Genomic DNA, 72,089 nt, shown 5'->3' with positions numbered 1-72,089 from the left:
CAGAAGTTAAGACAGCCATTAAGTAATTAATGGCATTAAACAGACGGAGCTATCATTACACAGACGGAGCTATCATCTGGACTGCTATCTCCTCCTAAACAAATATCAAAACATGTTTGATTTTTTTTTACTGGTAGTTTGTTCCCTGCTTGACTGTCCTTATTGACCTCTGGAGACTAGGGACCCCAGAAGGAAAGACATTGAAGTCACTGAAGGACGGTGCTATCATAAGCTGGGTACTGCTGTGTCACGCAGCGCTTAATTTCTGTGTTTAGTCTCCCCACTGCTGTGTTTGTTTTGTCTTCCCCTCTGGGATGGCAGACTGTGCGGAATAAACAGAGGAGTTACTGGAGAGGAGAGGGATCTGAGAGCTGCCCAGAGCTCTGTTGTTGTTAGTGATACACACAGTGCAGGCAGGGCCACAACATTGGCACACAGATGCAAGTGCGTGGGCACACACACACACTCACACACACTGCAGGCAGGGCCACAACACTGGCACACACAAACATATTGATGTACACACACATACAGATTATTGCACGTACACACAGATGCTCGCATGCACACACACACACACACACACACACACACACACACACACACACACACACACACACACACACACTGCAGGCACAGCTATGACACACTGGCATCCCCCCAGATTAAAGTTTTACTGCTGGCCCTAGTCGTATCGCACACAGACAGGCTGGCAGCTGGGTAACGGGTGGGCCAGAGGGAAGTGTCTGTCTGTGTGATGTGTGTGAGCTTATGCATACGTGTGTGGTACATTTGCTTGCTCCCAAGTAGCGCTGTGGCGGTCATGAAACTTTGGAATGTCTACATCTGGGATCATCAACTAAATTCAGCCGCGAGACGATTTTTTCCTTAGCGGATGGTCAGACTGCAAATTGACCGTAAGAAGCCCATACAGATATAATATTTGACTAAAACATAATAATTTCATACCTTGCATATACGATCACATATATACTGAACAAAAATATAAACTCAACATGTAAAGTGTTGGTCCCATGTTTCATGAGCTGATATAAAAAATTCCAGAAATGTTCCATATTCACAAAAAGCTTATTTCTCTCAAATTTTGTGCACAGGTTTGTTTACATCCTTGTTAGTGAGCATTTATCCTTTGCCAAGATAAACCAGCCACCTGACAGGTGTGGCATATCAAGAAGCTGATTAAACAGCATGATCATTACACAGGTGCACCTTGTGCTGGAGGCAATAAAAGGCCACTAAAATGTGCAGTTTGTCACACAACACAAAGCCACAGATGTCTCAAGTTTTGAGGGAACGTGCAATTGGCATGCTGACTGTAGGAAATCCCACCAAAGTTGTTGCCAGAGAATTGTATGTTCATTTCTCTACCATAAGCTGCCTCCAACGTCGCTTTAGAGAATTTGGCAGTACGTCCAAACGGCCTCACAACCACAGACCACATGTAACCACGCCAGCCCAGGACCTTCACATCCAGCTTCTTCACCTGCGGGATCGTCTGAGACCAGCCACCCGGACAGCTGATGAAACTAAGGAGTATTTCTGTCTGTAATAAAGCCCTTTTGTGGGGAAAAACTCATTCTGATTGGCTGGACCTAGCTCCCCCATGACTGCACCCCTGCCCAGTCATGTGACATCCAGAGATTAGGGTCTAATGAATTTATTTCAATTGATTGATTTCCTTATATGAACTGTAATTTCTTTCATTCTGTGGTGGACGCTAGGCTTGGGCGATACACCGTTCATACGTATACCGGGGTATTTCGAAATACCGACAGTATGATTTCCAATGCCGTTTAAAGAAAAATAACTGTAACTCAGTAAAATCGTTGAAATTGTTGCATGCCACGTTTATATTTTTGTTCAGTATATCTCTCTATTATGTGTGGGAATACCTTGGAACAGATTTCCAAAATTAGAATCACTTGGAGCTGATATGCTGGGTTTTTTATAGTCTTTTATGTCCCACAATTAAAAATAAAGAACATTATTAAATAAAATCCTGCGGGCCGCCAGTTGAGGAACCATTTAAAGAAGTGTAATAAATCATTTTAATAAACACCATCACAATAATAAAGCCATCACAATAAATCCATTATTTATTTTAGGCAGATCTTAAGAAACATTATGATATGAAGAAAATATATTTCAGAAGAGCAGAATAGCATATTCTGGACTAGGTGTTACTGATCTGGCTATATGCCATGCCACTGGCATAGACTAGGCTGTAGGCTAGTTCATTTAGCAGACAAGATTGGCTTATAACTCCCATGCCATTATTTTATAGTAAGAAGAATACAATTGAATATAGCTGAATAAAATAGAAAGGATATTTTTCCCCAAAGGATTTCTGAGCGCACATTGTGCAGCAGTTATGTGTTGAGTGGTTATAAAAAGTGATAATTTGAAACAGATCCTATATGCTTAATATATAGTTATTTGGCTACTTTAGTTGATACATACCTTAGAATGTATTTTAAATCAAAACATATATACAGTGGGGAGAACAAGTATTTGATACACTGACGATTTTGCAGGTTTTCCTACTTACAAAGCATGTAGAGGTCTGTAATTTTTATCATAGGTACACTTCAACTGTGAGAGACAGAATCTAATACAAAAATCCAGAAAATCACATTGTATGATTTTTAAGTAATTAATTTGCATTTAATTGCATGACATAAGTATTTGATACATCAGAAAAGCAGAACTTAATATTTGGTACAGAAACCTTTGTTTGCAATTACAGAGATCATACGTTTCCTGTAGGTCTTGACCAGGTTTGCACACACTGCAGCAGGGATTTTGGCCCACTCCTCCATACAGACCTTCTCCAGATCCTTCAGGTTTCGGGGCTGTCGCTGGGCAATATGGACTTTCAGCTCCCTCCAAAGAAATGGGTTCAGGTCTGGAGACTGGCTAGGCCACTCCAGGACCTTGAGATGCTTCTTACGGAGCCACTCCTTAGTTGCCCTGGCTGTGTGTTTCGGGTCGTTGTCATGCTGGAAGACCCAGCCACGACCCATCTTCAATGCTCTTACTGAGGGAAGGAGGTTGTTGGCCCCTTCCATCCTCCCCTCAATACGGTGCAGTCGTCCTGTCCCCTTTGCAGAAAAGCATCCCCAAAGAATGATTTTTCCACCTCCATGCTTCACGGTTGGGATGGTGTTCTTGGGGTTGTACTCACCCTTCTTCTTCCTCCAAACACGGCGAGTGGAGTTTAGACCAAAAAGCTCTATTTTTGTCTCATCAGACCACATGACCTTCTCCCATTCCTCCTCTGGATCATCCAGATGGTCATTGGCAAACTTCAGACGGGCCTGGACATGCGCTGGCTTGAGCAGGGGGACCTTGCGTGCGCTGCAGGATTTTAATCCATGACGGCGTAGTGTGTTACTAATGGTTTTCTTTGAGACTGTGGTCCCAGCTCTCTTCAGGTCATTGACCAGGTCCTGCCGTGTAGTTCTGGGCTGATCCCTCACCTTCCTCATGATCATTGATGCCCCACGAGGTGAGATCTTGCATGGAGCCCCAGACCAAGGGTGATTGACCGTCATCTTGAACTTCTTCCATTTTCTAATAATTGCGCCAACAGTTGTTGCCTTCTCACCAAGCTGCTTGCCTATTGTCCTGTAGCCCATCCCAGCCTTGTGCAGGTCTACAATTTTATCCCTGATGTCCTTACACAGCTCTCTGGTCTTGGCCATTGTGGAGAGGTTGGAGTCTGTTTGATTGAGTGTGTGGACAGGTGTCTTTTATACAGGTAACAAGTTCAAACAGGTGCAGTTAATACAGGTAATGAGTGGAGAACAGGAGGGCTTCTTAAAGAAAAACTAACAGGTCTGTGAGAGCCGGAATTCTTACTGGTTGGTAGGTGATCAAATACTTATGTCATGCAATAAAATGCAAATTAATTACTTAAAAATCATACAAGACCTCTACATGCTTTGTAAGTAGAAAAACCTGCAAAATCTGCAGTGTATCAAATACTTGTTCTCCCCACTGTACAGTGGGGAAAAAAGTATTAAGTCAGCCACCAATTGTGCAAGTTCTCCCACTTAAAAAGATGAGATAGGCCTGTAATTTTCATCATAGGTACACGTCAACTATGACAGACAAATTGAGGAAAAAAATTCCTGAAAATCACATTGTAGGATTTTTAATGAATTTATTTGCAAATTATGGTGGAAAATAAGTATTTGGTCACCTACAAACAAGCAAGATTTCTGGCTCTCACAGACCAGTAACTTCTTCTTTAAGAGGCTCCTCTGTCCTCCACTCGTTACCTGTATTAATGGCACCTGTTTGAACTTGTTATCGGTATAAAAGACACCTGTCCACAACCTCAAACAGTCACACTCCAAACTCCACTATGGCCAAGACCAAAGAGCTGTCAAAGGACACCAGAAACAAAATTGTAGACCTGCACCAGGCTGGGAAGACTGAATCTGCAATAGGTAAGCAGCTTGGTTTGCAGAAATCAACTGTGGGAGCAATTATTAGGAAATGGAAGACATACAAGACCACTGATAATCTCCCTCGATCTGGGGCTCCACGCAAGATCTCACCCCGTGGGGTCAAAATGATCACAAGAGCGGTGAGCAAAAATCCAAGAACCACACGGGGGGACCTAGTGAATGACCTGCAGAGAGCTGGGACCAAAGTAACAAAGCCTACCATCAGTAACACACTACGCCGCCAGGGACTAAAATCCTGCAGTGCCAGACGTGTCCCCCTGCTTAAGCCAGTACATGTCCAGGCCCGTCTGAAGTTTGCTAGAGTGCATTTGGATGATCCAGAAACCAAAATATAACTTTTTGGTAAAAACTCAACTCGTTGTGTTTGGAGGACAAAGAATGCTGAGTTACATCCATAGAACACCATACCTACTGTGAAGCATGGGGGTGGAAACATCATGCTTTGGGGCTGTTTTTCTGCAAAGGGACCAGGACGACTGATCTGTGTAAAGGAAAGAATGAATGGGGTCATGTATCGTGAGATTTTGAGTGAAAACCTCCTTCCATCAGCAAGGGCATTGAAGATGAAACGTGGCTGGGTCTTTCAGCATGACAATGATCCCAAACACACTCCCCGGGCAACGAAGGAGTGGCTTCGTAAGAAGCATTTCAAGGTCCTGGAGTGGCCTAGCCAGTCTCCAGATCTCAACCCCATAGAAAATCTTTGGAGGGAGTTGAAAGTCTGTGTTGCCCAGCGACAGCCCCAAAACATCACTGCTCTAGAGGAGATCTGCATGAAGGAATGGGCCAAAATACCAGCAACAGTGTGTGAAAACCTTGTGAAGACTTACAGAAAACGTTTGACCTGTGTCATTGCCAACAAAGGGTATATAACAAAGTATTGAGAAACTTTTGTTATTGACCAAATACTTATTTTCCACCATAATTTGCAAATAAATTCATAAAAAATCCTACAATGTGATTTTCTGGATTTTTTTTTCTCATTTTGTCTTTCATAGTTGACGTGTACCTATGATGAAAATTACAGGCCTCTCTCATCTTTTTAAGTGGGAGAACTTGCACAATTGGTGGCTGACTAAATACTTTTTTCCCCCACTGTATAACATTTTTGACATGCGTTTTTCTGGATTTTTTTGTTGTTATTCTGTCTCTCACTGTTCAAATAAACCTACCATTAAAATTATAGACTGATCATTTCTTTGTCAGTGGGCAAACGTACAAAATCAGCAGGGGATCAAATACATTTTTCCCTCACTGTATCAGACTATTCTCAATTGAATCTTGTATTTACATACACTACCAGTCAAAAGTTTTAGAACACCTACTCATTCAAGGGTTTTTCTTTATTTTTACAATTTTCTACATTGTATAATAATAATGAAGTGGGAGAACTTGCACAAGCTGTCATCAAGACAAAGGGTGGCTATTTGAAGAATCTCAAATATAAAATATATTTTGATTTGTTTAACCCTTTTTTGGTTACTACATGATTCCATATGTGTTATTGCATAGTTTTGATGTCTTCACTATTATTCTATAATGTAGAAAATAGTAAAAATAAAGAAAAACCCTTGAATGGGTAGGCGTTCTAAAATCTTTGACCGGTAGTGTATACAAAATAATATGTGTGAAATTTGTTTAGATTTACAATGGGCCATTATCAAACGGGACATGTAATCCATATGTCCTTGAATAGCAAATGGAGGTACAGCAATGTGCTAATATGACAAAATGAGAAATAAATATAGTAGCCTAGCAATATAGCTGGGATCCTCCTCTTTTGAATAGAGGCAATCACAACTATTTTTTTCGCACACGATTGGATATAGAAATGTCTGGGCTTATATGGAAACATATTTCATTCTACGCATTGACCAGCTATTTGAGGAACTGGCTCTGGCTGCGCGACAGGGGGTGATACCCTGTTCCTGGAGAGCTACGCTCCTGAAGGTTTTCGCTCCAACCTCAGATGTTACCAACCTGATTCAACTGATCAACCAGCTAATTATTATCCTCGCATCCCAAATTCATCCAAATGGCTGCCATTGTGTTTGGCTTTGAGTTTGAAACAAGATCCACGACGGGACCTCTAACTCCCTTCATTTATCCCCATCATTCAGATTACACAAATTCAATCGTGTTTGATTTGATTTTCGAAGCCATTTGCATTGATGTCAGAGTGATTAGAGGGTAAAAAAAGAGTGCAGAGTATCAGGCCATTTGCGACTCGAGGGCCGTTAGCAAATCAGGCTATTAACGGCCAACAGCGCCATTCATTTACAGAGCGCAGTGTTGGAGTAGTTACCGTGACTCAACAGTCACGTGGAATTTGACTGCAGTCATGACTCGTGACCACCGATGTGGCGGTAACATAATGACCGTTACAGCCCTACTCCCAAGTGTGTGTCAGTTTCATCTCTCAGTGGGACTGTCACAGCCTGTTTAGCCAATGTGGTAATGACATATACCCCGCTGCCTTATTCCACTGTGGTAATGACATATACCCCGCTGCCTTATTCCACTGTGGTAATGACATTTACCCCGTTGCCTTATTCCACTGTGGTAATGACATTTACCCCGCTGCCTTATTCCACTGTGGTAATGACATTTACCCCGCTGCCTTATTCCACTGTGGTAATGACATTTACCCCGCTGCCTTATTCCACTGTGGTAATGACATTTACCCTGCTGCCTTATTCCACTGTGGTAATGACATTTACCCCGCTGCCTTATTCCACTGTGGTAAGGACATATACCCCGCTGCCTTATTCCACTGTGGTAATGACATTTACCCTGCTGCCTTATTCCACTGTGGTAATGACATTTACCCCGCTGCCTTATTCCACTGTGGTAATGACATTTACCCTGCTGCCTTATTCCACTGTGGTAATGACATTTACCCTGCTGCCTTATTCCACTGTGGTAATGACATTTACCCCGCTGCCTTATTCCACTGTGGTAATGACATTTACCCTGCTGCCTTATTCCACTGTGGGAATGACATTTACCCTGCTGCCTTATTCCACTGTGGTAAGGACATATACCCCGCTGCCTTATTCCACTGTGGGAATGACATTTACCCTGCTGCCTTATTCCACTGTGGTAAGGACATTTACCCTGCTGCCTTATTCCACTGTGGTAATGACATTTACCCTGCTGCCTTATTCCACTGTGGGAATGACATTTACCCTGCTGCCTTATTCCACTGTGGTAAGGACATATACCCCGCTGCCTTATTCCACTGTGCAAATTCCTGAAGAGACTCCTAACTCTCCGCTCCTAACACTGTTGGTGGATTGGAACGCTTTTTACAGTACAATTGCATCTACAGTAGAGCTCTACTTTTAAAGGTTAATATGTGCAAATCCTCTAATGCATTGGTACAGTAAGTAGGTAAAAGGAAAAATATGTTCTCATTGAAAGCTGGTACAAATGTAAGACCGATAAGAAAAATCTACTGCAGGAGGTAGTTTAAAAATACATGATTTATTGTCCATTTTGTGAGAAGGGGACATGTATTTCTACTCTAACTGACCTTGTTTGACAATGTTAGCTTTTTGTAAAACATGCTCCACTTTAGTTTTATTGAGTGGATTGTAACACACACACACGCACATGCACACACACTCTCACACACATCCCCCCTGTACACACACACACACACTTCTGTATCACAGGATGTGCCGTCTCGCCGCCGCACTCTAATGGGGATTAAACCCATGGTTTCCACAGCAACCGTGGAACGATGCCAGCTCTCCTCCGCACAACATTTTTCGAAGGCTGATAACGTTAGGGTTACGTTCCGGTAAACAGACAGGATATAATAAACTAAACAACCACAAGGTGAAGTCTGGTTGCAGTCAGAGTTTGTTTACCTCCCAATGGAGGAGCAGTGGATTGGGATGCTCACCAAAACAGTAGCAACGATGAGATCTTTGCAAGGATTGCTGCATAATATCGCTTGAGAATTCATTGTCTGTCTGTCGTTCTGTCTAACAATCAAATGAATTTATACAACCTTTACTATCTCCATCGCTCTTCCCCCTGTCAGGACCGTATCTACTGGACAGACAGGGAAAGGGAGGCGGTGTACAGCGCTAACAGGCTAACCGGCCAGGACGTCAGCACACTGGCCGAGCACCTCAACGACCCCCACGACATAGTGGTCTTCCACCCACTGCGACAGCCCCAAGGTGTGGGGGTGAGGGTTGGGGGGGTCTGTATGTCTGCATATCTGTGTGTGTTTGAGAGAGCAAGTAAGAGAACTAAAAATAACTTGTTTTCTCTGTCGGTGTCCCTAGTGTGTGTGTTGTAATACTTGTTTGTTCACTTACGTGTGTGTGTGTGTGTGAGAGAGAGCGAGAGAGAGAGAGAGAGAGAGAGAGAGAGAGAGAGAGAGAATTAGGCCGATACCCGCTAATTATCAAAATCCAGAAAAGAGCCGTTAAATTCTATAACCACTTAAAAGGACGCGATTCCCAAACCTTCCGTAACAAAGCCATCACCTACAGAGAGATTAACTTGGAGAAGAGTCCCCTAAGTAAGCTGGTCCTGGGGCTCTGTTCACAAACACAAACAAACCCCACAGAGCCTCAGGACAACAACACAATTAGACCCAATTGAATCATGAGAAAACAAAAAGAGAATTACTTGACACATTGGAAAGAATTAACAAAAAAACAGAGCAAACTAGAATGCTATTTGGCCCTAAACAGAGAGTACACAGTGACATAATACCTGACCACTGTGACTGACCCAAACTTAAGGAAAGCTTTGACTATGTACATACTCAGTGAGCATAGCCTTGCTATTGAGAAAGGCCGCCGTAGGCAGACCTGGCTCTCAAGAGAAGACATGCTATGTGCACACTGCCCACAAAATGAGGTGGAAACTGAGCTGCACTTCCGAACCTCCTGCCAAATGTATGACCATATTAGAGACACATATTTCCCTCAGATTACAGAGATCCACAAATAATTTGAAAACAAATTTTGATAAACTCCCTTATCTACTGGGTGAGAGAGAGAGAGAGAGAGAGAGAGAGAGAGAGAGAGAGAGAGAGAGATGTCATCGTCTCTGGTTGTTTATCTGTGTCCCTAGTGTGTGTGTTATGCAATGCTTCCTGTACACATATCCCTATGACTGTACACATGTCCTTACCTGAGTTCCCAAGGTGTGAGTCATTCTTCCTCTGAGACACACACACACACAACACCAGCAGGTAGCCTAGCGGTTGGGCCAGTAACCGAAAGGTTGCTGGTTCGAATCCCTGAGCCGACTCTGCCGATGTGCCCTTGAGCAAGACACTTAACCCTAATTGCTCCTGTAAGTCGCTCTGGATAAGAGCGTCTGCTAAATGACTAATATGTAATGTAACACACAAACTACGCTAGTTCCACCTGGTCTTCACAGATTGATCCCTGGTCTCATGTAACAGACCCATCACATTATTAAGTTTAGAAGCTAGTAGTTACAAAGATCAAAGTGCCATGTGTCTCTGTGTGTGTGTATCTAACGGTGCAGTTACACCAGAAACAACTATGTACAGTTGAAGTAGGAAGTTTACATACACTTAGGTTGGAGTCATTAAAACTCGTTTTTCAACCACTCCATACATTTCTTGTTAACAAACTATAGTTTTGGCAAGTCAGTTAGGACATCTACTTTGTGCATGACACAAGTCATTTTTCCAACAATTGTTTACAGACAGATTATTTCACTTGTAATTCACTGTATCACAATTCCAGTGGGTCAGAAGTTTACATACACTAAGTTGACTGTGCATTTAATTTGCTTGGAAAATTCCAGAAAATGATGTCATGGCTTTAGAAGCTTCTGATAGTCAATTGGAGGTGTACCTGTGGATGTATTTCAAGGCTTACCTTCAAACTCAGTGCCTCTTTGCTTGACATCATGGGAAAATCAAAAGAAATCAGCCAAGTCCTCAGAAAAGAAATTGTAGACCACCACAAGTCTGGTTCATCCTTGGGAGCAATTTCCAAATGCCTGAAGGTACCACGTTCATCTGTACAAACAATAGTACGCAAGTATAAACACCATGGGACCACACAGTCGTCATACCGCTCAGGAAGGAGAAGCATTCTGTCTCCTAGAGATGAACGCACTTTGGTGCGAAAAGTGCAAATCAATCCCAGAACAACAGCAAATGACCTTGTGAAGATGCTGGAGGAAACAGGTACAAAATTATCTATATCCACAGTAAAACGAGTCATATATCGACATAACCTGAAAGGCCGCTCAGCAAGGAAGAAGCCACTGCTCCAAAACCGCCATTAAAAAGCCAGACTACGGTTTGTAACTGCACGTGGGGACAAAGATCTTACTTTTTGGAAATGTCCTCTGGTCTGATGAAACAAAAATAGAACTGTTTGGCCATAATGACCATCGTTATTGTTTGGAGGAAAAAGGGGTTGCTTGCAAGCCGAAGAACACCATCCCAACCGTGAAGCACGGGGGTGGCAGCATCATGCTGTGGGGGTGCTTTGCTGCAGGAGGGACTGGTGCACTTCGCAAAATAGATGGCATCATGAGGAAGGAAAATGATGTGGATATAATGAGCAACATCTCAAGACATCAGTCAGGAAGTTAAAGCTTGGTCGCAAATGGGTCTTCCAAATGGACAATGACCCCAAGCATACTTCCAAAGTTGTGGCAAAATGGCTTAAGGACAACAAAGTCAAGGTATTGGAGTGGCCATCACAAAGCCCTGACCTCATTCCTATAGAAAATGTGTGGGGAGACCTGAAAAGGCGTGTGCGAGCAAGGAGGCCTACAAACCTGACTCAGTTACACCAGCTCTGTCAGGAGGAATGGGCCAAAATTAATCCAACTTATTGTGGGAAGCTTGTGGAAGGCTACCCGAAATGTTTGACCCAAGTTAAACAATTTAAAGGCAATGCTACCAAATACTAATTGAGTGTATGTAAACTTCTTACCCACTGGGAATGTGATGAAAGAAATAAAAGCTGAAAGAAATAAATTCTCTCTACTATTATTCTGACATTTCACATTCTTAAAATAAAGTGGTGATCCTAACTGACCTAAGACAGGGAACGTTTACTAGGATTAAATGTCAGGAATTGTGAAAAACTGAGTTTAAATGTATTTGGATAAGGTGTATGTAAACTTCCGACTTCAACTGTAGTTTCATGTTTTTATTATATGAATAGGTGAACAGTTCGCAACAATGTGCACCACAATCAAATGTATTTTATAAATCCCTTTTTACATCAGCAGCCAGCTTAAAACCCCAAAGAGCAAGTAATGCGCAGGCCGACTAGCAAGGAATTACTCAGATTTCCCCTGGCACGTAGGCTAACAACCAATCTAACATGGTGTCAAAGTTAGCTAGCGCGACTCTCCTTTCCCCAATGGGTTTGAGTCTCTGACTGTGTGTCTCTTTGGCTGCGTTTACACAGGCAGCCCAATGCTGATCTTTTTGGACCAATCAGATCAGCTCTTTTGCCAATAATTGGGCAAAATATCAGATTTGAGTGCCTGTGTAAACGCAGCCTTTTGTATTTCTGTCTCTGACTGTGTGTTTCTCTATTTCCCTCTCTTAGGCCCAGACAGCTGTAACTTGGGCAGTGAGGCCAACGGTGGCTGTGAGTACCTGTGTCTCAAAGCCCCCCAGATCACAGAGCACTCCCCCAAGTACACCTGCGCCTGCCCAACAGGACAGGACCTGGGGCCAGACATGCGGGGCTGTGTGCCAGGTGAGAGTGTGTGTCGGTGGGCTGTTAGTGGAGGGAGAACTAGGGGACCAATCACAGACCAATCACAGGCCGGCAGACTACGAGGAGGCTCGCTCCCTCATGCATGCTCTTTGCAAGTGTCTCTCAGGCGGGATGAAAACAACTACATCGACCATGATCCTTTGCTAGTTACGGCCATTTTCTCTGTGATCCATTCAGCCCCATACAGCAATATGGCGCGCTTCAAATTCGAATACACTATATACAAAAGTATGTGGACACCCCTTCAAGTTAGTGGATTTGGCTATTTCAGCTACACCCGTTGCTGACAGGTGTATACAATTGAGTAAACAGCCATACAATCTCCATAGACAAACATTGACTTTCAAAGGATGCCACTTTTCCAATAAGTTTGTTCGTAAAATTTCTGCCCTGCACGATCTGCTCCAGTCAACTGTAAGTGCTGTAATTTGAAGTAAAAACGTCTAGGAACAACAACGGCTCAGCCGCGAAGTGGTAGGCCACACAAGCTCACAGAACAGGACCGGCGAGTACTGAAGCGCATAGTGCATAAAAATCGTCTGTCCTCGGTTGCAGCACTCACTACCGAGTTCCAAACTGCCTCTGGAAGCAACGTCAGCACAATAACTGTTTGTCGGGAGCTTCATGAAATGGGTTTCCATGGCCGAGCAGCCGCACACAAGCCTAAGATCACCATGCGCAATGCCAAACGTAGGCTGGAGTGGTGTAAAGCTCGCCGCCATTGGACTCTGTAGTAGTGGAATCGCGTTCTCTGGAGTGATGAATGACGCTTCACCATCTGGCGGTCCGACTGACAAATTTGGGTTTGGCGATGCCAGGAGATCGCTACCTGCCCTAATGCATAGTGCCAACTGTAAAGTTTGGTGGAGGAGGAATAATGGTCTGGGGCTGTTTTTCATGGTTTGGCCTAGGCCCCTTAGTTCCAGTGAAGGGAAATTTTAACGCTACAGCATACAATGACATTCTAGACAATTCTGTGCTTCCAACTTTGTGGCAACAGTTTGGGGAAGGTCCTTTCTTGTTTCAGCATGACAATGCCCCATGCACAAAGCGTGGTCTATACAGAAATGGTTTGTCGAGATCGGTGTGGAAGAACTTGACTGGCCTGCACAGAGCCCTGACTTCAACTCCATCGAACACCTTTGGTATGAATTGGAATGCCGACTGCGAGCCTAATTTCCCAACATCAGTGCCCGACCTCTTGTGGCTGAATGAAAGCAAGTCCCCACAGCAATGTTCCAACATCTAGTGGAAAGCCTTCTCAGAAGAGTGGAGGCTGTTATAGCAGCAAAGGGGGGACCAACTCTATATTAATGCCCATGATTTTGGAATGAGATGTTGGATGAGCAGGTGTCCACATACTTTTGGTCATGTAGTGTACTAAAGGCACCATTGGGAGTTTTCCATAGTTCAGGTTTGGATTGAGTAAAACTATATTATGATAATCTTACAGTTCTAATCTTCTAAAACAGATACATATAGTTGATATTGCATACATTAAATGATGTATTGTAACTAATTGTATATCCCTGTTCATTTAGCAAATGAGACTATTACCAAACCGTCGCCATTCCCCACCGGCTCTGTAGCCATCATCACGGCAAGTGTCAAGGAGGACAAAGAGGACTCCCATTCCACTTCTGGGATGTCCCAGGCGGATGCCGGGGTCCGCCACCTCACCCCCGCCCCCTCCAGCACCCCAGAGCCTCCCCTCACTGCCAAACCTGGGGCAGAGGTGAAGGAGAAAGAGGGCCGGCGTTTGGATCCCACTGCTGCCACCAAAATCTTCACTACCTCCACCACAGTAGGGTCTGGGGACACGAATGTCATCAAGGAGGACAGCAACCTCTCTCACCACTGTAAGTCTGTGGGACATGCAAAACGGCGCAATGGTGTGCTTTAGGACCATGCGGCCTCCGAGTGGTCGGGTAGGCTGTTTAGAGAGTTTATCCGACCAAAAAAAGTATATATATATATAGGTCCCCCCCCCCCCCCCCCCCACTTCTAAAACTAAAGTTGCGCCTCTGGGAACATGTCTGTCTATGTCTGTGTGTGTACCAGATATGTGTCTGTGTATACTATGTTTAATTGACATTAATTTGTAGTAATTACCTACAGTTCTTGAGCAAGATAGAAAGATTGCTTTACCTGGTGGGCATGATCATAAAATATTTCAGAAACCAGCTCTTTCTAGCCCTGTTGAAGTTCTAGCCCTCCTGTCAGATTTGGAACTAGTTAGGACAGTGAGGGAGAGGGGGACATTATTTGAAGTAATTACAGTACCTACAGCCATTAGCGTGGAAGAGTGATTTTCAGCAGTTTACAGAGATAAAATGATCAGTTCACCTGAATTTTACATGATCATATTTCAGAAACCATCTATTCCCTATATACACTACGCCCATGGCGCACTATATAGGGTGCCATTTTGGACACAGCCAGAGAGTGTCATCTGATAAAGCGTAGCCTAGTCGACCACCTCTTTGTCTCCTGCCGAGTCACCCACCACTTTACAATTTGAGCTGGAGGCAGCATGCATTTTTAAAACATACTTAATTGTTTGAAACCTGAATGTTTCATTTCATATTATGTCTTACCTTGCTTCAAAGTAGCCTATAGCCAAAATCCGACCATGGAAACATGGAGGCAATTATTTTATTAAGATTTAATTGGCGGCGCGTGAGTTTCAAGCTCCGGGAAGCTTACAATTATCCTACCATTTCTACCGATCTGCATGCCAGTTATGATTTTCATATGCATATTTTCATTCTCAAAATCATTGTCTCGTGGTGAATTGTAAAAATCTGAATTTAAATGATACAAATCTAAAACTAAATATTTAACTAATGCGAGATCTCCAGCCTCATTGATACATTGGTTGCTAAAGAAATGAGCGCATGGAACTCATAGCCTATAGGCCAAAGCACCAGTAGGCCTATAACCTCCATTGCTCTTTCACACCGAGGATTGGTGACTATCGAGGGGGAGATTGTTGGGAAGATTTTTCAATAGTCTACTGTGGGGAACTATAGTTTTAATATATTATCATTCGCAATGGATGTTATAAAAACAGACTTTGTTGACTTAGAAGCTCAGCTTATTAGTGGGGGACGTGGTGAATTAAGAGATTCAGAAATCCGACATCCCCAAATGGGCACTTTCCTACATTTCCTCACAGCAGGCCAGGTACCTCTATTCCGCTCAGGCTCCCTCAACATTATCAGGCAGAGAAACCAGACACATGCTCATTGCTCACATGGTAAATAATGGTTATGAAATGAACCAAAACTTGTTTCTCACAAGTGTAGCAAGTGTAGCAGGTTGTGAACTCTGACTGTAATTAATACATGCAGTAACAGAAATGAATGTAACCAAATGACGGGGGTTAACAGTACATTTACTACTGGTGACAGGTGTAATGGGGAATTGATTAAAAAAACGAAACATTCAAAGGGCAAACAATTCACACAATGAAACAATGAATGTGTAAGAATTGGCGGGAGACAGCTGAGCCATTCTGGAGAGAGACCCGCCTATATCTTCGCAACACACCCCTCCCCTTCTTCTTGTCTCAACATTTTAAATTATACTCAATACACATTATCTTCACATATATTTTAGATACTTTTCACTGACAGCCGCAACTTAATAATCAGCTAGGCCTATTGCCACGCGCGCTGCCCAAATTTGCGGGCTTCCCAAATAAGCATAGGCCTACGAGCTTGTGATTTTGAAACAATCCACAGCAAAGAAGCTAACGATCCTTGAATCCTCTGTGGCTAAGTCATGCTTTCTAGTGAAGTATTTTTGATTATTTCTTCATTTCTGTATAGACATGAATAATTATACAATTTTGACAAATGTACTACTCTGTTACCATTTCTCTCCTGTTCTATTGGTTTTCATATCAACTTACTTTCATTGTCCAGAAGCCAAAGGTACAATTCTAGTCATATTAGCAGCCCATCCTAGTTGTTGCATCTTTAGATGACCCTCTTTCTAAGTTTCTAACAGAGATTATCATCTTTGTCACATATGGCACTGCTCTCATCAGAATGGTTTATTCCTGCGAATTGCATTTTGGCAAATGACTTTATTTGCTGCTTCATTACAGGAGTTGCATGTTCTGTTAAGATGAATTACCATAATCTAAATGTGATTTCTGAGCATCGTGGGTGGACACCCTAATGGGTTATGCACCCAATGCATATGGGTCCGGTAGATTTCTCAAATGGCCGGTAAATTAAAATCTTGTCTGGTGCCACATTTTCCTAACGGAAACCCTGTTCCAAACGCAAACACACGCTAATAGCAGGGCTAACATCTCTCTCTCTCTCTCCCACTTGTATTTTCTTCTCTGACACTCCTCTGTCTTTCTCTCTCTCCCTCTCTCCTATGTCCCTCTCTTTCTCACTCTCTCTCTCTCCTATGTCCCTCTCTCTTTCTCTTGCCTCCATGTCTCCTCCACTGTAGCTGGAAGTGAGCATTTTATCCTGGGTGAGAACCTGACAGTGGCAGTTCTGGGAGTAGTCATCCCTATAGGTAAGTACATGTCCTCTCTCTATACCCCACAGGAGCTGCTTCTCCTGTCTGACTGGCTAAATTTAGTCTACTCCCTACTAGGCCTGGGTTCAAATAGTATGGGGGGTCCATTAAGCCAGGTAAGCTCAATCATGCACAGTAGTAGTTACAAAGTAGTTACAATTATTTCAAATAGTATTTGAACCCAAGCTTGCTATATTTAATCTATTGTCTACACTATCCACTGATCCTGGTTCAGTTTGGACCAGAGGGGCCATGCCTAGAGACATGACCACTTAGAAACCATTGTGTGTCTCTGACTTTACATTCTGCCACTGCATATCCATTCATTTATTGTCTGTGTTGGGTACGTTCCAACCAAAACAACCATACTTTCATGGTGGCAGGCGGGTTTGTTTGGATATATTATTGCAGGCAGTCAGAAAACACCCATTACAAATGGAATATAACTGACTGTACATGGATTTGTCCAATAAGAAACGCTCATTTTCATTTTACGCTGCAAAACGTTTTACATTGCTTGCCGTAATGAACGCAACCCTATGCTACTCTCCTTTTTTGGGGTGTTTTATCATAATTAATGTGGAGCTGAGGTTTTACATGCAGGGCACTGAGGGTATATTGAAGGCATATGGGCAATGCCAGTCTCTCCTGCCCTTCTATTGACCAGGGTGATGGGCACACAGGTCAGCAAGGAATTAGCCAATCAGCCCAAATAACCCAGCAATGTTTGGTCTGCCCCCCTTCACCTGGCAATGCCTTTCATCTGCATAAAGTGACACAGACAGGACAGGATATACCCTTATACTGTAATAAAGTCGCAAGCATAAGTAATGGTATTATGATGATATGGCAGGTTTTACTCAGGGATAGAGAGAAAGTCCGTAAATCACTCTGGACTAAAGATAATCTGCAACTCCTTTTCGAATCCAGCTCTCATATAAGTGTATTTCATCTAACCTGCGAACTGTAGTAAAACTCAGTATAAATATTATATAGAAATAGCTAATGAAGTAATGTTAGCTTCCAGATACACTTCTCTCTCAATACTTAAATGTACTAGTAAAATATACAACACTTAAAGAAGTAAATCCTCAGTTTTATGAGCTTGCTGGAAGCGTGCTGGACAGTTGTGGTTCCTCAAACCGTACTTCACTGCCCAAAAGTCCAAATACCCACAGTTTTTCATGAAGACTGCCTCAAGCTCAGTTTTGCCAAGATCTCTCAGAAATGGCCCATCTGGCTTGGCTTGGGGTCATGGGTACACATACCCTAGTTGCCTCCAGAAGTTCTGCGACAACCATTTGGCTACCTGCCTACAAACCTTGTTATGAGATTATTCCGATGATGTTAATGTCAATTGATCCACCAAGCCTAGCACAGAAATCCCCAACACAAGGCCAGTTCACTCCGTCCCCTCCCGCTCTGTCCACCCGCATGTCTTGATTTGCTATACTTCAGCTCTGTGCCTGTCATTTCACGATGCTCATGGTCCGACAACATTAACACTCCCCCATCTTCCCCGTGTCCCCACATCCCTTCCTCCTGCCACTGTGTGTTAAACGCATGCAGTTCCTATCGTTGCCACAGTGGTCTTCGGCCTGCTCTGCACCGGCGTCTACCTGGTTTGGCGGAACTATCGCGTAAACTCCACCAAGAGTATGAACTTCGACAACCCCGTTTACCGCAAGACCACTGGCGAGGGCGAAGAGGACGAGATTCACATCGGACGGACGGACGGTGGCATAAGCGGCCACCATGGGCATCAGCCGTACCCAGTTGGAGTGGGGTGTGGCGTAGTCGGCGGGGGCGGAAATACATGCCCACAGTTTATTGCGCTGCCTCTGGGTGGCAGTATGCCCGACCCGGGGACTCACTGGTACACGGAGCAGCCAATGCTGTCCACTACGGCTAAGTGAGGTGGGCAAAGTGGGAGGATGGAGACTAGACTAAATGGCTGCTCAGGGGGTTAATTTTCAAGATGGCCGCTGCTCAGGCACACACACACACACACACACACACACACACACACACACACACACACACACACACAGTACCAAGGTCAAGGGTCACTCACTGACCTGAGTCTGTTCAAGGGATGGACATATGATATGTTATCATCACATCCAGCCATTCGGGACCATGCTGTGCCAATTCATCACACAAACTTGACAGTTTGACACTTTCTAAGGTTTATTTATGTTATGTCAGAGTTGGGGTTGGTTCGGTTTCAATTCCTGTCAATTCAGTTCTTGAATTCTCTACGAATCAATTGAATTTAGATACATTTCGTCACTGGACTTGAGTTGAAACTGAGTCGACACCAATTCTGGATGCTTTTCATCCACCTTTGATCAATTACAGCAGGATTGAGCTGTGCTATCTGTCTCATGTTTAAGGACGAGAGGAGTTCCAAAAGATTCCTTTTGCCCTTGACGTTATAAATTTAGGCTCTCCATTTTATATCCCTGGTGGATCCTCGTTCTCTGGCTTTTTAGGAGGAGGTTTAAAATGAGGGCAGCACCTTAGTTGGTTGATGGGACAATCTGTATAGTTTTAAGATATTAATTCAACACGTTTTATCGTTCACCTCACGATTACTAAAGATGTCATAGTGTTTCGTTATTCTGGTCAGGGCTTTTGTCTTGGAGTGGAGTGAAAGGTTTGAGAGAGAGGTTGCTGTGACCACTGGTTTGTGTGTGTGTGTGTGTGTGTGTGTGTGTGTGTGTGTGTGTGTGTGTGTGTGTGTGTGTGTGTTTGCGTCTGCTTGTCTGTCCCAGCATGTGTGTTTGCATTTAGGTGTGTGTGTGTACTTACTCTCTACAGTTCAGCTTGCGGCCGAAACGTCTTTGACGTATTCCTTATTGAACCTCAAAGACTACCAGTGTTATGATTTAACTGGATTAGAACCCAAATGCAGACAAGTACACCAAGCCAGAGAAGGTTTATTTACAATGTTCAATAGTCCAGGTTTCCAAATATAGGGGAAGAGCAAGTCCAGGTTACAGGGAGGGTAACAGATCCAGGTCAGGGCAGGTGTGGTACCGTAATGTCCTAGTGTCCGTGGTGAGTCCAAAAGAGAGATCCGGTAGTGGAGAGCAGGATGGTGGTGGCAGGAGTGAAGCGGAGGCAGGAGTCAGGTTCCAAATATCTGTGGCACAGGAGAAAAAGTAAATAGAACAGGCCAAAAACACAAAGAGCAAAAATAAACAGGTTGAGTCGGCAGCGAGACTAACATGGTCGTCTTGACTATGATCTGACGATGAGTGGTAAGTTTGACCGGGTCTTAAAGGCTGAGGTGATTATGGTGAATGAGCTGCAGCTGGAACCCTGACTCCCGCACACCAGACTTCACTCCTGCAATCAAGGACAGACAGAGGGGAGGGAGAGAGCAGAGAGAGAGCTACCTAGCAGCAGTAGGCCTAACAGTACCCCCCCCTCTACGGACGCCACCTGGCGGCCGACGGGGTTTATCGGGATGTAACCTATGAAACTCTCGGACCAGAGCAGGATCCACAATGAAGCTCCTGGGCACCCAGGAACGTTCCTCAGGACCATAACCCTCCCAATCCACCAGGTACTGGAAACCACGACCTCGGCGGCGAACATCCAGAAGTCGCCGGACAGTGTAGACCGGACCCCCACCCACGATCCTGGGCGGAGGAGGGGGACGAGAGGGCGGGCACAGAGGGCTAACCGACACAGGCTTAATCTGGGAAACATGAAAGGTGGAATGAACCCGTAGGGAGGCAGGAAGCTGTAGCTTAACCGCGCAGGGGTTAACAATAGACAGTATCTTGAACGGTCCTATAAAACGAGGCGCCATCTTCTTAGACTCCACCTTCAATGGAAGGTCCCGTGACTTCAGCCATACCTCTTGACCAGGAGAGTAACCGGGAGCCTGGGACCGGTGACGGTTGGCTTGCCTCTGCATGTACGCCGAAGCTCGGGACAGAGCTACCCTGGCCTTCCTCCAGACCTTGAAGCAGCGGCGCATGTGGGACTGCACCGAGGGTACCGCCAGTTCCCTCTCTTGGGAAGGGAACAGGGGAGGTTGATAACCCAGAGCACACAGAAAAGGAGACAAACCAGAGGAAGCGTTAGTCAAGGTGTTATGAGCATATTCCACCCAGGGGAGCATGGAGCTCCATGACCCAGGGTTAGACCCAGTGACACAGCGAAGAGCGGTCTCCATCTCCTGGTTCGCTCTCTCGGCTTGCCCGTTGGTCTGGGGGTGATATCCAGAGGACAGGCTGGATGTAATGCCCAAAGCTTTACAGAAAGCTTTCCACACCTGGGAGACAAACTGGGGACCCCTGTCAGAGACAATATCCGTGGGTAGACCATGAGAGCGGAACACATGTTCAACCAAAATATCAGCCGTCTCTCTGGCAGTGGGCAGTTTAGGTAGGGCCAAAAAATGAGCGAACTTAGAAAAACGATCAATCACCGTAAGAATGACAGTCTTTCCAGACGAGGGGGGAAGTCCAGTGACAAAATCCATAGCGATATGCGACCAGGGCCGGCTGGGTATAGGTAGAGGTCGTAGATGACCAGCGCTGGCCTGGGTGGAGTTTTTACTTCGTGCACATACCGTACAAGCAGCAATGAAGGCTCGAGTGTCCGCCTCCATCGTGGCCCACCAGAACTTCCGTCGCACAAAGTCAAGGGTCCGCGAAACTCCAGGGTGACAGGTAAGGGGAGACGAGTGAGTCCACTGAAGTACCTGGGAGCGAGCAGACTCAGGGACAAACATCCGGTTAGGAGGACCCCTCCCAGGGTCAGCTTGATGATGTTGAGCCTGTCTAACAATCCCCTCGATGTCACATGTGATGACCGCAATACTGCAGGTAGGAGGCAAAATGGGTTCAGGGTTACTACCAGTATCAACAGCCGAATGAACACGAGACAGGGCGTCAGGCTTGACGTTGCGTGACCCAGGACGGTAAGACAGAGAAAAATTGAATCTCCCAAAAAATAGTGCCCACCTGGCTTGACGGGGGTTGAGCTGCTTCGCTGACTGGAGGTAAGCCAGATTCTTATGATCCGTCCAAACGATGAAGGGTTGTTCCGCCCCCTCCAACCAATGTCGCCACTCCTCGAGAGCCAGCTTAACGGCGAGCAGTTCACGATTGCCAACATCATAATTCCTCTCTGCCTGAGAAAGTTTCCTTGAGAGAAAAGCACAGGGATGCAGTTTGTTATCTTCAGGAGAACGTTGTGACAACACCGCACCTACCCCAGTGTCGGATGCATCCACCTCCACGACAAACTGGCGGTCGGGGTCCGGCTGCATCAGAATGGGAGCCGAGGCGAAGCGATGTTTCAGTTCTTCGAACGCTGATTCGGCCCCTTCATTCCAAGCGAACGGTCGTGAGATGGAGGTGAGAGCGGTGAGTGGCGCCGCAATGCGGCTGTAGTCCTTGATGAACCTCCTATAGAAGTTCGCAAACCCCAGGAATCGTTGAAGTTGTTTGCGGGTAGAGGGGGCTGGCCAGTCCGTGACAGCAGAGATCTTAGCTGGGTCCATCCGCAACTCCCCCTGAGCTATGATGTAACCCAAAAAAGAGGTCTCAGACACATGAAATTCACATTTCTCCATCTTCACAAACAGTTTGTTCTCCAACAACCTTTGCAACACCTGGCGCACATGCAGTTCATGTTCCTGGGAGGACTCTGAGAAAATCAAGATATCATCCAGATAGACAAAAACAAACCGATTCAACATGTCCCGAAGGACATCATTGACTAGTGCCTGAAAAACAGCAGGGGCATTGGACAACCCAAAAGGCATAACCAGATACTCAAAATGTCCCAAGGGTGTATTGAAGGCAGTCTTCCATTCATCACCTTTACGAATGCGCACCAGGTGATACGCATTTCGTAGATCCAGTTTCGTAAAGATGGTAGCACCATGAAGGAGGGGAAAAGCAGAATTAATCAAAGGCAGAGAATACTTGTTCTTAATGGTGATGTTGTTAAGTCCACGGTAATCAATACAGGGTCTGAGGGTCTTATCCTTCTTAGCAACAAAAAAGAATCCCGCTCCTACAGGTGACGAGGAAGGACGCATAATACCTGCCGCCAAGGAGTCCCGAATGTAGTTCTCCATAGCCTCCGTCTCCGGCCGGGAGAGATTGTACAGGCGACTGCTGGGGAGCGGGGCTCCTGGCTGGAGGTCAATGGCGCAGTCGTAAGGCCGGTGAGGAGGAAGAGAAGTAGCTCTGTGTTTGCAGAAAACGGATGCCAGGTCATGATACACGTCAGGAACAGCAGAAAGATCCATGGACTCCAGTGGAGGTTGAGGCACAGTACTGGCAGGAGTCTGAGCAGAACACAAACAATTCACATGACAAAATGTGCTCCATGAAACAATGCTACCTGTCACCCAATCAATGTGTGGATTGTGTCTTATGAGCCAGGGGATACCAAGGACCAGGGGGGTCTGTGGGCAGTCGATAATATGGAATTGAATGTTCTCCTGATGATTTCCCGACACTCTAAGACAAACAGGAACAGTCTGATGGGTAATACGGGTCAACAATTGTCCATTAAGACCCTTAGCCTGCAGCGGACAGTCCATAGGAACAGTCTCCAAATCCATTTGTTGAGCCCACTCTCTATCCAAAAAGCTTTCGTCGGCACCAGAGTCAATCAGCGCACTAACAAAGAAATTCTGGGACTGCCACTGGAGGGATGCCTGGAGCAGAATGCGGGGAGAAGAGGAAGAATCCGCTGCTCGGCTCACCAAAACTTCTCCCATTAATGATGAGCCGGCCCTTTTCCCGGACGAACTGGGCAGGAAGGAACGAAATGACCAGCTTCTCCACAATACAGGCAGACCCGAGCCTGAATACGACGTGCACGCTCCTCTGAGGACAACCGTGCACGACCCACCTCCATGGCTTCGGGTTCAGTGCTCCTTGTATCGACTCGGGAAGACACGGCTCTCTTCGTAGGGAAGATGCAGGGAGGAGTTTGTTGATGACAGACTGGTTGCTTGGAACTAACACTCCTCTCCCGGCGGCGCTCCCGAATCCGATTATCCAACCTGATAGTGAGTGAAATAAGATTATCCAGCGTAGGCGATTCATCATATGACACCAATTCATCTTTTAAAGTCTCAGACAAAGCATTGATGAACACTCCTTGTAATGCCTCGTCATTCCAACCACTCACTGCTGCTAAAGTCCGAAACTCCACTGCCATCTCCGCCACACTGCGAGCCCCCTGCCGAAGAGAAAACAACCGTTTCGCAGCCTCCTTGCCTCGTACGGGGTGGTCAAAAACCTTCCTCATCTCCGTGGTGAAGGCAACGTAAGCGTTGCAAATGTCCGACTGACTCTCCCAGACCGCGGATCCCCAGGCACGAGCGGAACCGCTAGTAGAGTTGATAAGGTAGGCAATACGGGCTCTTTCTGAGGCGTAGGTGAGGGGCTGTTGTTCAAACACTAACGAGCATTGAGTCAAAAAATCGCCACAGGTTCCCATGTTCCCGTCATAGCGCTCTGGAGCAGGAACAAAAGGCTCTCTGATCTGGGCTGAAGGGGTAGTAAGGGCAGACACTTGATTGGTGAGTAATTGAACCTGATTAAGCAGCACCTGACTGTCCTCAGCAATCGTCTTAAACAGGGTATCATGTTGGCCAAGTAAAATGCCCTGATTGGCTATGGCAGTCCAAATTTGAGTGCACTCTGGGGTGGTATCCGAGCTACTGTCTGCTGGGTTCATGTTGGTCAGATCATACTGTTATGATTTAACTGGATTAGAACCCAAATGCAGACAAGTACACCAAGCCAGAGAAGGTTTAACAGGTTTATTTACAATGTTCAATAGTCCAGGTTTCCAAATATAGGGGAAGAGCAAGTCCAGGTTACAGGGAGGGTAACAGATCCAGGTCAGGGCAGGTGTGGTACCGTAATGTCCTAGTGTCCGTGGTGAGTCCAAAAGAGAGGTCCGGTAGTGGAGAGCAGGATGGTGGTGGCAGGAGTGAAGCGGAGGCAGGAGTCAGGTTCCAAATATCTGTGGCACAGGAGAAAAAGTAAATAGAACAGGCCAAAAACACAAAGAGCAAAAATAAACAGGTTGAGTCGGCAGCGAGACTAACATGGTCGTCTTGACTATGATCTGACGATGAGTGGTAAGTTTGACCGGGTCTTAAAGGCTGAGGTGATTATGGTGAATGAGCTGCAGCTGGAACCCTGACTCCCGCACACCAGACTTCACTCCTGCAATCAAGGACAGACAGAGGGGAGGGAGAGAGCAGAGAGAGAGCTACCTAGCAGCAGTAGGCCTAACAACCAGAGGGCAAGCAGGGCAAAGGGTCGTTGAGAAATGTTGGTGGCAGCGGTGGGATCCAAGAGAAAACGTAAGGCTTAGCAAGAGAAACCTTTGTAGTTATTAACGGTAGCCTGGATTTTTAGGCCCAGTGAAGACATGTCTAGCTAGTGGCTAACAGTATCCGTGTTAAGTCTTATGTGTTTGTGTGTGTCTGTCGACATGTCTCTAGACAATTAGAATGCGACAGGTATTGCTGGTCAAAACTACATTTAATTTATACTCAGGCTGACTGTCTTTAGACTGTCACTACGACTGTCGGTTTCCTTGTCGCACAGAGATGAAAAATGTTCAACTTTGACCCTGCCACAGTGTCCGTTGTCATGGGTAGATAGAGCCACTGGCGCAACATAACCATGACAACAAATCTCACCTGTCAATCAAACGCCTGATTTACAGCTAGCTAGCTTACGTTAGCATACAGAATATACATACATTAAATATTATGGATTACTGTATTTTTTGTAGAGCAGATGTTACGTTTAGTTATGGAGCACCCTTGTCTCTTTGCCGTTGAGAGGGAAGACTCCAAATTTCTGAACAAAAAAAAATCCTGGTTAGCAATTGCTAGCCAGCTTAATTCAACCTGTAATTAAACTGGCTTTAGCTGAGCTAGCTATCTAGCCAAGCTAATTCTAGACTAGGTCTTCTATGAGAAATCAAACAAACAAATATTAACTTCTCTTCTCAGGAGAAGGACAGCACTTAAAAAGATTAGGAGCAAGGCAGCTTCCTCCTCCATGTTTGCTTGTTTATACGAAGGATAGAATGTCATTCACTGTTGCGTGACAATATAATGTTCATGATGTCATTTTTGTGTTTAAATCTAATTTTCATGATATCACTGCAACAACGTGTCGATAGACGGACTATAAACCAGCCTTTAGGCATGATAATGACAACAGAGTTGGCTAAAGCAGAATTAGCTAGCTTTCTGGCTAGAAGGCTAAAGCAGAACCAGATATGGCTAATGGCTACCAGGCTAATGCTTAGCTAACAGTTTGAGAAAAGCAATAAGAGGGTTGTTCTACTGAGGTGAATCATTTAGGCTGTTATTCTCCTCTTTAGCTGTTTTCCATGGCCACAGGGTACGTGGTTGGTGAATTTGTCATCTGTTTTTGTTGATTTTATTCCCCCATCTGCTATCTTTGTCAGGACAACACACACACAGAGTCACTCACCCTCAAGAGACACACGGGGTATTTTATTAGTATCCCCATTAGCTGTTGAGATAGCAGCAGCTACTATTCCTGGGGTCCACACAGAACATGAAACATGATATAATACAGAACATTAATAGACAAGAACAGCTCAAGGACAGAACTACATAAATTGTACGGAACTAAACAAATATTAACTTGCCCTAGGAAGATACTATGTACACACAGCATGCATAATCGCTCGCCCTTCACAAACACAAGCATTCCACTCAACCCAAAGACAGACAGACAGACAGACACACACACACCGGACACACACACAAACATCCATGCCCCTGTCTTTGTTCTTTGATCGCATGTCAATGTGAGCTTTCATACAGGAGGCGCTCAGTCAGTGGGAGGTCGACTGCTGACAAAAGGCCCCTGTCAGGTGATTTGGTGGCTGAGGTCACGGTGGCAGATTTAAGCTGCTTCCTAATTGGCACCCTATTCCCTTTATTCCCATAGGGCTCTGGTCAAAAGTAGTGCACTAAATAGGGAATAGGGTGTTATTTGGGACGCAGCCTTAAACAGTAATGCGGTTCAGTCAGGTTGGATTCTCCTGTCAGTAAACACAGCTGTCCTTTGTCCACCCTCTCCTTTTGTCCTGTCATGCACATTGGTGATCTGCTCAGAAAATAGAAATTTCGGAATCCCCTCTATTGTTGTATTGTCGATCACGGTGACGGGATGAAGTGGGATTTGGATAGAGCCCGGTAGAGAGATTGATGAGTGTGTGTAGTGGGGGTGGATAGGATATGTGTGTGTGTGTTTATGCATGTTCATCCCACAGCCATATTGGAAAGGTTTTGTACACTTTGTTGCACAGCCCTCTCAGAATGCCTTCTGTGTTGTGTGTGTTGCATGGGAGAACGTGTGTGTGTGTGTATGTGCATGTTTGTCAGAGTGAGTGCATGTGAGTATGTATGTGTTTGGGACCAGAGTAACTGCGAGGATGTTTTTTGAAATCATGATTTGTAAATACATTTTCATATTGCAAAAAAAGCTTTTGATAAAGTATTATACAATTCTGTAAAAGAAAAATATGTACATAAGATTTTAGATAAGAATAAAATGTTGATGACAGTATATTAATTTATTTGTATAAAAGAGCACTGCATTCCCTGATTGTACGAAATATGAATTATCCACCCAAGTGTTTTGTGTTGTTACTTGATCTTGCTTCATTTGTTATCCTTTTCTCTTTCCAAATGTGTACTTCTTTATCAGTACAAGTAATACAACGTGGTTTCTCCTCAGTATTTTCCATATCTCATTGTTTCTCAACCCCAGTGTTTATAATATGAATGATTGTTTTCTGGTGCCTTTTTTTTCCCCTTTTATGCTGTTTCGCTGTGGGAGATGGGTTCTTATCAAGCAACTTCTGTACATGCAAATAAGAACATCTGTACCCAGAATTGACAAAATGGTCTCGCTCACCTTTTCATTATTTCATGAAGTTGTTCTTAAATATCTCTATATATTGATATATAAAACTTTATTGCAAATCTCTTCCCCGTGTCTTTTGTTCCAACTGCTTCTCTTAATATTTGTATCTTCATATGTTTATAGACATCATTTCTGTCAAGAGCACCTATCAAGACACCCAAATACATTAGATTGACCGAGAATCTCTGGGACTTTCAGCATTGTCTTATGTGGACTGCGTCTGCACTGTAGTTATAGAGTAGTCCATTTGCGATGCATTATGCTAAAATGACGTAGCTGGCGGATGACACTGGGCATTTCAGGTGTGTATTCAAGAGCAGGGAGTAGAGTGGCAGACAGACTCCACATCGTTGCTAATTAGCAAAAATTGTCTCATTCCACAAAGATGCTAACTTTTGAGGCAGCATTTGACAGCATAGTTCCTTTATGATCCCCATTTAAACAGGAAATGATGCATTATGCATAGGGAGCCCAGGTGAGCTTTGGGCAGACAGGGATGCATCACAGATGTTGGTCCCCCAGACTAGAGCCCAGATGGACACATTTAGTCTGAGCCCCGTGAACACCGGCTGGGGAGGATGGGGAGGATGGAGAGGATGGAGAGGATGGGGAGGATGGAGAGGATGGAGAGGATGGAGAAGATGGAGAGGATGGGGAGGATGGGGAGGATGGAGAGGATGGGGAGGATGGAGAGGATGGAGAGGATGGGGAGGATGTCTCTTTATATTTACTTGGTATTTTAGTTGTTGTTGGATTCTGTAACAGGGATGGAAGTGTGTGTGATTTTGTATGTGTGTGTGTGTGTGTGTGTGTGTGTGTGTGTGTGTGTGTGTGTGTGTGTGTGTGTGTGAGAGAGAGAGGGAGAGAGAGAGAGAGAGAGAGGGAGAGAAAATAGTGTGGCTGTAATAGATATTGTATAGTGCTGACTCACTCTCTTCTTTGTGTGATGGGGATAACCTCCCGAGTGGTGCAGTGGTCTAAGGCACTGCATCGCAGTGCTAGCTGTTCCACTAGAGATCCTGGTTCGAATCCAGGCTCTGTCGTAGCCGACCGGGAGACCCATGGGGCGGCGCACAATTGGCCCAGCGTCGTCCAGGGTAGGGGAGGGAATGGCCGGCAGGGATGTAGCTCAGTTGGTAGAGCATGGCGTTTGCAACGCCAGGGTTGTGGGTTCGATTCCCACGGGGGGCCAGTATGAAAAAATAAAAAATTAATGTATGCACTCACTAACTGTAAATCGCTCTGGATAAGAGCGTCTGCTAAATGACTAAAATGTAAAATGGGATGCAACTGCAGGCGTGGGGTCAGTGTGAGAGACAGCAACAGGCATCCTGGGGATCTCCTGGGGAAATGTGGGGCTTTGCTGCCATGGCGATAAAGCCAACCGCGCACACACACACACACTCTTTCACTATCACACACACTGCCTCTACCTCAGTCTTATTTCTCACACATAATTTCCATCTTTCCATACAGCCAAGCCTCACACGTACATGCACACACCAGCATAGAGAATGAGACCTACCGGTCCAGTACCAAGAATTCATGTAATCTATTATGGCTGACCGGGCATTGAATTTCAATGTGTAAGCGCAAGGTGGATTACTTTGAATGCTTGTATGATTATTATAATACTAGTAATGGATTGGAGCTTTTGTAAATGCTAAAAGCATTTTGGCATTTCATGGGGGCGGACTCACCTTATCCAGATGCATTACTACCAATGAGTAGCACTCAGCTGAAAACAATTGTGTGTCATATTACAAAGGGATTGTATATCTCCTAAGGATGAAAGACATCCAGTCAGGACAGCGTTCACTGCATGCATGCATGCACTATGAAAATGTATGCACTCACTAACTGTAAGTCGCTCTGGATAAGAGCGTCTGCTAAATGACTAAAATGTAAATAACAGTATGGAAAAGTAGCGCCATCCGCTGGCCATTTATGTCATTACATAGACAGAGTACAATCGGTGTGTTACAATGTGTTTTTCCCCCATATTAATACAAAATCATTGGCAAACACCAGACGTTTTATTAAAACTGTCACATGTCAGCAATCTTGCTTAGCTTTAAGAGTAATGCATAAAAATGAGTAGAGATATCCACTGTCTGGTTTGTCTATAATGGATAGTGATAATAATGAAACAAACTTTACCAGGATAGCGCACTGATATTTTACTTCATACAGTATAGAGATTGGCATGCAACATATTGCTGATAGTGGGAAATAGTTCAATCCAGACAAGCGTCAATGTAAATGTACTGCATATTTACTGTAATAATTATCTCTAGCTGAATGAAATGCCCAGAGGGTAGTGGTGCAGACCTGAATACCAACTAGATTCGATTTCTTTGATATTTCTTTCAGTCTGATAACACAATTGTTCTCTTCCCAGTTGCTAGTGTAAGGCTAGGTCAGAATAATAGATATTAAAATAAAAGTCCCACCTTACAATCACACAATAAAGGCCATGTGAAGAGATGTGAAGGCATTGTCACTCCCCTAATGCCATACAGGGGATAGCATAACGGCATTGAATCGTATACAGTACCAGCAGAGCAATCAACCCATCGGTTGTCCAGCATATACTGTAATAATGCATTTTCGAAAATAACCCTGGGATAGACGGCTCCAGTCCTCCAGGGCCGCAGTTTGTCTGTTTTTTTAAAATCTCCCATTGTGGAACTTATTGGGTCAATTCATGTCATTGATCGGCTGACAACTCCACTTTGCTATTTGCTCAGGCACTTGGATCAATTTTAAAAGGCAAGGACAAAAACCAGCAGACAATATCGCCCTCCAAGATTGGAGCCGTGCACGTCTGTCATAGTAACACTTCTACTGGCACACAAGTCTTAAAATAAAATGTTTTACTGTATAGTGCACAACTTTTGACCAGAGCCTAGTACTTGAAGTCAGTGAGAAATGCTAACATGACCAGCTGAGCTCAGCAAGTGGTGAGTGTCGGAGAAGTCAAGTGACAGCCAGTAGGCTACCAACACAGATTTCTACCAGATTTTAGATATACTTAGCTAGCTAGGTTATAGTCAAAAGTGCACTATATACATTAGGGAATAAGTTGCCATTTGGAATTGGACATTCCTTGCACTGTGGCGTCTGTGTCTTTGACCTATCCAGGGGAACAGGGGGGTCAAGGTCTCAGAGAGATGTCCCAGCGTGTGTGTGGTGAGCCTGGAGGAGGGCTGTGATGTCACCGTAGGACCCCTTCTGGGCCACGGAGAGGGCCGTGCGACCACGCTTGAAGAGGAGGAGAGGAGGATGAGGAAGAACACAGAGAAGGTCAACACTTGAGGTATGAACTTTAAATCATTCTGGTTTATGCGAAGGCAGTGTTTCCCAAACCTCTCCTCGAGTACCTCCAGCTAGTTTCCACTTTTTCTTCATCTATCCCAGTACTAACACAGCTGATTCAACTAATGACGGGCTTGATGATTAGTTAACCAATTGAATCAGGTGTGCTCGTACTAGAATACATCAAATAAGTGGAATGGGTGGGGGTACATGAGGAAAGGTTTGGCACACACTACTAAGGTATGTAACCATGCTAAACGACAGTGATACAAACAAAATGAGAGAGAACGGTATAGTGCACATTCCCGAGTGAATTCGAGTTTATACAATTAACACTTTTGCATCGAGGATAGTGTCAATTCAAGGCAGGAGGCCCTTAACCGTGAGAGCTTTCCTCTTGTCCTCTACTAGTCTACGTGGAGAATTGGACAGAGTAGAGGATTCCTCTCCTATTCCCTTCCTCTACAGAGGAGAGGAAACAGATTTAGTGAGCTAAGAGTGACAGCGTGGCTATCGCTCTGCTAGCTCTCTGTGGATGAATGAAGCCTGTTGTAGAGGCAAACCTCACTGGGCTACGACGAGCTAATCGCTGAGTCAAGGGATGCACCCTAAATGGCACCCTATTCCCTATTTAGTCCACTACTTTTGACCAGGGCCCATAGAGAATAGGGTTCCACTTGGGACGCAAACAAGGTATTTGGGCTTTCAAATGCTTCAAATGGCGTAAGCTGCTCTTTCAGCAAAGGCGCAAATTCTAGTGAGAAAAGAGGACTGACATCCTGTTAACATTGAATCTTATAATGGCAATACTTGAGGCGCTCTTATTCCCCCGGGGCGTATTGTGTATATTTGTCCACTAGATGGTGAAGGGTCTGGTTGTTTGATGTATTGCCTACTCCTGAAGTCGTGGTTAGTAACTGAGGGAAAGTAAAGGGAAAGGGGGATACCTAGTCATTTGTACAACTGAATACATTCAACTGAAATGTGTCTGAATTAGAGCGGTGCGGGTGCTGCCTTAATCGACATCCATGTCACCGGCGCCCGCGAACAGTAGGTTAACTGCCTTGCTCAGGGCCTTCAGGGGCGTGGGGGATTGTGTGTGTGTGTGTATCCATATCTGTGTTTGTGTGTATGAGAAAGTGCATAGCACTGTTAATCTGTTTCTCTTCCTGAGTTGTCCAACAGGCACAGTGAGAACCAGTGATACTGCAGGCATAGACTTCCTGTTAGCACCAGCTACCAAATCCTGATCTACTGCACAGTGCAAAACCTGTTTAAGATGCTACTACACACATACATATCTATGCGTGTGTGTGTCTATGCACATGTGTTTGTGTGTTCTCACCTGGTCTGTGAGGCTGGTGTCACACTCAGCCCTCTCCAGCAGAAGCCGGGCGACGTGTGTGTGGCCCCTCTCGCAGGCACACATGAGGGCCGTGGCCCCCTGGCGGTCCTGGACATTGGGGTCGGCCCCGCAGCGTAGCAGCAGCCGCGCCATCAGGCCCCGGCCATGTCTCACTGCTAGCATCAGAGCTGTCTGACCCCCCTGGAGGGAGAGAGACAGGGAGAGGGATGAGGAGGGTCAAGAGGAGAGTCATCTCAGCATGCCGAGCTGAAGCTGACTGGCCAGAAAGCAGTTGTGGCAAATGCCTGGTGGGATGGTCCATCTTTAGGCCAGTCTTATGGGATAATATTTTACTGTGTGTTTAAAAGAGAGAGAAAGAAAGTATGCAGGCGGGGCTAGGGCTATGGCGGTCATGAAATTTTATCCGCCGGTTATTGTCATGCAAAAGACTTCCGGTCTCGCGGTAATTGACCGTTAATTAACATAAACACGTTTAGCATCTCCAGGTCTCCACGCATACAAGCCGCTGATGCACGTCTTTGGAACATCTACATTTGAAAAAGTCTAATAAATCCATATAATATAGCCTACATCATCACAATAAATCCATTATTTATTTTAGGCAGGTCTAAAGAAATATGATATGAAGAAAACGTATTTCAGAAGAACAGAATATGAGTTGGCCTACTGTCACACCCTGATCTGTTTCACCTGTCTTTGTGATTGTCTCCACCCCCCTCCAGCTGTCGCCCATCTTCCCCATTACCCCCAGTGTATTTATACCTGTGTTCTCTGTTTGTCTGTGGCCAGTTCATTTTGTTTCGTCAGGCCTACCAGCGTTTTTCCCCTTGCTCCAGTCTTTCTCTAGTTCCTGTTTTCTAGTTTTCCCGGTTTTGACCATTCTGACTGAGCTGACCCTGAGCCTGCCTGCCGTTCTGTACCTTTCGGACTCTGATCTGGAATACTGACATCTGCCTGCCCTTGACCTGTCGTTTGCCTGCCCCCTGTTTTTGTAATAAACTTTTGTTACTTCAACACTGTCTGTATCTGGGTCTTCTCCTGAAATGTGATACTACTGCATGTTACCTGGCTATGCTCCATGCCATAGGCTGTAGGCTTGTTCATTTAGCTGACAAGATATGCTTATAAGTCCCGTGCCATTATTTTATATTATATGATTTTATAGTTCGAATAATATAATTGAACTTAGCTGGAGAGAGTGCGCATATGAAGTGGCTATGTTGAGCATAAAAGTGATCAATTGAAACAGGTCCTATGTGCTAGATTTAGAGTTATTTAGCAACTTTAGTTGTGAATTATACAAATGTCTTAGAAATCAAAACATACAGTATATGGGCTGCATGATGATTTGAGAAAGTAGCGCTCTGTTCTTTGCCTCAGGCTGCACACGCTGTTCTCTCATCAAGTGATCATATTTTCACCCATCAGACAATTCTCAATTTACTTTACTAATATGTAAAATGAGTTTGGATTTACAATGGCCCATTATCAAATGGGCAGAAACAGAGGCAGGGGAAAAAATACATGTCATCCGAATGCACTCGAATAGGGATTGGATGCCGCTTGAATTAATCATCACCTTAGAAAGCACTGTCCATTTCATTGTGTTAGGCTTTGAAACAACATTTAAAATGTTTGTCATTTAGCAGATGCTCTTATCCAGAGCGACTTACAGTTTTTAGTGAGTGCATACATTTTTCATACTGGCCCCCCATGGGAATCGAACCCACAACCCTGGTGTTGCAAGCGCCATGCTCTACCAACTGAGCTACAGGAGGCCACAACATCCACAACGACCATGTTTTCCACTCAGTTTCAACCTGTTGTTGAACTTCCTTCTTCAAATTGATCAATCACAGTGAGGTGAGATTTAAAAGCACGATACTGTTTTGATGATAAGTGTTTGATGTGATTTTTGATTGCATTTGCATTGATGTCCGAGTGGTTAGAGGGACAATAGAGCCCTGAGTACCAGGCCATTAGGACCTGATGGTCGTTAGTGAGTTGGGTACTAATAAAGCGTGTCCAGAGTGCATAAGAGGAGATTACTGTGACGGTCATGTGGAATTTGACTGTGGTCATGACTCATGACTGCCGGTGTGGCAGTAATACAGCCACTGCAACAGCCCTAAGAACGGCCGAGGGGGCTGTTAAGACATGTTATTATGATTTTTGTGCTGAGTAATCATGGAGAAGATTGAAGCTCTCTCTGTATGTGAGAAGAGATGAGAGGACAGAGGTCCAGGCAGCAGGAGAGAGTGCATGATAACCTCCAGTCTTCTGTAGCCATGCCAGAAACATAAGGATATTCATGCTCCAGTACCTTAGCCTGGTTAAACCAGGATGCTGCTCTGAAACAATTGGGAGCACAGTGTTCATTCTGGTGAAACCAGGCTACCGGTTTCTCCCACTGCTCCCAGTGGTACAGAGGTGATTCATCCTAACCCAGGCAGCATGGGAGAGCTGTAGAGGTCAACTCAATATATCCTCTCTCCAAAGCAGAGCCACTAAGCCACTGTTTATTAAAGCCATATTGCCCTCTGTGTGAGAAGCATGACAGACCAGCCCTTGGTGCGGATTCATATGGTTTATAGTTTACAGATCCCTACATGAAAACAAGTATGCACTGCACAGGTCCAATTTACTATATATTGCTTTGATGTTTCATAGCTATAACCACCATGGTGCTGTATGAAACTCTGAAACATCCACTGTGGATTTTTGGAGCCATTCTTGTCTATTGCTTTGTGTTATGGAACCGTTTAGACAACCCACAGTTATACATTTGGAATACTAAGATGCTTGGTCATACGTACATTATGTGCCAATAAAGAGTGTTAGGATGTATGAGGTGTGTATTTGGCAGTTATAGAGGCAGTGACCGTGACCTGGCTGGCTCGAGCGTTGACGTCCCCCAGCTCCATGAGCCTGCGGACCACCTCCATGTCCCCAGAGCCATCCGGGGCCGTTAGGGAGGCCAGCATCACCGTTGTGTATCCTGCCTTGTTCTGGAGGTCCACCTCACACACACCTGCATGGGAAAGGACAAACACACACATACATTTAGGAACACATACGGTGTATTGGGATGCTCAATACACAATGTCAACTTGTGTTTTTGCTCAATTGTCCTATGAGGCTATAAGGCAAAATGGTCTATCATCAGTGGATGAACAGATATGGAAGTACAAATGTATAACCATTTAGATACACACTAAGTGTTTATGTACACTCACTCACTGTCTTACCTTAGACTTAAGTAATAAGGCATGAGGGGGGGTGGAAATGGCCAATATACCATGGCTAAGGGATGTTCTTAAGCACGACGCCACACTGAGTGCCTGGACACAGCCCTTAGCCGTGGTATATTGGCCATATACCACAAACCCCCGAGGTGCCTTATTGCTATTATAAACTGGTTACCAACGTAGTTAGAGCAGTAAAAATACATGTTTTGTCATACCCGTGATATACGGTCTGATAAACCACGGCTGTCAGCCAATCAGCATTCAGGGCTCGAACCACCCAGTTTATAATGCCCCATAACTGTGTAAAATCAAACACACACACACACACACACTGGTGCCTACCTGTGTCCAGTAGCAGGCTGACGATGGGGTAGTTGGCGTGGGACACGCTGTAGTGGAGTGCTGTGTTGCCGTTGTCATCTGCCATGTTAACCAGGAAGGGGAGGAGCGAGGGCGTAGCCTTCCTCACCTCTCTGAGGTACACTAACACTGTATTGGCCAGGGAGTCCTCCTCAGCCGCCACCCGGAACCAATCTCGGAACAGCACCACCAAAGCCCGCCTCTGGGGAGCAGATGAATGTTGACCGTTTTCCTCCCCAAAATGAAGGGTAAGCTGGTCCTAGATCTGTATCTGAGGGCAACTTCTATTCATATTGCTTGGATATTTCCGAGAGAAAATGCATACGGCAGATATAGACAGTTTAATGAGGCTAATACTTCTCAACAGCTTCTACCCCCAAGCCATAAGACTCCTGAACAGCTAACTGGACTATTTGCACTGCCCCCCCCCCCCACCCCATCTTTTTACGCTGCTGCTACACTGCTGCATACTTATTTATGCATAGTCACGTTAACTCTACCCACATGTACATATTACCTCAACTACCTCAACTAGCCGGTGCCCCCGCACATTGACTCTGCACCAGTACCCCCCTGTATATAGCTTCCCTACTGTTATTTTATTTTACTTTTTTTCTCAACACTTTTTTGTTGTTTTATTTTACTTTTTTATTTAAAAAAATAAATGCATTGTTGGTTAAGGGCTGTAAGTAAGCATTTCACGGAAATGTCTACACCTGTTGTATTCGGCACATGTGGCAAATGAAATTTGATTTGATTTGATTTGAATAGCACTAATGAAAGTATCCGTGCTGACCACCCTACAACATAGCCTTATCAACATCCAGCATGCTTTATCTGACCTTCACCTACTCCTCAATACCAAAAAATTTACCTGAGACCTGCCTGCCCTCCTAACATTCTCACCCTGAACGGGTCAGAGCTGGAGTATGTCGACGCTTGTAAATATCTTGGTATATGGCTGGACTGATCACTCTCATTCCATACCCATGTCACCCACCTTCAGTCTAAAGTTAAATCCAGAATTTGGTTTCCTCTACTTCAACAAAACATCCTTCTCCCATCCTGCCGATCCTGGACTATGGCGATGTAGTTTACAGGCTTGCCCCCAAAACCTCCCTCAATAAACTAGACGCCATTTACCACACTGCTAACCGCTTTCCCACTGGGCACAGACATCAATTCAACGTCTATTCCACATTGGTTCAACGTAATTTAATTGAAATGACGTGGAAACAACGTTGATTTAACCAGTGTGTGCCCAGTGGGTTGTTACCAGTGCCCCCTTCAACACTCATCACTGTGACCTTTACATGCTGGTCAACTGGCCCTCATTACATACACGATACCAGACCCACTGGTAACAATTTATTTACAAGTCCCTCATAGGCAAGTCCCCCCTCACTCCTCAACATCTCCACTACCAATAGCATCCTGCGCTCTGGTAGATACAGGGCCTTGCAAAAGTATTCAGACCCCTTGGATTTCTTCACATTTGATTGTGTTACAAAGTTGGATTAAAATGGACTTTTTGTCAACAATCTACACAAAATACTCGAATGTCAAAGTATTCAGCTCCCTGAGTCAATACATGTTAGAAACACCTTTGGCAGCAATTACAGCTAGCTGTGAGTCTTCTTGGGTGAGTCTCTAAGAGCTTTGCACACCTGAATTGTGCAATATTTGCCCATTATTCTTTTCAAAATTCTTCAAGCTCTGTCAAGATGTTGGGGATCATGGCTATACATCCATTTTCAGGTCTTGCCATAGATTTCCATGCAGATTTAAGTCAAAACTGTAACTTGGCTTACATTCACTCTTTTCTTGGTAAGCAACACCAGTGTAGATGTGGCCTTGTGTTGTAGGTTATTGTCCTGCTGAAAGGTGAATTCCTCTCCCAGTGTCTGGTGTAAAGCATACTGAAGCAGGTTTTCCTCCAGGGTTTTGCCTGTGCTTAGCTCCATCCTGTTTCTTTTCATACTGAAAAACTCCCCAGTATTTGTCGATGTCAAGCATACCACCATGCTTGAAAATAATGAGGCAGTTACTCCGTGATGGGTTGTATCAGATTTGCTCCAAACATAAGGCTTTGCATTTAGGCCAAAAAGTGTATTCATTTGCCGTGTTATTTTTTGCAGTATTACTTTAGTGCCTTGTTGCATACAAGATGCATGTTTTGGAATATTCTGTATATTTGTATTCTTATTTTCACTCTGTCATTTAGGTAATTATTGTGAAGTCACTACAATGTTTTTGATCTATCCTTAGTTTTCTCCCATCACAGCCATTGAACTCTGGAACGGTTTTAAAATCCCCAATAGCCTCATGGTAACATCCCTGAGCAGTTTCATTCATGTCCTGCAGCTCAGTTCAGAAGGACGACTGGATATTTAATGTGTCTGGGTGGTGTAATGTATAATCCACAGCATAATTATTAACTACACCATGCTTAAAGATATATTCACTGTCTGATTTTTTATAGTTACCCATCTACCAATCACTGCAATTCTTTATGAAGCTTTCGAAAAGCTCCCTGGTCTTTGTAGTTGAATCTGTGCCTAAAATTCAATACTTGACTGAGGGACCTTACAGATGTTGTATGTATTGGGGACAGAGGAAGGGTTAGTCATCCAAAAATCATGTCAACCCCTATTATTTCACACAGAGTGAGTCCATGTAAGTTATGTGATTTGTTAAGTCACATTTTACTCCTGAAATAATTTAGGCTTGGCTAAACAAAGGGGCTAAATATACTGAACAAAAATATAAACACAACATTTTCAAAGATTTTACTGAGTTACAGTTCATATAAGGAAATCAGTCTGTTTAAATAAATTCATTAGGCCCAAATCTATGATTTTCACATGACTGGGAATACAGATATGCATCTGTTGGTCACGGATACCTTTTTAAAAACGGGTATTGACGTGGATCAGAAAACCAGTCAGTATCTGGTGTGACCACCATTTGCCTCATACAGCACGACACATCTCCTTCGCATAGAGTTGATCAGGCTGTTGATTGTGGCCTGTGGAATGTATGTTGTCCCACTTTTCAATGGCTGTGCAAAGTTGCTGGATTATATTTATATTGGCGGGAACTGGAACACGCTGTCGTACACGTCGAACCAGAGTATCCTAAACATGCTCAATGGGTGACATGTCTGGTGAGTATGCAGGCCATGGAAGAACTGGGACATTTTCAGCTTCCAGGAATTGTGTACAGACCCTTGCGACATGGGGCCGTGCATTATCATGCTGAAACATGAGGTGATGGTGGCGGATGAATGGCACGACAATGGGCCTCAGGATCTCATCCCGGTATCTCTGTGTATTCAAACTGCCATCGATAAAATGAAATTGTGTTCGTTGTCCATAGCTTATGCCTGCCCATACCATAACCCCACCGCCACCATGGGGCACTCTGTTCACAATGTTGACATCAGCAAACCACTCACCCACACGACACCATACATGTGGTCTGTGATTGTGATTCCGGTTGGACGTACTGCCAAATTCGGTTTATGGTAGAGAAATAAACATTGAATTCTCTGGTGGACATTCCTGCAGTCAGCATGCCAATTGCACGCGCCCTCAAAACTTGAGACATCTGTGGCATTGTTGTGTGACAAAACTGCACATTTTAGAGTGGCATTTTATTGTTCCCAGCACAAGGTGCACCTGTGCAATGATCAGCTTCTTGATATGCCACACCTGTCAGGTGGATGGATTATCTTGGAAAAGGAGAAATGCTCACTAACAGGGATGTAAACAAATTTGTGCACAAAATTTGAGAGAAATACGCTTTTTGTGTGTATGGAACATTTCTGGGATCTTTTATTTCAGCTCATGAAACATGGGACCAACACTTTATATGTTGCGTTTATATTTTTGTTCAGTGTAACTATGCAACGACTATATTTTTATTACATTTGTATTAATCGGTAAAAAAAAATATATCTTCCACTTCGACGTTAGTATTTTGTGTAGATTCTTTACAAAAAATTACTATTAAATACATTTGAATCCACTGTAACACAATTAAATGTGATGTCATTAAATGTCATTCCCAAAGCCCGCACTTCCTTTAGCCATCATTCATTCCATTTTTCCGCCGCCAACGACTGGAGCGAGCTGCAAAAGACCCTCAAACTTGCCACATTCATCCCACCACACTGGTTCAAAAACATATTAACTGAGCTGCTATCTGATCAATGTACCTGCTGATCATTAAGTCTGCTGTGTTGAACTTTTCTGCTCCCACTGTAAATATTTCCTCTGTATAGTGTGTTTTATAAATGTTTTGTGTTATTTTGTGTTGTCCTGTTCACTATTGCGATGTTATGCCTCTTGGCCAGGTCGTTATTGTAAATGAGAATGTTCTAGTTAAATATAGGTTAAATAAAAGAAATAAATTAGGTGCATAACTATGCTCTTCCGTTCAATAAATGAAAAGATTATGCTGTCACAAATTGTGTTCATCTTTAAGACACTGTTTGGTAGTGCCTAGTCTATCTTAACAGATATTCATAGAGCTTTTGAATAACGCTTGTGTAATTAGGTTGTGCCTATAGGCCTATGTCTAAATGTATTGCTGTACTATGCGTACCATTTCATCATTGGGGTTATCCATGTTGTCCATGTGATCTTTGAGGAAATGACACGCTGCTATGAACTCTTCATCTACAGTGTCCCTATGAGGAAAGACAATCATTAGTCCCATGAGTTGGATTGTCAACAATATTCTTATACTCTTACTAACATCAATACATTATAATAAAGATAGTGTTTTTTCATATTCTGAAAAAGAATTCATGGCACTCTTCAATATTTTAAAATTGCAAAATAAATATGCAGAAATGTTAACTGGCAAATCCTCAAAAATGATAATTCATGAACCAAAAAAAATATAAAGATACTCAGTTCCCCTCACCTGTCTTGCAGTTCATGTTTGGGATCTGTGTTTGGGTCTGGTTCTGCCTCCATAGGTTCCTCTATGTTGGTGTCTGTCTTGGCCTGTTCTACTGGTTCTCCAGCTTTCAGATTTTCACCACTATCTGTATGTGAGTCTGGTTGTACATCTTGAGTAGTCTGGTCCATTGGATTGGTTCCTTCCATCGTCTCTTGACTTGGGTCTCCCTCTTTCTGGTCTCCATGGTTGGAACCCCCATGTTCTGCAGGTTTCTCTACCATCTCCCCAAGTCCTTCTGGCTGTTGCTCTAGGTCGGAGATGTCCACATTCGCATGGCTCTTACTGTCCAAATCCTCATTTGGTGTTGTTTCAAAGCTAAACACATGTGCAAAAGATATTCAGACACTATTGTGTCATTCTGAACCAATGTGTTTCGCCATTACAGTCATCCTGCCATTGTAGCCAACATCATGGGTTTTTCTAGCTGAACGCAGACAGTCCAAAATTAGTGTTGCTGCACAGTGAAATCTTCAGGGTTAGCCATACGTTGGTCATAAATGCAGAGGGTGATGCTCAAGTTAGTTATTTGTAAACTATAAACAGCAGGAGACTGGTGTCTTACCCGCTGTTCACACCAGCAAAGTGGAGGTTCTTTGACGTCTGACCACTGCCATTTCTCTTCATGATGGATTTTGGGGCTAAGAGAGAAAAAGACGACACAGATCGTATGTTAAGGCGAAGGAGCTGTTAAATCACACGGTCCCACTTTGAATACAACAACAGCTAAACAAACAACAACAACTAAAGGCTAAATGAACCCTTTATAAAAGCTACAGAAATGTAGATGCTTTGCTAATTATTATTGTCATTTCAAGTGGGGCCAACCACAGTATAAGAGGATGATGAGGAGGCCCCCATGACATAGACAATGAGATAGAAAGTCTGTAGACATACTCCATTATACGTGGTTGGTAGCCTAATCACAATGGGAGGCATTGATAGCTATCAGTTAAAGTGAAACTCTAGTCAAAAACTGTCTTAGTATTTTCATTTTTTGAAAGATATCGTTTTTGAGTGGAGTTTTCTTTCAAGTTGGATGTTAACTACATATAAACTGCATTTCTGTTCATTTCGCTGCTTTAATGAAACACATGGGTCTGGTGAGTTGTTTCCATAGCAGCTTTGAATTGTTCTTTGCATGAGAACGAAATAGTTTCCCTGTAATTATGACCAAACTTCTCCCATTCTAGTATAAATGAAGAAAATGGAAGTACTGGAGCTGGTTCAGTTGCCTAAGGACTGAGTCAGGGCAAAAAGAAAATCCTTCTTTAAGTACAAACCGTAAGGAAGAGTTACAGTCATCAATAAAAACCTATCATGCATAAAGCCAGACTAACTACAACCATCAATTTACACTGCATGGCGAATTGTGGGTCTCGATTTGAGAAAGGAAAATAAAGTTGTCTGAAAGTGGTCTCTTTGACATGGTAATGGAATTTGTGCGCTGTGAATTTCCGCCATTGACTCGCAAATCGGACCTAATCTTTCATGACAGATGGAGAAATAGCTCAAAGCTATGAGTGAAATGAGCTGACATTACGTGAATGGAGTAAAAAAAACCCACTGGGAATGGATTGTGTTACAGTTAGACTCTGTTTTGAAATTCAAATGAGTTGGAATATATCTAATAACTTATGAAATACAGAAAAGAGCTCTGTACTATAAAATAAACATTCACTTTGCTTTTTAAGCAGTCAAAAAAACAAAATCCTTGTTCCACATAATTTCTCTTTTTATATTCAATGAAAAATGTTTAGGGTCAGTAGCTAGGTTTCCATCCAATTGGCAACAGATTTTCTTGCGAATATTTTAAAAAATGCATAAAGACAATATGTGGTTAGTGTAGACTGGACATTATTGTCCAGACTTTTCCTGGACTAGAAACCACTTTCAATGGTACTTGTTCTGGAAGTCAACCCAAAGTTATGTGAAGATACCATACCTCCTTGAGAAGCCTCTCCGTCACTAGATCCATGGTTGTAGTAGGAGGAAAGAGTATGAACCAGACTCATCATCTCCTCCTGTAGCGAATTGACCTTGGGGTCTGGGTGCTCCAGGACCTTGCCCCCCTCTGTTGCTGTCCCCCCACACAGACACTCCCACTGCTGTTCCAGGAGAACCTGGATCCTCTTCACGTGGAGGGCCGCCACAGGTTGCTCCATGCCACCTGGGGAGGCTTCTTTCTGGGGCATGTGCTCCATGGATACTGCCAGGCCTGGTTCTCCTACAAAGCGATGGACCACCGTTTCTGAAATGTGTTGACCAGCTTGGACCTCCATCATGGAAGAGCTAGCTGAAACCCAAATGTGATGATCTCCAAGGCCCTCGATCTGAGTGCCAGAGATTTGTCTATTTGTTCCGATGGTCACTGCATTGGTCGACAAAGATTCTCCTTCATTCAAATTTTCTCGAATGGACGCAGCATGCGCACCTGCTAAAGACCACCTAGAAGAATTCTCGGTCTCTTCGTCATATTGGTCCACCTGGACTCTCTCTGCTCTCACCCAGCCCCCAGTGTTCCTGGTGAGCTGCTTCATCCTCAATTCCTTCCTCTGGCCCTCCTCCTGCTGTTCTCTCAGCAGCAAGGTGGCGTTCTGGAGATCCGTGCTGCTCTCATGAAGCCTCTGCTCCAGCATGGCCACTTTGGCTTGCAGGGATGTCACCGTAAGAAGCTCGTCTAGGTCTGTGCTCATCCTCCATTCGTGTGTCTGGTTAGAGTCGTCATCGGTGACATCGTCGTTGTGGGTGAAGAGATTACTCTCTTTCCTGGGTCTTTTGAGGTCAGAGGTCGCATAAGAGGGTTTTTTGGCCCCGTTGACCAAGGTTTGGGATCCTGGTCGGGAATTCAGTCCAAGACGGAACCTCTCCCTCTCCTCCTGCAGGATGCAGATCTGTGCCTTGAGCTCCGGGATGACCCGGACCTCCTCCTCCAGCTCGCCCACGCGCTCCAGGGCTTCGGTGAGGCGGTGGAGGGTTCCAGAAAAGTCCTGGTTCGACCAAAAGTCAGACGAGCAGTCTGGGGAGTAGAAGCTGTCTTCCGTGGACATGTCCCTTCCTCCGAGACGGTCTCTGGAGCTTCGGAGACTGGCCGGGTCTTCAGTTGACTCGGAACCTTTCCTCAGCAGGACGGTGAGAGGCAGGCTGGAGGCACGCAGGAGATTTGGCCTGATGTGCTCCCCCAAGGGCTGCTCATCAAAGGCTCGGATACTGGCCTCCATCTCAGCCACAGACTTATACCTTCCAGAGGAGGCTGACGACCTGCCATCATAAGCCCAGGAGCCATAGCCCAGGTGGGGGTCGGCGAGGCGAGACCTGGGGGCCAGAGCTCCAGTGGAGCCCCAGGGGGTAGGCCGATAGCCATGCCCAGACAGGTTGAGGTGCCTGGGGAGTGTGCTGGGCCTCTGCCCCCTGCTCCGGCGCTGGATGGGGACCCTCTTTATGGTGTGGCCCTTCTCGATGTCGTCAACGTACTTGAGGAAGTCCAGGTCCAGGTGGAAGCCATAGGGCGTCTCCACTGAGTACGGAGGAGGCTTCCCCTTCACCCTGTTCTCTGGGGCTTTGGGCCCATTTCCTAAAAGAGTAATAGCAGTGTTTCAATACTTGTTGCCATAGTATTGACACATAATAAGCAATATAGTATGTGGATCATACTATAAACCATGTATTTAGGAATGATCTCACATACAGTTATAGATAACCAACAATCAAAAAAGTTGCCAATTTTGTTGATTAATTTCATATATTTTTAAAGGCTGTTACCGTTTTGTTTGTCCATCATTTGCAGGCTTCAGCTGTGAGCGTTGTTTGTTGGCACATTATCTGGTTGTTGGTAGTCTGAGTGCCAGTCTGAGTGTTTCTGCTCTCTTGCCAACTCCTACAGGCGTTGTGACTCTGTTCTTGTGGTGTAAAGCAGGTGACTGCCTGGCAAGAGAGTGAAAACGGGACAAAGGAAGAGGTGAGAAATTGCTGATCAAATTGCTGTTATGTTAACAAGTCATTTTTGTACCTTAAGCATGTTAACCACAGTTAATTTCTCCATGATTCAAAATCTCATCTAAGTCGGCTTGTTACAGGTGAGTGGGAATCATTTGAAGTCTTTAAAGAAAATAAAGTGATACTGGTGAGAGCAGTGTGCGGGTAAAAAAAAAGAAGAAAATAGTATCCATGATTCAATTGAAATTATAAACCGGGTAGTTTGGGTCCTGGATGCTGATTGGCTGCAACAGCATTCCAGCCGTGTGTATATCAGACAATGTACCACGGGTATGAAAAAAATACTTGTTTACTGTTCTATTTATATTGGTAACCGGTTTATAATAGCATTAAGGCACCTCTGGGGTTTGTACTATATGGCCAATATATCGCTTTGTGTCGTCCCTAAGAACGGCCCTTAGCCGTGGTATATTGGCCATTATAAACTGGGTGGTTCGAGCCCTAAATGCTGATTGGCTGACAGCCGTGGTATATCAGACCGTATACCACTGGTATGACAAAACATGTATTTTTACTGCTCTAATTACGTTGGTAACCAGTTCATAATAGCAATAAGGCACCTCGGGGGTTTGTGATATATGGCCAATATACCACGGCTAAGGGCTGTGTCCAGGCATTCCGCGTTGCGTCGTGCTTAAGAACAGCCCTAGCCATGGTATATTGGCCATATACCACACCCCCTCGGGCCTTATTGCTTAAATATATCACACCCCCTCGGGCCTTATTGCTTAAATAAACTTTTGCCATTTTGGAAAACTGGAAATTACACACAATAATTGCTAATTACAAACGTAGTTATTACATAACCTTCTGTGACCTTCCAATACATAATTATTATGGCCCAACGGGTTTTGATACTGGTGGACTTGTGCTTAGGTTCTGGTATTTCCAAATGGAAATTCGCCCTAAGGTTTCGAGTAGACAGCTCATTATGAACTTGTGGCACTAGCCTTCACTTTCCTGTCATTCATATATTATTTCTCTTTCTCTCGCTCACTAACACACACACATCAGAGTGAACCCTCCCGGCTTGCATATAACAGCGGCAGACCTGATGTTCCCTTGATTATAGCCCTTCTGTCCAAATACAGATCTCAAAATAACTCCTAGACTGTTGAGACCAGTAGCCATGGAACCCAATACACTCCTACATATAAAAATAAATACAGACAGCCATTGTTCTGACTCATTTCTCTTCTACTCTCTCGGCCTCCCACTTGTCTCCCAGTGCTTTCTCTCAAGCTTTTCTCCCTCTTCTCTCCTTTCACTATCTTTCCTTTTTCTACCTTCTCCCCTCTTGCCTCCTCTCTCCCCCATCTCTTATTTTACTTTTTCTCTTTCCTGACCATCCATATATATCCCTCTCGCTCTTCTTTTACTCTCTTCCCTCTTCCCAAGCTTCCCTCCCTCCCTCCCTCCCTCCCTCCCTCCCTCCCTCCCTCCCTCCCTCCCTCCCTCCCTGTCCTGTCCAGTGGGTGCTAGACTCTCTGGCCTCTTGGGGGACCACAGTGACAGCCACACGCAGCCACAGACCCAAACAATGTCAGCTATGCAGTAAACAGAAAAAACCACTGACTGAACAGCCCAACACACACACCCCGATAAGCACAGTAACACACATACACACACACACACACACACACACACACACACACACACACTGTACACACAATGTACACATGCTCCATACATACAGAATATACTAAGCATACATTCACAAAGATCACTCACATACATGTGCATACTACAGTACAGTACATATATAATAATAATAATAATAATAATAATAATATGCCATTTAGCAGACGCTTTTATCCAAAGCGACTTACAGTCATGCGTGCATACATTTTTGTGTATGGGTGGTCCCGGGGATCGAACCCACTACCCTGGCGTTACAAGCGCCGTGCTCTACCAGCTGAGCTACAGAGGACCATATACTGTGTCAATGGTATGTATTGACATTTACAGCTCTTGTTACACACATACAAGCACATGACCTGTGCCATGTAACCCACAACAATCCACACACCACCTGTGATTTGTTCTATTCCCCTAGCTACACACTTCACTGCTGGCACCAATCACCCCGATATAAACAAATGAAAATATTACAATACGATGGTCAATAGAGACATAGAGATGATAGATACATTGTGCTGTCAGGCATTTTCACAGAGATGAAAGAAGTCTTTCAACACCTAACTAAGCTAAGCCTAGCCCGCAGCGCTGATATTTAGTCTGAAGACCTGGGGCCGTGACAATGTACAGCATAGAACACCTGTCTTCATGTTCAAAGGTGACTGTTGACAGAGTACTTTAATATCTTCAGGAGGGAAAGACAGAGACATGTTAGGAAGGAAAGAGAGGAAGCCCCTTTGCTTGTGGGAAATGTCCATCAAAACAACCTGTCTTACGAGTTAGTCAAGTGTTCCCTGTTACAACTGGGATTGGAGCGAAAACCTAGAGGACTACCGTGGGAGAAACCAACGTCTTAACCATTAGGCCAAGAGGAAATTCCCTCTAGGGCCGAGGGCCAACACTGATTTTCAAGTCACAGGTGGGCTACCTCATCACGTGACCATGAGCAACCATGACCAACTCATGTCCGTTACATATAGGTAGATATTCCAACGTTGAGTCACATCAACACTACATTAGCTGTTGCTTTGATTATCTCAATCTCCCAACGGCATCATGATAAAACAGGCAGGCCTTGACCTCCATGGTATAGCACAGTGTAAACACTGTACATGATTGGTTGACATTCATGTTAATAGGGTATCAGTGGGTACGTTTACGGTCATTTTGAGACAGACAGAGAGACAGTCTGAGAGAGCGACAGATAGACACTCACTCATTCACTCACACAAACACACATACACTTGTTTCCCACCATCCCACCACAGAGGATAGAATATAGCACAAATGGTTACAGTCCTACCCTAAACCTCTCCACATTTCCATGGCACACATTTTAATTGTCACTGCTTAGATCGACTGGCCCACCTCACAAGAAACCCATTTGGGAGAAACGAAACAAGAAATATTCACTTTCCCCACATAAGCCCCATCCAACTGTAACCTACAGTAAGCTACCTCAAATATAATATGAACTTTTAGCCTGGTCCCAGATCTGTTTGTTTACCTTGTCAAGTGTTATGGACCATAGCAGCACAAGCAGATCTGAGACCAGGTTAGAGTACTTGGCGCTTTCATTAAGTTCATATTTTCGGGACTTTTCCAGATCAAGGCACCCTATTTATCCTCCTAAAGCCTTTTTCCCATTTTAAAGGTCTTAGAAGAAGGAAGTCTCAATATTTTTTGGCAGCCATTTTGCAGCCAATTTCAGGGCTTTGTTTCTTCCTGTTCCCACCACTGCCCTGTCCTGGGGATAAATGCAGCCTTCTTCCTCACATCATTATAAACTTTGCAATCCAAACATCTCTGTCCACAGCATTCTTGACTAAAAACTGCAAATTAAACTTGAACACATGACACTGTTAAAACAGTAGCCTCACTAAGAAGATATGTTCTAAAACATCGAGGCCTCTGACGCAGAATATCACATTTTAGATATTAGTTTGGGCTGAGGGACAAACAACCAATACAGTGCGTTCAGAAAGTATTTAGACCCCTTGACTTTTTCCACATTTTGTTACGTTACAGCCTTATTCAAATCGTTTTTTCCCCTCATCAATCTACACACAATACCCCATAATGACAAAGCAAAAACAGGTTTTTAGAAATTTTTGCAAATGTATAAAAAACAAAAAAACAAAAAATCACATTTACATAAGTATTCAGACCCTTTACTCAGTACTTTGTTGAAGCACCTTTGGCAGCGATTACAGCCTCTAGCTTTCTTGGGTATGATGCTACAAGCTTGGCACACCTGTATTTGGGGAGTTTCTCCCATTCTTCTCTGCAGATTCTTTCAAGCTCTGTCAGGTTGGATGGGGAACGTCGCTGCACAGCTATTTTCAGGTCTCTACAGAGATGTTAGATCAGGTTCAAGTCCGGGCTCTGGCTGGGCCACTCAAGGACATTCAGAGACTTATCCCGAAGCCACTACTGCATTGTCTTGGCTGTTTGCTTAGGGTCGTTGTCCTGTTGGAAGGTGAACCTTCGCCCCAGTCTGAGGTCCTGAGCACTCTGGAGCAGGTTTTCCTCAAAGATCTCTCTGTACTTTGCTCCGTTCATCTTTCCCTCGATCCTGACTAGTCTCCTAGTCCCTGCTGCTGAAAAACATCCCCACAGCATGATGCTGCCAAGTTTCTCCCATCTCCACAGAGGAACTCTGGAGCTCTGTCAGAGTGAACATCGGGTTCTTGGTCACCTCCCTGACCAAGGCCCTTCTCCCCCATTGCTCAGTTTGTCCGGGCGGCCAGCTCTAGCAAGAGTCTTGGTGGTTCTAAACTTCTTCCATTTAAGAACGATGGAGGCCACTGTGTTCTTGGGGACCTTCAATGCTGCAGACATTTTTTGGTACACTTCCCCAGATCTGTGCCTTGACACAATCCTGTCTTGGAGCTCTACGGACAAGTCCTTTGACCTCATGGCTTGGTTTCTGCTCTGACATGGACTGGCAACTGTGGGACCTTACATAGACAGGTGTGTGCCTTTCCAAATCATGTCCAATCAATTGAATTTACCACAGGTGGACTCCAATCAAGTTGTAGAAACATTTAAACGATGATCAATGGAAAAAGGATGCACCTGAGCTAAATTTCGAGTCTCATAACAAAGGGTCTGAATACTTATGTAAATAAGGTATTTCAATTTTTTATAAATGTGCAAAAATATCTAAAAGCCTGTTTTCGCTTCGTCATTTGGGTTATTGTGTGTAGATTGATGTGGGAAAAAAATAATTGTATCAATTTTATAATAAAGCTGTAACGTAACCAAATGTGGAAAAAGTCAAGGAGTCTGAATCATTTCCAAATACACTGTACATAATGGGCACATACACACATTGTTTGGATTGTTGTTCCTGGAACACCTTAAAGTTAGCCTGGTCCCAGATCTATTTGTGCTGTCTTGCCAACACCTATCTATGTGACAATGACCATAGTTGGCAAGCAAAAACAAATCTGGGACCAGGCTACCTTGAAGTTGCTACATCAGTTGCTACACTAAAACAAAGGGTTCAGAGTTTTCAGATGGGAATTAGGCTCTGATATAAGCTTTGTGAAGAATGTTGTAGAAGATATACCGCTATCATGAACATGAAGATTACTGTTTTTTTCAGCTGTTCCTGGACTGATTTATTGTGATAAGATCAGATGTTTCTCTCTCTCTCTTGTTAACTGTGGTGGTGACGTGTATGCAGTTTATTTGTGATGCACTTTTTCACAAACCCAAAGTGCTACTTACAAATTGTTGTGGACTCAAAATGGCTCTGGTCAACAGTAGTACACTCTATAGGGAATACAGTGCCATTTAGGACGCACTCTACAACTGGAGGGGGCAGTGACTTTCTTGCAGAATAACTGGATATCCTGTGGCATCCTGTGGGCTCTTCTCAAGTTCTCAATATCCATTTACATGTTTATGTGCAACATGTCGGTCTTTCACTCTCTGTCTCTGTCTCTGTCTCTGTCTCTCTCTCTCTCTCTCTCTCTCTCTCTCTCTCTCTCTCTCTCTCTCTCTCTCTCTCTCTCTCTCTCTCTCTCTCTCTCTCTCTCTCTCTCTCTCTCTCTCTCTCTCTCTCTCTCTCTCTCTCTCTCTCTCTCTCTCTCTCTCTCTCTCTCTCTCTCTCTCTTTCTCTCTCTCTGTTCTGTTCTGGTCTTTAAAAAATGGATATTTTCTTCCTCCAGTATCGACATGCTGACTGTGTGGTTTTTCCAGCACATAACTCCATTCCTTGTCTTCTATCTGGACTTGGTTTAGAAATTAAAGCCAACTTCTATGACTTTAACTCCCCCTACCTAACCACTATTTCTCTCCTCCCAACACTCTCTCTCTCTTCCTCTGTCTTTCTGCCCATCCAGTTTGACTCCCTGTTGTTCTGTCCTGGTATCTCTCCAACAGCAACAGGGTCTCAATCTCCGCTCCGTGTGCAGGACATCGTGCCAAAGGCCATAGGATAAAAAGCTGCCAGTGGTGCTTTCACGCAAGGAGGAAAAACAGCATGTTATTTTAAATGCTTGGGCCAAAACAGGTAGTGTGTGTGTGAGTGAGAGAGTGAGTGGGTGAATGTGTGTGAGGGAGTTAATATGTGTGTGTGTGTGAGGGGTTGAGAGGTAATACATGTGTGATAGACAATCGATTTTCAGAAGTCACACTCTTAGGAAAAAAAGGTGCTATTTCGAAACTAAAAGGGTTATTCAGCTGTCCCCATAGGAGAAACCTTTGAAGAACCCTTTTTTGTTCCATATAAAACCCTTTTGGTTCCAAGTAGAACCCTTTTGGGTTCAAGATATAACCATTTCCACAGAGGGTTCTAATTGGAAACCAAAAAGGGTTCTAGCTGGAACCAAAAAGGGTTCTCTTATGGGGACAGCTGAAGACCCCTTTTTTCTAAAGTGCAGATGTCTATCAGGTGGTCAGTAAGTGCGCCAAATCCGACCTGTATGCCTGTTTCGTTCAGATTACTCAATAACACTTTCCTATCTATTCAGTTCTAAGATTAAAACAACCCATTCTTATTTGAATTACCAACTTTTACCCACAGTCAATAACAGTACATTCAACCAGCAGAGAATTAGAAGAAAAAGCAACTTTCACTTACCTTTAACAATTCTGGTGTTCTGAGTTCTCCACTGTAACCTGATGTGAGTGTGTCAGAGTATCCACTCCAGTCTGAGTTTCAGTACTTCTCCAGTCACTTTTCTCTCATCTCAGCCCTGCCTGTCTGTCTCTCTCCTAGAAGGAGGTACCATCAGGGAGAGTGGGGAGAGGCTGTGGCAAATACAAGCTGTGTTGTTGTTGTGTGTAAAGAGAAGAGTGGGGAGAGGTTTCAGAGCATGCCTTTCTCCCTCTGTCCAATGAGACTGCGGGTGGGGGCCCACACAGAGTGGCCACACCCAGGTCATTAGATATCGACCAATAGGAGCTTGCAGGTGGGGCCCCTTACTTAAAGCAGTGGACAGCAGCTCACCCGAGACCCAGGCAGCTGGTAGTGGGTTTTCAAAATAAACTCTCCTAGGTAGTCAGTGAGGGTACTGTGTGCAGTGTTCCCTCAAAACACACAGACACAGTTCTTTTTTTACTCTAGTAATGGCACTTCATATACACACAGGCAAATGGTGTAACCTTATCCTCTGTTATGTGGACTCTGACCGCCCTTTATAATCAAGAAAATAGCAAGGAGGCAGAGATGTGGGGGGCAATTCACAGGGGTTAATACTCAGGACATATCTCTCATTCTTCATTGGTCACATTTTCACCCACGACCACCATCCTGTCTACGCATTGCTACAATCGTCCCCTTGTCGTAAGGCCATTTCTGTCACAGGCACACACCCACACCTGACTGCCCAAAACCAGCCCTGCGACGCCTCCTTCCACTAAGCTTCTGTTTGCTAGAGCAATTAAGAGGGGTTGGTGTGTGTGTGTATGTGTGTTGTTTGTGAAGTGGGGCAATCTACTCAGGCCAATATAAATATAGTCCTACCAGCAATAGAGGAAGAATGTACCCCTAAAAAATGAATTATAATCTCAGAAAATAAATACTTAAACAAGTTTGCAGTCTGTGCACAAACTAACGACACACCTTATTTACTTACTCAAAATAATATTCAGCAGAATTCCATTAAACAGAAAGAGATGCCCACGGAGCCATAACCACAGCACTTCACTTGCGCCATGTTCATAACACGGATGGAAAAGGAATTAGCGAAGAAAGGCTCATTTTCCATTACACACACAGACCACTGACTCCGAAAGGGATTGTGGTTTAACTGAGGGCAAAAAAAATGTTTTATTGGACCAAAGCACTGCTGACTGACCACATACTGCAGTGTACACAACAGAAATCTCAGAGCTGCCATAGTTGGTTATGGCAGCTACAGTATAAAGAGAAGAAATCATCCTAAAGTATCTAAAAATTGATTGCATTGGAAGGTACTTGGATATGATTTGGACATGAACTGCAAAAATGCTAATATACACTGAGTATACAAAACATGAAGAACACCTTTTTCCATGACATGCTCTTTCCATGACATAGACTGACAAGGTGAATTCAGGTGAAAGCTATGATCCCTTATTGCTGTCTCTTGTTAAATCCACTTCAATCAGTGTAGATTAAGGGGAGGAGACAGGTTAAAGAAGGATTTTTAAGCCTTGAGACAATTGAGACATGGATTGTGTGTGTCCCATTCAGAGGGTGAATGGGCAAGACAAAACATTTAAGTGCCTTACAATGTGGTATGGTAGTAGGTGCCAGGCGCACCGGTTTGTGCAACTCAATATTAGGAAGGTGTTCCTAATGTTTGGTATACTCAGTGTAGGTACCAATGACTTGCATTGGATTTGTGCCACAAAATGCTAAAAAGTTAGCATTTCAAACAGTGGCCAGGTAATTGAAACCAAAGCATGGACTGCTGTCATACCTTGTCCATAGACTGCTGTTTACAGAGTAAGGAAACCAATGTCATTTTGTAATTTGGGTGAACTATCTCTTTAAAGTGCTTATGTAGGCTAGTTGAAGATCATTCTCTTTTGATTTGTACCAAGACAGCAAATTATGTAGAGGTTTGTTTTTACCTGTATACATCCTTGTTCTGTCCACTGTACATGTATTTTCAATGTAAACTTTCCCCTTTTGCCTATCTTGTTAATTTGCCAAGAATGCCCTCTAGTGGTCAAAGGTGATCATCGCATAAAGGTGAATACCAAGGCTTTTTTTTTTTTGTTACCTATCCATATAAACAATATCCCAAGGTTTAGTGTAGAAGATGTTCAATCGGGGAGTTTGGTGCTTTTACAAGGTTTACATGTGATACTGGTAACACTTTACCTAAAGCCTTCAGATATAATGCTGTATCATTTATTTTAAGCATGTACTGTATGAGCCTTTATAATGGAGGCTTTAGGTTAAAATGTTACTGTGATGATATTTGTGGGTAACTTTTCAACCCACATTTACTCAGTATCAATAGTGTTGTGTGAAAATAGAAAACTAAAAACTGAAAATCTAAGTTAAGACTTATTGAACACTATTGGAAGTGATACACAATCAAAAGGTAGGTGCCATTGGGTTTGACAGTCACAGCAGACTCCTAATTTGATGTGCATTATGTAACTCTATGCTACTGTAGGCCAGTGTGGTTATCGGTTACATATTGACTGTGTTGGTATAGTCCTCAATGATGTGGATGCCTTCCCTTGATCGGAAGTTCACAGACCTTTAAACCCAGCTGGCCTTTTTCAGCAAGGAGGACCAATCACAACTTCTCTTACTAGAATCCACACCCACAAAATGATTACCTATATGTACTGTATGTGACCAACTCAGTGGCCTTGTGGTTAAAGTAGCCACACTGAGATTGGAAGTGTTTTAGCAATTTCATATAAAGTACTGTACGTGTATATGTCAAGGATCTAATAATAATAATAATAATACATTTCATTTTCACTTGTCTCTGTGTACCCTTTCCATTTTCCTCACACGTTTGCATACACAATAACACATGTTATTATCCTCTCATATTGGATAAGTTATCTGGTATTAACAAGATTTCAAGTCAGTCAATGTCTGTGCGATTGTGAGCCTTATATTGTCATTGCCCACTGCTAGATACAGTAGGGAAAAAAAGTATTTAGTCAGCCACCAATTGTGCAAGTTCTCCCACTTAAAAAGATGAGAGAGGCCTGTAATTTTCAGCATTGGTACACGTCAACTATGACAGACAAAATGAGAAAAAAAATCCAGAAAATCACATTGTAGGATTTTTTATGAATTTATTTTCAAATTATGGTGGAAAATAAGTATTTGGTCAATAACAAAAGATTCTCAATACTTTGTTATATACCCTTTGTTGGCAATGACACAGGTCAAATGTTTTCTGTAAGTCTTCACAAGGTTTTCACAAACTGTTGCTGGTATTTTGGCCCATTCCTCCATGCAGATCTCCTCTAGAGCAGTGATGTTTTGGGGCTGTCGCTGGGCAACACGGACTTTCAACTCCCTCCAAAGATTTTCTATGGGGTTGAGATCTGGAGACTAGCTAGGCCACTCCAGGACCTTGAAATGCTTCTTACGAAGCCACTCCTTCGTTGCCCGGGCGGTGTATTTGGGATCATTGTCATGCTGAAAGACCCAGCCACGTTTCATCTTCAATGCCCTTGCTGATGGAAGGAGGTTTTCACTCAAAATCTCACGATACATGGCCCCGTTCATTCTTTCCTTTACACGGATCAGTCGTCCTGGTCCCTTTGCAGAAAAACAGCCCCAAAGCATTATGTTTCCACCCCCATGCTTCACAGTAGGTATGGTGTTCTTTGGATGCAACTCAGCATTCTTTGTCCTCCAAACACGACGAGTTGAGTTTTTACCAAAAAGTTCTATTTTGGTTTCATCTGACCATATGACATTCTCCCAATCCTCTTCTGGATCATCCAAATGCACTCTAGCAAACTTCAGACGGGCCTGGACATGTACTGGCTTTAGCAGGATTTGAGTCCCTGGCGGCGTAGTGTGTTACTGATGGTAGGCTTTGTTACTTTGGTCCCAGCTCTCTGCAGGTCATTCACTAGGTCCCCCCGTGTGGTTCTGGGATTTTTGCTCACCGTTCTTGTGATCATTTTGACCCCACGGGGTGAGATCTTGCGTGGAGCCCCAGATCGAGGGAGATTATCAGTGGTCTTGTATGTCTTCCATTTCCTAATAATTGCTCCCACAGTTGATTTCTTCAAACCAAGCTGCTTACCTATTGCAGATTCAGTCTTCCCAGCCTGGTGCAGGTCTACAATTTTGTTTCTGGTGTCCTTTGACAGCTCTTTGGTCTTGGCCATAGTGGAGTTTGGAGTGTGACTGTTTGAGGTTATGGACAGGTGTCTTTTATACTGATAACAAGTTCAAACAGGTGCCAATAATACAGGTAACGAGTGGAGGACAGAGGAGCCTCTTAAAGAAGAAGTTACAGGTCTGTGAGAGCCAGAAATCTTGTTTGTTTGTAGGTGACCAAATACTTATTTTCCACCATAATTTGCAAATAAATTCATTAAAAATCCTACAATGTGATTTTCTGGTGTACCTATGATGAAAATTACAGGCCTCTCTCATCTTTTTAAGTGGAAGAACTTGCACAATTGGTGGCTGACTAAATACTTTTTTTCCCCACTGTAAATCTCCCTGTGTTGAATGTCAAGTGATCCCTAAAGCCAGCATTCACTGTGAATAAGATAGGCGTTGTCTCAGGGACAATGATGATGTATTATTTGACCCTGAAAGTTAGACTATGATATTTGTGTTATGAGTTGTTATTCATGAGGGATGAATAAGAACCACATGGTTCCATTGCAATGGTTCTAACAATGGTTCTAAGATGAACTTAGCCTTAAAATGCTTTTAGGAAACCGGCCCTAGGCTCTTTTGCGTGACGGAAATGTTCTCCTGAGTGTTTGTTTGAGCCTACCTGGAGTGCCAGATGGGCTGGGTTTTCACATTTGGGACCATTCCATTGCACCAGACAAGCTCAATATACTATTTGAACATATAATAATAATAATACATTTCATTTGCGAGTAGAGTACATGTTGGATAAAAAAATATGTCACGACAGGCCTGATGGAAACAGCAAATTTGTCGCGAAACTTTCCAAATGTCGACAAAACAAAATACGCTAGACAAGGCGGGATCTTTTTGTGTCTGTAAAATTAATTATGCGAGAAATGGCAGTGGAATCGCCTTTATGCGCAAATATTGATATAATAACCATAATACCGAAGTAAATTTGAAGTTACGCAATGATATGTTGTTTGGTCCTCTCACTACGACTCGGGAAAGCATGCAGTTTATTAAGCTACAGATGAAATAAGTTATGATGAACTTCACAGGGTGGTGAAAGTGCACGGTGATGAGCTTGATGCTCCTGTCCAATAAATATCAAGGGTCTTGTTCTGGTGACATGACGATCGATGCTTGGCTGACGTTTGACATATAACAATTATCCTGCTCTTTTGTCAATAATAATCTCATCATGAATGCTATACCCGCATTGTATCTGTGAGCTGTTGGCTAGAGGGCACGTGCCAAGACCAGAGTAGGCACATTCTCTATATAATGCAACATGTTTTGAGACAAAACCATCAATAGATCTGAAAATGCAATGGAAAACTCATTTAATTTGTATTTTATATTCGGTACATGGGAATTTAACCGCAAAAAATGCATATTGTTTTTATGCCGATTTTAGAATATTCACATTAAAATATGTCGCCAATTGGATGGGAACCTAGCTACTGACCCTTATAAGGAGGTGATCATTTCACCAGAGTTAAGAGATGCAATTGCGAGTTGCCGGTCTGCTCTACACATCACATGGACAGACACATGATAAAGCTAAATGGGGATGTATGACAGCAAGGACAGAAAAAGAGACATCTGTGGTTGGACCTGAAACATGACTGATCAAACATGATTGCTCAAACAGCACATATTGGCTTTGGTTTGTTCCCATGAGCCAACAAACAAGCAATATGTGTCTACTGTAGATTATCATTTGGAAAACTGTTTGACTAGTTGATTATAAAATGCCCCTGTACACTCATATAGCAGGCCAATTTCCTGGCCGCAGACAGTTAAAGGAAAACCAGTTATCGACTGTCAAACTTGTGGCAGATTAAACTTTATCTTACTGAATCTTTAGGCCCAGTGCAGTCAAAATTCTGCTGAAACTAACACTGTAAAAGTGTGAATAAATGTGATCAGTGTTATATCCTGATAGTTGCTGGTTGATAATACATTCTACACAGGACCTTTTACATTTACATTTACATTTTAGTCATTTAGCAGACGCTCTTATCCAGAGCGACTTACAGTTAGTGAATACATATATTATTATATTTTTTATACTGGCCCCCCGTGGGAATCGAACCCACAACCCTGGCGTTGCAAACGCCATGCTCTATCAACTGAGCTACATCCCTGCCGGCCATTCCCTCCCCTACCCTGGACGACGCTGGGCCAATTGTGCGCCGCCCATGAGTCTCCCGGTCGCGGCCGGCTGCGACAGAGCCTGGATTCGAACCAGGATCTCTAGTGGCACAGTTAGCACTGCGATGCAGTGCCTTAGACCATGCAAACCTTTTAATCAGCAGGTTTGCATGGATGGGAGTTTCGGCTTTCAATGGTGACATCACCATACGGTAAATTGGTTAATAGACCAATAACAAAGAGAGTTCAAAACCTCTCTGCCAATAACAGCTAGTTTTCAGTTTCCCCCTCCCCATTTAGACCACTCCCAGACAGTCCTAGCAAAATTCTTGCTTGAGAAATAGTTTTTTATCTAAAAAGCTATTTTTCCCATTTTGATGGAAATCTATTAAACTTCAAATACAAATTAGAGTTTAAAGATCAATTGGTCAAATCAGGTTTTCCTCAACGAGACAATTCTAAAGCCTAATTTACTGTTTACAGAACGCAAGAACACAATAAGCTACGCAAAATGGCTACACTGCATAGTTGCGACGCGTTACAAATTTTGGCAACATTCCACCCTGACTGGAGGCATCCGGTTTTCAAGGATACAGCTAATTCAACCTAGCTTCCTTTGTCGCTAAAAAACGGATGTGGGAACTCCACTCAGGTGTTTCTACGTTAGGTTATTGCATCACTTACGAGAATTTGAGAGATTCCTTTGGTTGGTCAGACGCTGCTTGAGTAAGACCTGTTTGGTCGAAATGCGTTGCAGTAATATAATATGCTGATTTGGTCCTTGTATACTGTATATTTTTTGTAAATATTTGTGTGAATTAGTTCACAGCATCATACTCGTTGCCTTTTTGTATTTTTTGTATTCCTTTGGTTCCACAGTCAAAAGACTACAATAGCCAAAAGACTGTTGGCAACCATGACTTTAGTTATTCTTTTGCCTGTCCTGTTATTTTTATTAAATTTTTTATTACATAGGACAGCCATCTTGCATAGCTAATTGCATTTTTTCCGTTGCGTTCTTACGTAGACTAAAAAATGTGTAGAGGTGCTGACTAACTAAGAGTAAACTGTATAAAATCACATCACTCTGTAGCTCAGCTGGTCCTCTGTAGCTCAGCTGGTAGAGCACGGCGCTTGTAACGCCAAGGTAGTGGGTTCGATCCCCGGGACCACCCATACACAAAAATGTATGCACGCATGACTGTAAGTCGCTTTGGATAAAAGCGTCTGCTAAATGGCATATTACATATTACATATAAAAAAAATAATAATTGCACACTACCCAGCTAGCACATTTGGTTCCTTGGAAGTTGTGGGAACGTATGTTTTTGGTTTCACATTGGTTGTGGGAACAAAGCCATATGTTTCCTGACCGTTAAAATTGAAAGTTTTTTAATTGTTCTGAGAACAGAATTGAAAATGATGCCTGTTCTTGGAACATTTATTTTTAGGTTGCCAGGAGGTTCGGAGAATGTTTTACTCTGGTTCCTTTAAAGTTTTCCTGGGAGGTTTTATTAACGGTTATTTGGAGGTTTTTGAATAACTTCCTTAAAACTTTCACTGAGAATGTTTCAATAATACTTTTAATAACACTGCTAGCTTAGTTTGGGTTAACTGTTTTGAATTCCAAGCACAGATAGGACACATGGAAATTAATTTGCTTAGGCAGTAATCATGCAAACACATTTCTTTTTTATTGTGGCATGGCATCAGTGAGATTAGAAGCTATGATATCTATGATATTCTGTTCTCTATCCATGGAATCAAGCTTTAAGAAACATATGGTTCTCAGAATGTTGTGTGCTAGCTGGGATATCACCACTACTATACATGTAGAAGTATCAGCTGTATCAGTAGGGATGAGTACCCTATTTTGTAGAGTAGACCCAAAAGTAGAAAGGAATGTCCGCAACTCTAATATGCTCCCGTGGTGATTTAAAAGTGGAATACTTTGTGTGGGTTTTCATTGAATTTATGTAAATGTTGAAGCTCATCTGCATTTCCTGTGGCGCAGGACATTTCTCAGCAACAAAATAATGATACAATTAAGATCCTACACCTGTAGGTCATGTTACACAATCAATATAATATGTAAACTGGGTCATCTGGAGTTTACTACAAACTATTACCAGGAACTGGTAATAGTTTGTAAAAAAAAAAAAAAAAAAACAGCCTCATTAGTAACTTTTTCACTGAGAGACAAACAGACCCGCCACTAGAGACCCATGGCCTGATCAGAAAGTTTACTCTAGGTCATTTAGAATCACTTCACTGCACTTCAGTGACATCATTACCTGCGAATGTGAATGTTATGAATGTCTATACAAAGAAACTCAAATCAGATATAATATGTTATGCACAGTTGTTGATAATAGTGCACACTGTTCCAAGTGCAAATATATTTTTGGACTTTGGCCCCATCATTGAGAACCAACAACTATTTATTTGGGCGTCCATGACGATTCACCGACTGGGACACTGATGTGGACATTTTGGAATAGCCATTGTTGGTGGATGCTGATACCAGGCTGGCACACCAGTGTGTTTTGAACTAAACATTCCAATTGATTGCATCACACACAGCTGCCCACTCAGTTCTTTTGTTTAGAATTTCAGAATAGAACACTGAAATAATGGAAATAACTGACACCAGTCATTTCAAACAAAGCCTATACTCATCAAAGGGTTAAGCTCTTTGTAAGCTGGACTCATGGATGCTGCATCCATATTTGCAGAGGCAAATTCAGTTGAGACCAAGTCAGTTAATAATCAACCTCATCCCAGGCAGCCTATATAGTTTCCCAGTTCTGTGTCCTGTGGCGTCTTTTCAAGCGAAGAGGGGACTCAAGTGGCCGGCTGGCCAGCTCACTATCAACACGAGACGGTCTAAAGACAGAAACAAACATCATGAAGCTAACGCTAACCTTTCTGTTCGTCCTTGTGGCTTCTTGGCCCCTGGTCCTCTGCACCAAGGAGGAGCCCATGTCCGAAGACCCTCCCCTCCTTCAGGTTCCCGTCGTCGAAGCCCGCTCCCGCTTCGCCGCTCTTGACGACGTGCGTCTCCTGGCCAACGGTCTCCTCCAGCTCGGCCACAGCCTCAGGGACTTCGTCCACAAGACCAAGGGCCAGATCAATGACATCTTCCAGAAACTCAACATCTTTGACCACTCCTTCAACCAGCTCTCTGTGCTGGCCAGCGAGATCAAGGAGGAAGAGGAGGAGTTGAAGAAGACCACGGTGGTGCTCAAGGCCAACAACGAGGAGATCAAAAGCCTGTCGCTGGAGATCAACTCCAAGGTGGAGAGCATACTGCAGGAGCGTAGCCAGCTTCAGAGCAAGGTGGGCGGGCTGGAGGAGAAATTGAGCAGCCTGTCTCAGGGCCTGGTGCCCACCGATCAGCTGGCTGAGATCAGCGCACTGAAGGTGAGTCACCCCAAACTGACCTTAACCCATGGGGGAAATGCTGTTTTGAGTTGAGCATGGGGTTAAAGCTGATTAACATTCTCACAAAACTCACAAAATATCCATGTAGAATATTGATATGGAAACCAATGGAAAGTTTATGGGGAATTTTCAGACACTTCAACAAACCTCAAGAAGATAAATAGATTAAAGTCACCTTTGGTTCTTTTACATAGTGATTAGCCTACTCCATTTCCTTGAAGAGTAACAGCACAATACTACCAGATAGACATATTGTACCCTATGATAAATAGTAATGTCTGGAGAAATTACCCGGTCCCATCATGTGTCCCTCAGGATGTGATCCACACCCAGGAGAGGAGCATCACTGAGCTGCTGAAGGCTGTGAGAGAGCAGAGTGGCCAGCTTGACCACCAGAGGAGTAAGATGAAGACTCTGGAGGAGAAGGTAGTTACTGCTATTGTACAACAATTGATCTAGCTTGAGCCTTACAGTCTTCCAATCATGACAGCAGGCAAATGACTACATTTTTATAGTACAACACTATTCCTTTGCATTTTTAGCTCACCTATAACCCTTCCATGCAAGAGACCATTGAGAAACCATCTGACAACTTCCAGTCTGTCACGCCGGCCCTCACTGGGTATCTGACCAACACCTCTGCCAATGGCAGCTTAGACATGACAGGTAAGGTGGCTTAAAAGAGTCATGATCATTTGTTAATTTGTACTCCCTTTAGCTGATACTTTGGCAATTTTAGGGGCCCTCCAAAACACAAGGTCCACACAAAACACAATGTTTGAGGGACAACAGGGTTGTTCAGTCACTGCCGAGTGCTGCTGATTGACTGTGTGAGTGGTTATGCCGCAGATCTCCCATCAGACTGCTGTGAGCTATTTACCAGAGGCGAGAGAGCCAGCGGAGTGTACGCCATCAAACCTAACCAATCCGAGCCCTTCATGGTCTACTGCGACATGGATAAAGGTAAGACAGACAATGAGTAGCGCCAATGCAGATCCGTTACTGGACTGAAACATTGTGTACTAATGTATATTTATTGATTTGGGTTCAAGTACTTCCTCTTTCCTTTCTGCAGATGGAGGGGCTACTATAATCCAGAGAAGGAAGGATGGGTCTGTGAATTTCGATCAGAATTGGGAGAAGTATGAAAACGGATTTGGAGACTTTCAAGGTGAGTGATCGAATTGTGAGGTGCAATGTGTATTTTCTCATGGCCAGTGCACCAGACCAGAGTACTCAATTATTAAAGCACTGATGCTGTCATCACCTCACGTGCCTGGGTGTGTGTGTACAACTTCAGCACTGAGCCTTATGGATTTGTCTGTGTTACAGGGGAGTTCTGGCTGGGTCTGAAGAAGGTCCACTCCCTGGCTAGTCAAGGTGACTCTTTTCTGAACATCCAACTGGAGGACTGGAAACAGGGCAAACGCGTCATCGAATACAACTTCTCTCTGGATGGACCAGAGGCCCACTATACTATCCACCTCTCACAGGCATCCGGAAATCTGCCTGATGCAATGAGCAACCACACCGGTATGAAGTTCTCCACCAAGGACCGGGACAATGACAACCTTGAAGACTCACACTGCGCTTACACCTACACAGGTACAGTAGTGGGGACTGGGGAGGACGAAATGTTATGGATGCATGGTTTATCGTAAGGCTCAAGTACAGGGTTTGTTCTGAATAAAAGTATTTATTGAAAGATTTTTATCTAATTTATGAAGCATACGATTTAATGGAACATTAGATTGAATGGAGTCTGCTGTTTTTCACACCAGCATCAAGTTGAACTAATCTTACGGGCTTTTGCAGGTGGCTGGTGGTTCAACGCTTGTGGAGACACCAATCTGAATGGGAGATACATCCACGTGAGACCCAAGGGACGGTTCGAGCGTAGGAGGGGAATCCATTGGAAGCCCACCAGAGGGGCCTCCTATTCCCTGCGATGCACCCAGATCTCTATTCGCTCCACCCCCACCGCTACCGCCACCTCAACCTCCTCAGAAACGGGCAACTTCCGCTGAGAACAAACACAAGACCTATGGACAGAAACAAGACCTTGACCAACCTTTGGCAAAGATACATGTGACTGACAGTCCCTGACAACAAGGCCTTAAGGAGATTTAGGAGATTTGGGAGGCCAGTTTAGTCAGGTTTCTTCTGTCGACTGCACAGTGGGACCAAGTTGATTAAATAGGACTCTGAATCTATATCTCTAAGTCACTGTTTGTCTTATAACTAGTCTAAAAAGTATTGCTTCTCCTCTTCAGCATTAAAGGCTTTGGGACACAAGGAACCAAATGAATTGTCAAAAAATGTTACACTCAGTTTAGCGTAATTGATCGATAACATCCTCCTATTGTTACATGCATTGGAGGAATCCTATAGAGTTCTTGTTTAAGCAACTGTATTTCACACTGTAAACTATGAATTAATGGTGGGCGGTATTCATACATGATATCTGCACACAAACCTCGTAAATATGCTAAACGTACATCATTCTTTCATGTCAATGGGAGACTTGCACGAAAATGTGTGTTAAAAGTGCAGATCTTAAGTCTGAATACAACCAGGTATGAAGTGGTGAGGAATTGGATGGACAGCACACAGGCATCCACCTTAATGACAGCAGTTTTCACCAGGATCTTAGTCACATTGACTCTCAGCATATCTGTACTGTAAATACTGTATTTTTGTTACTTATCACATTTTTACAGTTCTGGAAAATAAATCATATTTATGACACTACTGGTGTGGTTCTGGATAATTACCCTCAAAAGACTACAACAGTATTTCGACTGCAACAAAATAATTTGATTTCTAATTAGCTACTTAGCAAAAACATGGTTATCCAGTTGAAAGATTGAAATGTCTATATGCCCTTCTATAGCCGTTAGTAGCTATACCTGTAAATATACAGTACCCTAAAACCCCTCTCTATTCAAGCTTTCCACAGTGTATTATTACTACTCAAATAAAATGGACTTATCAGAGGCTATGGGAGGGATGGGAGTATCATGATTGGCAGAATATGTTTAGCCTAGGTACCAGTCTATTTAGCTAACATTCCTCTCCTTGTACTTCGTGTCATGTTTCGCTATGGCACAGAGTAACTGGAGTGGAATGGTAGCTAAACAGACTGGTGCCCAGGCTAGAACAAGTTGGCCCCTTTATGTAAACAGAGGGATGGCCTTCAGTGAGTGTATGACAACATAGTGAGTGTCTGACAGGTACCTTTGATCTTCCCCTGTAGACACTGTTCAGCCTTGACCTGAAAAATATCCGATATCTCACCGGCCTCTGATGAAATCAGGCCTACAATTGATATTTTCTTACCAAGCTAATGAGTGGACACAATGTGACAGCAGAGGACTACAGCACTAGTAGTTTTTCCCAAAATAGTGCACCTGGTCAGCTTTCAACTGGAAATATTGTTTTGTCTAACTGGAGGGTTGAAAGACTTTAGGTAGGTCACAACCCCATAATGTTGGGGATGCTGCACTAGCAAAACAACATCCTACATTAGTATGAGGCAGGATTGCATTCTACTCTCAGAGAAGAAGTTGACCCTTCACACTGGTCTGGGATAGTATTACCACCACATCTCAAGCATCAGCAAGTAAATGAAAATCAAAACTGACCCTGAATCAGTGCTTAGGGCATCTCTTACTGGAGACAACATCCTCCTCTCAACCATCATTGTCAGCATAGCTGCAGAGCCTAAACTACATGGCACTCCCACCTACTGCCTGGAAGGACCACACAGGGTCTGCTGCAGCCCTGACAGTGATCCCCTAGCACATGTGCAAACTAAGGAGCGTCTTTAGTTACCATCGGCCTCTGCACACACATTAGACCGCCTGGTTATTTTTGGACCCATAACTACCCTCTACCCGCCTGTGAAATACTGGGAGTGGCTAAGATTCTTCCCTCCCGTTACCCCTGTACACCATTTTAACTGTCAGGGGATCACATCTACACAACAGGTTACCCCTCTTGTTTTATGTTTTGTTTTTGTAGCACATTGAAACAATGGATGATAGTCTACTGGATAAGAGCGTCTGCTAAATGACTAAAATGTAAATGTAAATGTACTGCAAGTTCTGACTCTACCCATAGCCCCTTACCCAGACCAGGTAGTGGTGGTCTGAGAAAGAAGGTGTTCGTCTTCCTGTCCAAAAGGAACTACCTTCAGAACTTCGTCCAGAGTATATATTCCTCCATCGATCTGCTAGACCGCCAGGGGTCCACAATGGTAGTTGGGGGAGATGGACGCTACTTCAATCAAACCTGCCATCAAGGTCATTGTTCAGATGGCAGCTGCGAACGGGGTCAGTGTTATCCGTCACTGTAACCTGTCATTATGTGGGCGACTGTGTATCAGTGTCACCTTTTCCAAATCACTGGTTGGTGGTGTTACCTATTTTATACACGTGGCCTATCCAGGGCATGCAAACATTAGCAATGGATTAAAGGAGTCTGAAAATATGCCAGGAGGAAGTGATCGAATTAACAGCTGGTTGTTTTATATCTTTGAATCACATACCGTTTTAAGAAAGACTGTCTATATATGCCACGTTTATTACAATTGTTGAATACTTATTCTAAATTGGTCTGGAAAGCAAACTTTCTTAACTGAGGACTCACTGTCTTCAAATATTGTCCCAGTGCCAGCACTAATGTGGCCCCCGAGGTGCTGGGTCATAAATTAGAGAACCTTGGATGCTTTTGCAGATGGGGGGATGTTTAGGGGGATTAAAATGAAGTTACACATGATGACACCTGCACCTAATGTGTTTCTATGGCCACTCTAAGTATAACCACCAGCAACCATAGCTTATGGACTTCTCATGTTAAAATCCAGAAGTAAATATGGAATCAAATGAAATCTACAGTGGGGGAAAAAAGTATTTAGTCAGCCACCAATTGTGAAAGTTCTCCCACTTAAAAAGATGAGAGAGGCCTGTAATTTTCATCATAGGTACACGTCAACTATGACATACAAATTGAGATATTTTTTTCCAGAAAATCACATTGTAGGATTTTTAATGAATTTATTTGCAAATTATGGTGGAAAATAAGTATTTGGTCACCTACAAACAAGCAAGATTTCTGGCTCTCACAGACCTGTAACTTCTTCTTTAAGAGGCTCCTCTGTCCTTCACTCGTTACCTGTATTAATGGCACCTGTTTGAACTTGTTATCAGTATAAAAGACACCTGTCCACAACCTCAAACAGTCACACTCCAAACTCCACTATGGCCAAGACCAAAGAGCTGTCAAAGGACACCAGAAACAAAATTGTAGACCTGCACCAGGCTGGGAAGACTGAATCTGCAATAGGTAAGCAGCTTGGTTTGAAGAAATCAACTGTGGGAGCAATTATTAGGAAATGGAAGACATACAAGACCACTGATAATCTCCCTCGATCTGGGGCTCCACGCAAGATCTCACCCCGTGGGGTTAAAATGATCACAAGAACGGTGAGCAAAAATCCCAGAACCACACGGGGGGACCTAGTGAATGACCTGCAGAGAGCTGGGACCAAAGTAACAAAGCCTACCATCAGTAACACACTACGCCGCCAGGGACTCAAATCCTGCAGTGCCAGACGTGTCCCCCTGCTTAAGTCAGTACATGTCCAGGCCCGTCTGAAGTTTGCTAGAGTGCATTTGGATGATCCAGAAGAGGATTGGGAGAATGTCATATGGTCAGATGAAACCAAAATATAACTTTTTGGTAAAAACTCAACTCGTCGTGTTTGGAGGACAAAGAATGCTGAGTTGCATCCAAAGAACACCATACCTACTGTGAAACATGGGGGTGGAAACATCATGCTTTGGGGCTGTTTTTCTGCAAAGGGACCAGGACGACTGATCCGTGTAAAGGAAAGAATTAATGGGGCAATGTATCGTGAGATTTTGAGTGAAAACCTCCTTCCATCAGCAAGGGCATTGAAGATGAAACGTGGCTGGGTCTTTCAGCATGACAATGATCCCAAACACACTGCCCGGGCAACGAAGGAGTGGCTTCGTAAGAAGCATTTCAAGGTCCTGGAGTGGCCTAGCCAGTCTCCAGATCTCAACCCCATAGAAAATCTTTGGAGGGAGTTGAAAGTCTGTGTTGCCCAGCGACAGCCCCAAAACATCACTGCTCTAGAGGAGATCTACATGGAGAAATGGGCCAAAATACCAGCAACAGTGTGTGAAAACCTTGTGAAGACTTACAGAAAACGTTTGACCTGTGTCATTGCCAACAAAGGGTATATAACAAAGTATTGAGAAACTTTTGTTATTGACCAAATACTTATTTTCCACCATAATTTGAAAATAAATTCATTAAAAATCCTACAATGTGATTTTCTGGATTTTCTTTTCTCATTTTGTCTGTCATAGTTGACGTGTACCTATGATGAAAATTACAGGCCTCTCTCATCTTTTTAAGTGGGAGAACTTGCACAATTGGTGGCTGACTAAATACTTTTTTCCCCACTGTATACCATCCACGTGAGGCTTTCAGTCATAAAACGTGTTCAACTCCAAGCCATAGTGGCTTGTTTAAAAAGAACTGCTAAAGTGTGTAACCACAACAGACACGCTAACCTGAAAGTCAACTTTACAACACCCCTGCCAAAACACACACCTGACCTGTGTCATCTTGGCAGGTTAGCCGGCTCGTGATTGGTCATCATGGGATCATGTCCACGCCAGCGGTTTCCAGAAAGTACAAGGCCATCGGCGGTATCGTCCTCACAGCCAGTCACAACCCTGGGGGACCCGAAGGAGACTTTGGCATCAAGTTCAACACTGCTAATGCAGGTACTGTAACTGGAGAACAGGGAACAGGAGGAAAGGGTGTTAGCCAAGAGTGTTATAAGATGAGGTAGAGACATTTCACAAGTATCATGCTCAGTGATGCAGATTTTTGACACATTTTATACAATTTCAGTCTATATTAACAATTGAAAAGACTAGAGCAGCACAATTAAGATCAACACAAATGAGTGCCCTTGTGTAACACAAGACATGTGTATTCAGTGGATACTACACTATTAAGTCTTGCTTCTGTTTGACCCAATCCAGGCCCAGCCCAGGAGGCGATCACCAACAAAATCTTCCAGATCAGCAGAACCATAGAGGAGTATGCCATCTGCCCAGAACTCCGGGTAGACTTGGCTACCCTGAGCAAACAGATGTTTGACCTGGAGAACTAGTTCAAACCCTTCACAGGTGAGCACAAACACATCGCTCATAACCTGACAGGAGAACTGGAGAAGTAAACTAGTACTGAATGTTTGGTTCCTTGTTGGCTCTTTTAGAGAAGGCAATAGAGAAAACTCACATAATTCAATAAAACCTGCACTATAAAAAACATGACAGTCCAAGTTTGCAGTGCAAGATCAATGTGACTTTTTAACAGCACAGGTTCTGGTTTGACTTAATCTGACCACTGAACACTGCTCCTATTTTTATTCTTTGAACTGTTTCCCTACTTTGTTTACTGAGATGTACAACTGAAGGGATTCTTTGTCTCGCCACAATGGAGATAGTGGACTCGGTAGAGTCAGTAGAGTCTTCTGCCAACATGCTGAGGAACATCTTTGACTTTGCTGCACTGAAGGAGCTGCTGTCTGGGGAGAACCACATCAAGATCCGGCTAGATGCCATGCATGGAGGTTGGTAATCTAACGTGCCAGACTTCACAGCTACGACGCGACGTGTAGTTGGAGTATATGCAGTATTCAGAGACACACTCGCCTGGTTCTGCAAGATTAGGAGGTAAGAAGAAGGCTGCTCTATTCAGATGTACATTACAGCAAAACCTATACTATAGTTATGCTGTTTTCACGAGTGCAGATGTTGGTATATAGCTTAGGTTTCATATAATCTCACACAGTGCCACAGTAAAGATGAGCAGAGCACGATTTGTGAGAGCAGAAGCCCAGTCGAGAATTCAGCTGTTGTATCTCATTATCTGTTACATGATCCAGTCTTTCAGGAGAGAGGGGTTACAGAAACTGTCTGCTACAGAGGGGATGAGGTTTCTAAACTCAAGCTGTTCCTAACCTTTTCCAGGAGCTCCCCTGTGATAACACTGAAACCAAAGGCGGGACCCCCCTTCGCACAGGAAAGCCGGTGTCCTTAGACTGCCAAATTGCAGAAGATCTTGACATGAATGGAATTTTAACAAGGTTCCACGTTCATGCCTACTCCCTCTCTCCAATAAGAAGTTCATGCCTTTGAGCAATCAGTCAGTCAACCCAAGGATGTGGCCATGTTGAACTGACTTCAAAGCTTCTGAAAATGAAGGATCAAAGTTATAATGATGACGAGTAATTGGATACTCTGGTATCTAAAATGTGGGCTAACAGGTGCACTTGGCAAATGTTTTCACGGGACTGGGGTCAGGGTCAAAATCGTTAAATAATCCATTAAGAAAAAGGATACTCTTTCAATAAATATTTCCTTCCAATTCTCAATAATCTCTATCATTATGGTTTCCCAAATGTCTGCATTACAGTGTCAATCTATCACTATTTAACTCTCAAATTCTTTGCCATGTCTTCGCCATAACCACCATAACCCACTTACAGAATCCCATACCTTGACCCTGATCCTCTACTCTGTCAAAGATTGAGATTTCCCTAATTCTAGTCTCTTTCAACAGCCACACTATAAATCAGGCACTTGTCTAATTCAAATTCTCTATTTCTCTAATCCTGTCTCTTGGACCCCATGGCACATCAAACTGTTCATTATTAAACCAGACTCTATCCCTCTTTCCATCCCTCCCTCCCTCCTCTCTCTCTGTACCTCTGTACCTTCTCAGTGATGGGTCCCTATGTTAAGGGGATACTGTGTGAGGAGCTGGGCTCCCCTGCAGACTCCGCCATTAACTGTGTCCTCCTGCAAGACTTTGGGGGCCAGCACCCTGACCCCAACCTCACCTACGCAGCGGACCTGGTTGAGACCATGAGGGGTGGCCAGTACGATTTTGGAGCTGCCTTTGATGGTGACCGTGTGCGTGCTAAATCAACCAATAATTTTACTGTCTTCATAATAATTATAATCATTTGAAGTAATCATCTTACATTTGTGAATTTCTCATTTATATATATTTTTTAACTAGAACCCCCCCCCCCCCCCCCCCCAAAAGAAATATCAGTAATTTAACAGGCAATGCTGACACAACTGCAAATCTACTGAGAAACCTCATCCAAGACAATTAAGGAAATAATAAATAGTCAAGCATCCCAGACAGACTGAAGACTACTATCACAACTTTAGGGTTATGGGTTGGATGCTTTGAATTGTATTTAGATAAATCACCCTGCTGCTAAACCCTCTCTCTTGTCGCCTGACCTCTAACCCCTGCCTGGTTTCCTAGGACCGTAACATGATCCTTGGTAAGCATGGCTTTTTCGTCAACCCCTCAGACTCGGTGGCTGTCATCGCTGCCAATGTCTTCAGCATCCCTTACTTCCAGCACACAGGGGTGAGAGGCTACGCCCGCAGCATGCCCACCAGCACTGCCCTGGACAAGTAAGGTCTCAGCCTGGCATTATCCAATGAGAAAATGAGCCATTGACCATTACTGCATTTCATCCTGTCTCAATGAACGAATGATAATGAACTTGAATATTGAATGATGTGTGCAGAATGATCATAAACTGTAATCATATATGATAACCAAAACAACAAAATGACTATATCCCCCATTTCTCTGTATTTCGTAGTGTGGCCATTTTCACTGACTTTCTCAGGGAGATGTAGTGAGGCAGGCAAGTGCTCAAGTCTGAGTGAAACCTTGAGTTGTATAACATGCTGAAAATCAAATCAAGCTGAAAAAGAGACATTATGAAATGAAAGAAAGTGGCAGAAAGTGGCAGTGTGATTCTCTTTTACACAATGACAGAGGGGTTGGCCTCAGAAAGATGAAACACATGAGCAATGTAGCCAAAGCTTCTCATCTTCTAATCTTCTGCTGTGCTGCCTTGGGCAGGTATGACTATGAGGAAGTCGACCTGGAAGCAGCCGTTCAGATGATGGAGGATCTGGAGCTGATGATGCTGGAGAAGGCCTTTATGGGCCAGAGGTTCGCTGTGGGGGAGAAGCTCTACCAGGTGGAGAAGGCAGACAACTTTGAATACACTGATCCCATAGACGGGTGCATCTGCAGAAACCAAGTGAAGAATGGAGGCGGCTATTTCGGCGTGGACGCAGAATTGGTCCTGCATGTCACTTTGGACTAATAGGATATATGAATAATAGCAACTTCCTTAGCTACTGTAGGAGTCCTTAATCTTAATCTCCTCGCTCTCTGAGGATAATATTCACAGATGGCTCCCGGATCATCTACAGGCTCAGTGGAACAGGGAGTATGGACGCAACAGTTCAGGTCTATATTGACAGCTAAGAGAAAGACCCTGACAAGATCTTCCAAGACCCACAGGTAAGTCTTACACCAGGCAAAATATGATTCAGAGATTAGATCTCACTGACCA

The 72,089-nt window shown here is 43.8% G+C and overlaps 2 protein-coding genes and 2 pseudogenes across 6 annotated transcripts in view; 3 read left to right on the top strand and 1 right to left on the bottom strand.

The window, feature by feature from the left end:
- The window catches only part of LOC311150521 (low-density lipoprotein receptor-like), a 96,644-nt pseudogene extending 77,930 nt beyond the window's left edge, over positions 1 to 18,714 (top strand). The window contains exons 12-16 of the transcript in view: positions 8,548 to 8,689; positions 12,080 to 12,232; positions 13,795 to 14,112; positions 16,727 to 16,795; positions 18,368 to 18,714. The product of the transcript in view is annotated as a low-density lipoprotein receptor-like (transcript). The remainder of the gene's footprint in view (positions 1 to 8,547; positions 8,690 to 12,079; positions 12,233 to 13,794; positions 14,113 to 16,726; positions 16,796 to 18,367) is intronic.
- An 11,083-nt stretch (positions 18,715 to 29,797) lies between these two features.
- LOC311098650 (KN motif and ankyrin repeat domain-containing protein 4-like) lies at positions 29,798 to 68,319 on the bottom strand. 3 transcript variants are annotated; one of them, XM_084139186.1, is made up of 10 exons: positions 68,228 to 68,319; positions 44,803 to 44,964; positions 42,986 to 44,614; positions 41,606 to 41,681; positions 41,005 to 41,358; positions 40,681 to 40,765; positions 36,055 to 36,274; positions 35,353 to 35,495; positions 32,444 to 32,644; positions 29,798 to 31,044 (listed from the first exon to the last, which is right to left on the bottom strand). In XM_084139186.1, exons 2-10 carry the CDS (start codon positions 44,819 to 44,821, stop codon positions 30,946 to 30,948), a joined length of 2,826 nt encoding a protein of 941 aa, XP_083995312.1. In that variant the 5' UTR covers positions 44,822 to 44,964; positions 68,228 to 68,319; the 3' UTR covers positions 29,798 to 30,945. The 3 variants fall into 3 exon arrangements, with proteins under 3 accessions (XP_083995312.1, XP_083995311.1, XP_083995313.1); XM_084139185.1 differs by lacking the exon at positions 68,228 to 68,319 and adding an exon at positions 51,767 to 51,947; XM_084139187.1 differs by lacking the exon at positions 68,228 to 68,319 and adding an exon at positions 51,767 to 51,947 and having other exon boundaries at positions 44,803 to 44,960.
- LOC311099243 (angiopoietin-related protein 3-like) lies at positions 60,949 to 64,330 on the top strand. The gene is made up of 7 exons (XM_084139933.1): positions 60,949 to 61,561; positions 61,898 to 62,008; positions 62,125 to 62,248; positions 62,432 to 62,545; positions 62,658 to 62,753; positions 62,915 to 63,187; positions 63,398 to 64,330. The coding sequence occupies exons 1-7, from the start codon at positions 61,046 to 61,048 to the stop codon at positions 63,607 to 63,609; spliced, it is 1,446 nt and encodes a 481-aa protein (XP_083996059.1). The 5' UTR covers positions 60,949 to 61,045; the 3' UTR covers positions 63,610 to 64,330.
- On the top strand, positions 65,315 to 71,837 carry LOC311150520 (phosphoglucomutase-1-like; annotated as a pseudogene). The gene is made up of 8 exons: positions 65,315 to 65,352; positions 65,705 to 65,916; positions 68,250 to 68,403; positions 68,668 to 68,814; positions 69,135 to 69,260; positions 70,415 to 70,605; positions 70,973 to 71,127; positions 71,588 to 71,837. The product of its transcript is annotated as a phosphoglucomutase-1-like (transcript).
- The last annotated feature ends 252 nt before the right edge of the window (positions 71,838 to 72,089 follow it).

The sequence above is a fragment of the Coregonus lavaretus genome (assembly GCF_964263955.1).
Source record: "Coregonus lavaretus genome assembly, chromosome: 23".
NCBI lineage: Eukaryota > Metazoa > Chordata > Actinopteri > Salmoniformes > Salmonidae > Coregonus > Coregonus lavaretus.
The sequence above is the reverse complement of the archived record's forward strand: the minus strand, read 5'-3'. Positions and strand labels throughout refer to the sequence as shown.

What these genes read in the sequence shown, in the direction of transcription:
- LOC311098650 (XM_084139186.1), bottom strand. An exon ending in CAGCCTGCTACTGGACACAG is followed by an intron (nt 35,496 to 36,054) that starts GTAGGCACCAGT and finishes TTTCCCATGCAG; the next exon opens with GTGTGTGTGAGGTGGACCTC. An exon ending in TCAACGCTCGAGCCAGCCAG is followed by an intron (nt 32,645 to 35,352) that starts GTCACGGTCACT and finishes CTCTCCCTCCAG; the next exon opens with GGGGGTCAGACAGCTCTGAT.
- LOC311099243 (XM_084139933.1), top strand. Translation starts at nt 61,046, where the DNA reads ATGAAGCTAACGCTAACCTTTCTGTTCGTCCTTGTGGCTTCTTGGCCC. An exon ending in CTGAGATCAGCGCACTGAAG is followed by an intron (nt 61,562 to 61,897) that starts GTGAGTCACCCC and finishes TGTGTCCCTCAG; the next exon opens with GATGTGATCCACACCCAGGA. An exon ending in CTGCGCTTACACCTACACAG is followed by an intron (nt 63,188 to 63,397) that starts GTACAGTAGTGG and finishes GGGCTTTTGCAG; the next exon opens with GTGGCTGGTGGTTCAACGCT.